We start from the raw sequence: 72,089 nt of genomic DNA, 5'->3' as shown, positions 1-72,089 counted from the left end.
TCATGTCTGATGTGTCAGAAATTATTGTCAACAACTTGGACGTTTAGTTTTGGCATGCCATCATATGTATCACTGACTGTGCTTCTTATTAGGCTTTTCTTAGTAGTTTACTAGCTTATTCACTTCCTGGCTTCCTGCAGTGGTTTATATCATATCATATTGGATGGAGCTCAAAGTATTTAATTAAACATGGGAATTTCCATGCCTTCAACTTGCAAAGTAGTTATAGAAAGGCGACATTAACTACCAGAACAGTACATGGTTTAGAAGTGTTGCCATGGTACCGTAACCAAATTACATAGCTATACACTATTTTAGGATTCTGAAAGAGTTTGAGAATCTAGATAGAAAATTCTCTCCAAAGTGAATCAGTATCAGGTTCTAACAGAGAAATCTGAACAAAACAAACGCTATATATTCTGATTTATGGCAGCGGTTATGATTTCATATCATGGCAACGAACGCTCACATAAATTATGATTAATACGTAGCCAACTAAAATATTATATTACACCATTCTTTCCATTTTTAAACAAAAAAGTGGATTAATGTTATTTTAACAATCTACATATGCGGCTATTCTATCCTTTGAAAGGTAGGAAGAGGAATAAGTCTGTTTCATTCACTTATTAAAAAAAAAATTATAAATATTAAAAAAACATATAGAATGACTGGCCTTGCTTTCTTCATCTTTAGCCAAAGTAACTAAAGCCATCAGAGCTTTACTTCTCAACCGTGATCCAATAATCTTTGAGCTATTAGTAAGCAGCTTCACTATCAGTTGCACAATTCCAGCATTCCTGATTACATATCTGCTAGCAGGATGCTCTTCTGAAACCTTATAAATGTTATCCAAAGCTCGCTCAACGTGATCAATACAAAGTGGCTCCTCTGTCAAGTGCTCAGCAGCGGATTTTACTTGATACTCCACAACCCTGTTAACCCACTCTTCTATTGCCCCTGCCAGTCCAATATTGGGTTTCAGTTCCAAGGATTTGAGAACGTTTCCAGTGACAGGACAAGTTGGATCACGAGCATCCTCAATACACCTCTCGAACCAGTACTCTATAGCAGTCCGTTCATAGGTCTGGGACGTTTCCACAACCACGGGGTTCTTCATCACTTCCTTGGTCAATGGGCAAAGAAAATTTTTAAAGGGAAAAATCGCTGCATCATCTTCAAGGTCAAAGTCCAATTTTCGAGTCTCAATGTCAGGTTCAATAGACCAGTTATTCAAAATCCTTTCAAGGGAAGTTAAAATCCGCCGCTCCGTTACAGAATTTGAGCGCAATAGGTCATTCTTGAACAGCTTTATTTCGTTAGACAACTCAATATGATCACCTGGGTCAATCCCCAAAGAGCGAGCCAAATCCATTACTATAGCACTCTGCACCGCCTTGGTTGTTGGTCTTCCTGTCCCTTCTTTTTCCAGCGTACATTGTACTCTCTCTTCGTTCGCTGTAACCTACTTTCAAACACATTAGTGAAATTTGAGATACAAAGCTGAGTTACTAAATTTATGCTTCATCTTAAACAAAATAAAAAGAAAACGATTAATGTAGATGCTGAGGTATGATGAATATATATTCCAAAAATTGGAAGATCTCAGGATAGTATTGAGCACAAAATAATTTAGAAGAAAACAAAAATTACATTTCTTCGGAATAAAGAGAAAAGGGCTAATTACTCTGAACTGAGCAAGCTTCATGTCTCTGGAGAGATCAGAAGCTTTCTTTTGGAGGTCGGGATGGTCTTGAAGAGCCTCATCAAGCAAGGCGAGCCATCCTCCAATGGAGAAGGTGTGCTCCAGAAGGGACGAGCAGAGGGACTTGCAGTTGATCAATACAAATATCTTGCTGCTTTTCTCATAGACGGAAACAACTTCTGCAGCCTTGGATAGATCGCCGGACACTCCCTTCAGGGCGGTCTGCACCGACGACGGTAAGGTCTCCAGCGACGGTGATTGAACAGACAGGAGTAGCTGGTTGACGACAAGATGAAGCCGCCGAGCCAACCCCGAGAACCGTCGTGGATTTTCGAATGAGTAATGGTGTTCGTGGTCGCAGAGATCAGTCAATAAACGGTGGATGGATTGTACGGCAGAAGCCACCGGCGAAGAGAGATTTGCTGACGTCATTTAACGGCGAGAATTGGCTATGAAGCTTGAGGAGGGACCGGGGAAGAGAGAAACTGAGAAGGTTTGGTTCGGTGTTGATGGAAATGGCAAGAGCCACCGGAGACTAGGGTGCCGTTGCTTTGCGCGCCATGGCTTTGAAGAGTCAAAGGTTGACTTCAGTGAGACTGATTTTGTAATAAATAATCAGGAAAATATCAACCGAGAACCACTGCATGTATATATAAGCAAAAGGTTTAATAGATTCTGAAATTTTACTGCACTTCCTTAATTCTTCATTAATATTAATTTTATGTAAAATAATTTAATTATTTTTAAAATATAAAATAATAATAAAAAAGTTAATCCCACTATTCCAACCATCGAATCATCGGAGCTTTAACATCGGTGATACTTTTATTTTTTTTAATTGACAGAAGTAATAAGAAAGAGTTTGATCTTATAACCCATAAGCCACCTCAAAAATTTGGTGGCTTAGCCCATTTAATAATATATACCGAAAGAAATACATGAAGTAACCAAACTTTTAAACCATTTTCATGGTATAACATAATAATGTATTGTTAATTTCATAACATCATTTGTTACTTTATTTATGTTACTCATTAATCTGACATGGTCAATTATAAGTTGAGATTTTTAAAACTTCATATATTTTACTTATTAAAGTTAAATATATTGTTGTTAATCATGAAATAGTTGTTGTCGAAACACGAATGAATATTTGTTGATGAATGACTAATACTTGTATAATTAAGCCTATCCCATCATTTTTTTTAAACTTGAATGAATTATTGTTAATTTCAAACAAGTTGTTGTTAAAACCTAAATAGATACTTATTTGTAAAGGACTACTACTTGTGTAATTAAGCATATTCTATCCGTTTTTCTAATTTGTTAAACGTTGAATGAATTATTGTTAATTTTGAATGAATTATTGTTAAAACTTAAATAAATTCTTATTAATAAAAGGCTAATATTTATACAATTAAGCTCATCTTATATATATTTTTTAACTTATTAACGCCCGAATAATTATTAATTTTGAATGCATTATTGTGAAAGCTAGAAGGGATATTTGTTAATGAATGAGTAATACTTGTTCAATGAAGGATGGGTTTAATTGATTGTACAAGTATTTATCCTTCATCAACAAGTATCAATTTGTGCTTACACAACAATACATTCAAAATTAACAACAATTTATTGAAGCTTTAACAAATTAGAAAAACAAAAAAGATGAGTTTAATTATATAAATGTTAGTCCTTTACCAATAAATATCCATTCATTTTTTAACAATAATTGGTTTGAAATTAATAATAATTCATTTGGACTTTAGCAATTTAAAAAATGGACAAAATAAGCTTAATTGTACAAGCACTAATCTTTCATTAATAAATATCCATTCGAATTTTAAATAACTTGTTTGAAATTAAAAATAATTCATTTGAATTTTAACAAAAAGTTAATAGGATGGGTTTAATTATACAAGTGTTAATTATTCATCAATAAGTATCTATTCACATTTTGAAAATAACCATTTTGGCATCAACAATAGTACATTCAGATTTTAATAAGTAAAATATATGAAATTTTAAAGATCTTACTTTACAATTAACTATGTCAAATTAACAAATAACATTAATAAAATAACAAATAATAATTTAAAAGTAACAATACACTATTATGATATAATATAGAAGTGGTTTAGAAATTTAGTTATTGCATATATTTTGTTATATATTATTAAATGGGGGCATGGTAGTTTAGTGGTCACTAAACTTTTCAGATGGTCATTAGGTTATGGGATTAAGCCCCTCTTTTTCCAACCTCGCGAATTAAAAAATAAAAGTGCCACCAGTCATTAGTTTCAAAGCTCCAATGACAATAAGGTGGCTTTTTTTCACTGTACTATATTTTAGGAGCAATTTAATTATTTTATGTAAAAAATTAATATCATTTAAAGGTTAAAAGACTACAATAAAATTTCAAAATCTATTAGTTTTTAATTGATATAAATATATTATAGCGATCTTTGGTTGATATTTTTTCTTTTTAGTTTCTTTAGCAACTATTATTAACCCCCACACACACACACATATATATTTTTACTCCTAGTACAATATAAAAGTATTTTTAGTCATTCAAATATATAAATATAAATAATAATTTATTTTATTTTCACACAATTTATTTTAAAATATATAAAAAATATGATTAACATTTTATTTTATATAAATTATTTTAAAACTAATTAAAGTTGGCATGTATGATAAGAACTTTCGAACAATTATTTGAAATGTAAAAATTTAATTGAAAAATGTCTACCATTTACTATCATTACCTCTCTAAATCAAAATAAAAATTAATAATGGGTTCTTTAACATCGCTGATTAAAAAAAATATGTTAACGTAATACCGTAACATTAAAAAAAGAATATATATTTACAAATAAAATTTAAATTTTAAAATAGCTAAAACATAAAATATAATTTTAATGTTAATTTATATTGTTAAAAATTAATTGTTTTTAAAAAAATTTAATTTATAAAAAAATAATTGCATCACATGACAATGTAAAACTACAATACCAATAAACCTAAAAAAAAAAAAGCCAAAATGCAAAGTACAAAGGAAGGGAGATGAGCTTTTGCAATGACTAATAGTTGAAGAAAATATGTGATACATTTTAAAGGGTAAAAAAAAAATAAATTGACCCTTAAACTAAATGTTCAAGTGCACATTAGTACAAAGTTCTCCTTTAGGTTTTGAAAATAGTACAATTTAACCTTTACCATTAATAAAAGTTTATTTTAATGATTAATTAATCATAAAATAAAAGAAAAGATATCAAAAATTACATAAAAGGACCAAAAAGTATTGTAAAAGACCAAAAAATTACAGAATTTTATTAGTCCTTTTTTTATAATTTTGAAATCTTTTTTGTCATTTTCTGGTTAATTAATAGTGAAAGTTAACTTTTGTTAATAACATGTTAGATTGTGAGCATGCCAAAGCAATGTGGCTGCTTATTTTAAAAACTAACAATCTTTCTAGTTTTTTCAATGGAAATTTACAAGGTTGGCTAAGTTGGAATTTGAAGCATGCTTGGGAAAGGAAGATTGGATCATGGTTGTGGATGAGGGTTTTTGCTCTAGTGTGTTGGACTTTGAGATGCAAATTCATTTTTTAGGGCCAAGTTACACATGCAAATAAGATCTATCATCAACGCCTTCATCTCCTCATGGAAACTACTATTTTTTAAAAAAAAATTTACCCTAACCTAACCCTTTCCTATAGGAAATGGATGCACACGCGCCTGCACATGCACACAAGCACATCAATGCTAGGTTTGAACCCAAGATCTCTTCCAAAAGAGGGAGATGGCATTGCCACTAGAACAATTGACTGTTGACATATGGAAAGTACTATTAGGAATGAACTCCAACGTAAGGATTTTCATCAACTGCATGGATAAGAATCAAATTGGACAACTCCCCTAATAGATGTCATTCGCATAGACGTTGATAGATCTATCCTTAAGGAACATCAAGCAACATGTGATGGGGTATTATGAAATTTTGTAGGAGTTGGGTCATGCGTTTTCAACAAGTTACAGGTTTAAACACTGTTATTGAAGTTGAACTTGGTACAATCAAGACGAGACTCCTTCTATCTAAACAACTCAATCTTACCAAGATTTAAATATATTTTGATTCACTTGAGGCATTGAACTTACTGAATAGGGATTGTCTAATTGATCATCCATTGTGAGGTGAGATTAATAGGATTCATAACTTACTTTTTATGGATTGGGAAGCTAGACTTCATTACACCAAAAGTGAAAACTTTACCTGTGCTAATTTTTTTGGCATGAATTGGTCACGATGCTTACAATGGGATCTTGATGATTCTCACAATTCCTTCTACTTGCTTGGATTAATACCTTAGGGAAAAATCTCAAGCTAGGTTTTAAGTTTTTAGTTGGTTTTTATGATAAGGAGCTTTTCTTCTAGCCTTTCTTTTCAACCTTTTTCTTGCCTCTGTTTCTTTAAAAAAAAAGTTCAAAGGGAATGTTACACCAAATGATTCCAGACACTATTGGACTTATAGTTGAGGGGCCAATTTTTTCTTTTACACTTTTTAAAAACTAGCAAAATACATGTGCGATGCACAGGTTTTATATTACCATTTTTATAAATAGGTTCAAAAAAATAATTTGTAGTAGACATTTTATCTATATATATCATCTTATACGTAATGGGCTGTGTAATTATAGTCATTAATATTCAATATACATATAAGAGTAAAGTAAATAGTAAAAACTAAGTGCATATTGTGTAAATGAATGTGATGAGAAGTAAGTTAACAAAAAATCATAATTATTTAGATCAAATTATCAAAGATATTCCCATAAATGACATTAAAGGTTATATCTTTGAAGCGACTATCCTTATCAAGAACTAATATTTTTAGACTCTTCATGTTTTGAATATGAGAAATAATAACATATAATTAGTCATTAGCAAAACAGAACGAGTAATGAACAAACCAATATGACATAAGATCTAGTCCCTGCCTTTATTAATGGACATTGCAAAAGCCAACATAATGGAAAATTACCTCTTTTTCATAGTAAATGACAACCTTAAATTAGATAAACATATAATAGTATGTGATATACATACTTTCATCCTTGTAATTGATTCAAACATTTATTAGGCTTCAATAACATGTTTTTTAGCTGATGTAACTATAAGACATGCACCATTACATAACCCCATAAACTTATCAATGTTTTGATTCACATTAAAGGACACCCACTTTAAGTCTTGTTTCATAATTTAGGAGGCTTGATATTGTAATTTAATTTGAAAAATTTGTATAGCACAAGTCATTAATTAAATTCATATCCCAATCATCTTTAATAACACTATCAAAGTTGAAGTATACAACTTTCTCTTTGGGAAGTAGGAACAACATATATTTGTTTACTTTTTCAATGATAGCTAATGTAAGAGATAATATAGCCCTATTTCTAAAATATGAAGATTTTAAATATTGGTAAGGAAAGTTGGAAAGTAGAATCAACAATAAACTTTATTGGATTATCTGAATTGAAATATCTTCACTACTAATCATAATTAACCATTCAAACTCATGGTAGTTAAGGGATTACCCTTTATGGAGATTACCAAGTTTTTAATTTCAAATCGAGGGATCCCAAGTTTTCTTAAGTTAAAACATACCCAAATCATTCATTGACTCTTTAATTAGAGGAAAAAAAGTTATGAAAGCATGGCGTATCTCGGAGGAGTGAAAAAAGTTAAAAACAATTGAAAAACATCACGTTTGCTGAAAAACAGTGCAATGCGCTATAGCTTGTGCATACCATGCCATGGCGTGTTATTGTCTGTGCCATGCATCATAACTCAAGCGCCAATTTGATAGTGTGTTGCACGTTTTTGACAACAAATTTGGGCAACTTTAGGTGTGCCTTAAATCTCTATCCAACATCTAAATAACATGATCTAATTAAGTATATATAGAAAGTTCTTTTTATAAACTAGCTAATGGCACGGGTTTCACTTCAAAAAAAAATCACAATAGGAAGTTGGACATCCAAACATATTTTTACTACTTTTCACAACTTTCACATATAAAAGGGTGTCCAAAACCTATAACAAGTGCCAAAAGTTATTTCTAACACCCAAAGTATATTCATTGGACATAAGATTATTAATACAACATGGCACATATACACAATTACCAGTATAACACAAAATTATTCCTCAACCCTTTTAATACCAAAAATAGAAGGGGGAGGTAAAATTCATTGCATTGCATTCAAAAATCAACCATATCATAATCAAAGCAACATTCCTATACTAGTACTAATATTTTGACTCTATCAATTTAAATAACACATTATACACAACTACTTAAAACCCAAAATACAACTCAGACATTTTAAACAACTTATAGTGTAAGTGTAAATAAAATGCACCCTAGAATTGGCAATATTCTATTATATAAAATAAATGTATACTAGAGGCATACAGCAGCAATGTACTAATTCCAAAACCTCCTAAACTTTCTCCAACAAAGTTCTTAAAACATGCTTGCACACATATCATAACTTATCATTATTCATTTAACTCATTTTTATTTCTACGCAGGGTACATTGTCACAAGATACTTAGACATGCGACCGTGACTTGATATATCAACACGACTTGCTACAACTCAAACATGCAACACGTCATATAATTACATAAGCAATGATCAACCAATCTTATATCCTTTTTATTTTCTCCGATTGAAATTATGGGCTATAACATTGAATAGAGCTTTGTCCATGTGACTGGACTACCCAAGCTCACTAATTGTGGAATGTGACCTAGCCAAAGATCATATGACTCACTCTTGGATCACAGTTTCTCCCACTCTCAAATCTCTAGGGTGTTGTATACCTTAAGTTATTCTCCTTGATAAACTAGTAAAGAAAGTTAGGTTTTAATCCCTTGATAAACTATGGGATAAGGTTATACCCCTATATATCAAAAGACAGCCTAAATATCATATGAATTTTCTCTACCCCAATCCCTCGGTGAACTTTCGCCCATTGATCATGCCATAGATGATGCTCACTCATTTTTCACAATCTCAATTATTCAATATCAAAATCAACACGTTGGGCTTACGATCATGTGCTACCTAAGTAAGCATCAAGTCTCATTTTCACTTATGTCACATAAAACCCATCATTTTCAGTATCATATACTCATCTTTATCGGTCTCATCATCAATTACTCATTCAAATCACATTATAAAGTTCAATTCATTTCACATGTTTAATACTCATCAAAGCAATTATTTAAACACAAATTTTTATTGCATGTTACACATATTCACAAGTCATAAAATTACATGTTAAACACATAATTTACCTCATATTACAATTAACATATAATTACTCAAGGTAGAGTTACCCTGATTACCTCAAACCTATAAGAGAAGGTTTGCCCCTCACTATTCTAAGCTTTCAAACTTGATTTTTCAAGCCAAAATATGTCCAAGAGCTTAGTTTGCAATCCTCAAATTATTGGATTCATCAATATGGTCAAATACATATTTTTCAACTCTCTTTTTCCCTTTCTAGATTTTCTAATGCTCATATCGTATAAGTTTGGACCCACCTATTGGGTTTATTAACTCTTTTTGTCCCCAGTAACATTAATGGGCTATTAAACTCTCATTAATTAATAATATTATATTCTTCCAATAACCCTTATTGATGTCATTTTGGCATAATAATGAGGCTCGACCACCAAAAGTTCCAAAACTTAATACTTCTAGGTTTAGATAATCTAAGCTACTCCCATTAACTCCATTTGAGTCAATGGATTGGGACCCATAACTTATATTAATCAAAAATTATCTTCCACTATCAAACCCTAACTATAAACCTCATAAATGTGGAAGAAAATAAAAGATTAATGAGTATAATACTTATTTTTGGTGTTTGTAGCTTCCAAAATATTCCCAATGTCATCCAAGAATAAACCTTAGTAGAGCTTGGTCGCTTCTTTCTCTCTTTTTTTCATCTAAGTTTCGTGACTTATTTTTGTAGAAAAGGGGCTGTGCGCCGTGACAAATGCTAAATATGCTATGGTGCATGGCATAAAGAGGTCTCCTCTTGTTTCAACATTCGTCTGTGCATTATGATGGATGTGATTCACGCCGCGACATGTGGCATAACAATACTAAATCTTTATTTTTTTTTCGATACCCGATTGGCCCAACTTCACACCAAACTCATAAATAGGGCTGAAATATAACCCAAAATCAGTCATTAGACACCACTATAATTTACTTAATTATCACAATTAAGCTTAATTAATTAAAGGATTAAAATTTGGGATGTTATATAAACCATCTATTAATAAATCAGTTAGGATTTTAATATCCATAAATCCTTCATTAGCTCTAACATCAATCCTACTACCAAGTGAGATAATTCAATCAACAAAATCCATAAGATCACTAATAGATGCTCCATTATTTTTTGCTAGAAATCTCATCTTTTTTATTAGAGTGAAAAGTTGATAATTGTTCTAAAATAAAGAGTTGATAGTTGCAAAAATAATATCTTCTTTTAACCCACTTAGAATAATAGGAAGGCTAGATTTGCTTGAAATCTCCACCAAACATAAAAATTTTTCCTCTTAAAGGAGGATCACTGGATAATAGGCTGCTTAAGTTTAGAATATTTTTTAAGCATTTTTTAAGAGCTTCAAGACAAAACTTGTATGCTATCGGAGCTTCATCCCATCTACTTAATGACATGTGAACCAATAATTTATCCAAGTTATTCCCCTGTTTTGTGCTACATATAGTGTCTTTAGTCACAAAAAGAGGAATACAACATTTGAATGAGTTATATGTCCTCCTGAGAGCATTAAAGAAGCTATCCTGCTTGATGCTATATTGAAAATTATTTTACCTCTAGATGTTAATAAAGCATAAAGTGTCTAACAAACATACATCCTCCTAGTACCATCATCTCCATATAAGGGGGAAAAACATTTACTTTATCGAATCCAACATCAATAATTTTATCATAAATCTTCTTTTTCTCAAAAGTTAGGTACTGAAGCAACCTTATCAATTTATCATATAATGTAGTCCTATTATAATTTAGTTCATTTCTTTTTAATTTGTTTCCACTCACATTCAAACTTGACATGTTATGTACAAGTATGCTGATAATCTTTGGAATTTTTCCTGTTAGATTATTGTATTTTCTTGATTTTAATTAGAGCTAATAATATGAGTTGAGCTAGTGGGTCCAACCTTGCTAAAGAGTAACGAGTTAGGTTGTATCATTTGACGCTTAGTTAAATGTTGGCCAATTTTGGCTAGCACCATTAACCTAAGCTCATCAACCCGCAAGCTAACATGCTTATAATTTTTTATTTTAAATTTTTTATCATTTAATTATTCATTATTTTCTCTTCCAATCTTCATCATTTTATTCCAACATCTAATTAGAAAAATCTTCCTTTTATTATTAGTGTAAGATATAGCCAGAATGAAATAGTAGCCAATTATTTTAATTAGAGTAAAATACAATTATCTCCCTTCCATTTTGCTAAAATTACATAAACATCCCTTTTATTTTTAAAATCTACACTTTAATCTAATTTTTAGCCCCATTAGGAATATTCAATTAAATATTTTGAAATACTTTAATTTTTTTAATTTTAATTATGTTAAAAAATATAAGTATTAATTTGCCCTTATAATATATTTGTCTATGCTCTCCCCCCTTCAATTTAAGGAACTTTAAATAATTAAATGTGAATATTTTGAAATAAGTAATTTAGAAATTTTGTGATCAAATTAATAAAATTCAAAGAAAAGGAAGCACAAATTATACTAATTAATTTATTCTCATTATATATTACTTTCATATTTCATTAAGCTTTTTGTATATGTGTGTTTAAAGTATTATTTTAGATAACTTGTATATTTATATTTTTTAAAAAATTATTAAATAAATAACTTTGCAAAACTAAAAATTTTAAAATATGAATAAATTGTTTAAAAAATATATGCATTAAACTTTTTTAGATATATTGAATCATTTCTAAATAACATCTATATTTGAAGAGAGTATTTTGATTCAAGATATGACTTAACAATCAACTAATAATTAGGTAAATAGAAATGAAATCTTTAATAGAAAGGAAATTTGTGTTTTCAAACTATTAATTTTAGTCAAGGTTTGTGTATGTTTACAAATATATATATCTTTAATTAAAATGAATTAGCAAAGAAGTCAATGCATTTATTCTTTAATTATTATATATATATGTATGTGGATGAAAATTCAAATTAAAATTAAAAATATTTTTAAAATTTAAATTTATCTAAATTAAAATTAAAAATTTAAACTTAAAGTCTTTTTTATTAAGAATTTAAAGTATTTTTATTATTAACCATATTATATTGGTAATCCAAAATAGCTGAATATATTGACTAATATTATTAACATATCCTACTCAAATTATTGAATTACCAAAATTTTAAATACTCCTCGAAATTAAAATTAATTTGGTGGAATCATTTTAACAGAGACATGTTTTAAAGATAATTTTTTGCACATTTAATTGGTCAATTTTTTTTATGCTTTTAACTTATTCAGATTACATATTTGAATTTCAAATCTGAATATTTACTAATTAAATAAAATTATTGGTTAAGTAAAAATATCATTAAATTAACTAATTCTATTTTTAATAAGAAAATATAAATAATATTATTTAATTGAAAATATGAGAATTTTAAATTTCAAACTTCACACAAAAAACAGTCAATATCTTGCCCTTTTGAGAATATTGAATTTTATAAAAGTTCATCAAATTCTAATATTTCATAATGATTTAAGTTTTAAAGATTTAAATCAAATTCCATTATTTCATAATGATTTTAGTTTTAAAAATTTAAATATAGATGAAAATGTTTAAAAATAAATTATATTTGTAGAAGACGTATTATAACAATTCCTTTTGTTTTGTATGCATAAATATTTAAAAATTGAGTTCAAATATATTCACAAACTAATAATCAAACTTGACTTCTAAAGCATATAATCATTAAAAGAATACTAAAACAAAATATTACTTTTATGTAAATTAGTCATGCTAAATAGACCTGATGATGTTACAAAATTAATTAAAGGATTACATGAAAAATTTGTCCCCTAAAATCATTTTGAAAGACAGCACAATATTGTCCTTACAGTTAATAAATGATAATTTTGATCGTTAATTAGCTGAAAAAAAATTAATGAAAAGAACCTTAAAAATTATAGAAAAGATATCAAGAAAACTTTCTTGATCATTCAGTGTATTTTTTTGATCTTTGTCTATATTTTTAAATTTTTTCTATAATTTTTTGTTTAACTAACATTTAAAGTTAACTTATATTAGTGTTTGGAGCAAATTGCCCTTTAACCCTTAATCAAATTAGTAAGTGTGAAAAGAAAATATTAAGCAACACTACTTATTTATAATTGATATAATATATAAATGGGAAAGAAATTAGATTTGAATTTGACAATCTTCTCTAAACTATAAATCTTTGAAACTATATTGGTTAAAGTTTTGAAATTCAAGTAAACTTTTTTGAGATCTACATAATTATATTAAATATTATCAACCATATAATTTTTGAACTTGAATAAATATAAAAATAATATTTCTTTTTAAACTCAAAATCCTTTTTTTCTAACTGATACATTTATGATTTATTATTGATTATAATTTTTTTAAAATAGATTATTCATTATTTGATTTGAAAATCAGATGTGGCATAATTTAGAATACTCAAAAAGGGATATGTGTCACAATTTAAAATATACACAAAATGACATATAACATTCAAAAGGATACCTATTAAAATAATCATTCCTTAGTTAATTTAATAACTTTCTTGCAACCTTTCACTAAAATATTTTATATATGAAATCAATTTAAATAATTGAAATAACTTTAAAAATTTGAATTATATTTAATATAAATAATTATTATGAGTAATTTTAAATTTTAAAATTTAAAATAGAATTCATCTTTAAAATTTAAGTCAGTACATCTTTAATTACTTAAAATAAGATGCTAATCTATTAGTGTAAATATTTAAAATCATATTTTAAAGTAAATTTATCATGCATAAATGTATATGTTGTGTATATATATATATATATATATATAAAATGTGGCCACTCTTTTAGTTTATCTATAAATATTTAAAAACTTTGTCTGAACCTATTTACAAACTAACAATAAAACCTAGCTCTCTAAGAACAAAATTACATATAAGATGCACATAAAGCTATTAATAAGAGTTGGATTGATTCTTATAAGCCCAACCTTTAAGAACTCAAGCCTATAAATTCACTTTTTTTGAAATAATATTTTTATCAAGCTTAACCTTTATTGATAGGATTCATTGCTTAGCTTGAAAGCCCATATAATTTTTTTTAAAACAATAATTTTTTAATTATACTAATACTTATATAGATTATAATGTACCTTAATTAAATATCTAAAAGACAACAACAAAATTTGATCTATAATCAAAATAATATAAACCCCATAACATAATATAAGCTATACAATTCCTAATTTGCTATTATCCAAAATGTAAATATAATATTAAAATTTTTTCATAGAAATGTATTTTTAACTAAAAATTTTAATATGATTTAAAATTAATTATTTATAATTTAATATATATTCAAAATTTAAATGGAAACATTTTTTATTTTGATATGGATAATAAAATTACATCCAAAAACTGTTCTTGGTCTCTTTTCTTAGTAAAAAAAAATCATATAATATTTCATCCTTAAAAAAATTACATAAATAAAAAAATATTCATATATATAAAATAAAGATAAATAAATTTCATTATTAATAACATATCATATTAAATAAATTTTGAAAAATAAAACTGTAATTTTAAAATAAAAATCATGTTTAAAAATAAAATAAAAAATTAAATTGAAAATAAATTTAAAAAGCACGATTAAAAATTATTAAATTATATTTAAAAAATTTATCATAAATAAATAAAATTTAAAAATATTATATTATAATATATAAAAGAACACAATTATATAATATAAATAAAAAATTTAAAGTTTCTAAAAATTCTTAATCGATTAGAATTAATATTTAGACTTAAATACTAATTTTATAATATATTTCTGTATTTTACCAAAAATCCTAATTTATAGATTGTATCTAGTAAATAACAAACTGAATGAGAGAAAATGCTGTAAATCTGAAAATATTATATAATTGTCTCATAACTAATAATATATTTCATTAGTTTATTTTTCAAGATGGTCTAGTCAAAATATAACCAAAGTTTAATTTTATTATTGTATGAAAATATAAAATAATTTGATTACTCCATTTTATATTATTTGATTTGAATTTCAAATAGATAAATATAGTTAAAATAAAATAACAATGATAAATCATCTCAAATCTAACTTCACACTCTGAACCTATCAAATAAATATGTTTGAAAGAATAAATAATTATAAGATGTCTAGCGCTCTTAAAAAATAAGTATGAAGGCAAAATTAAACTTTAACCTAAAAATTAAATATACATTTTGTTATAAGAATAAAATCAATTAAAAAAATATCACACAAAATTTTATTTATATTACTTAAAGAATTTTAATTGGACATATCATAAATAATGTGGTATACTTAGTCTATCTAAGTATTTCTCTATAAAGATTAATTTCTCTTTGAATGAATAAATGTCCTAAATATGATCACTAGCTTTATTATCAATACTTGTCACTTATTTTTAACTTCAAATTTCAAATTCACTTATTATACTTTAGTGGAAAACTAAGTTATTAAATTTTTTCCATTATTTTAGTAATTTTTTATATATTTTCACTTCCAAGACCCACCTCAACTCACTTAAACTTTTACATTTGATTTGGATGGAAAAAATAGGGATAAAAGAAAATTAGTTGAAAAAATTGTCAAAAATGGCAATTTTTTTGACCACTTTCTGTAGATTTCTCTCCTAATTTTTTTTCCTCTTATTTTCCTTTCACTTTTTCCTCCATTCACAAAAAGTTTGTACATTTTTAAATTTAAAAAATTAATTATTATTAATAACAATTAAATTAAAAAACTAATAATAATATTTAATCATTTAATATTAATAAATTTAAAAATATTAAATATTAAAAATTAATAGAATCAATGCAAAATTCAGACTCTAACCTAGCTTTGAGTTCAATGATATTTTTTTGAGAACATGAGAATAAAATTCCACTAAAATATATACATGACAAGTAGGTTTCTTGAAATGTCATAATTTTTTTGATGTTTTTGAGTACTTTCCTAACATTAATAATTTTAGGTTAAATAACTAAATTTTTCTTTATTTAAAATAAAAATAATGAGGTCTGACTCCATTTCTTAAACACAGCTCTTATTTAATTACAACTTTTATTTTGTAAATTGTAAAAATTTAACAAGAAAAACTAACTTTCCACATAAAATTTCTTTTATTATTGATAAACAAGTTATGAAAATAACTAATTTTAATTATAACTTTTGTTTAAGCAATGACAATTTTGATTCAATGAATTGTAAGAATTGAATAGAAAATTACAATTTCTAACATAATTTTTTTTACAAGTTCAAATTCTGAAAATAACTAATCAAAATTTTTATTTAAACAATAATAAATTTTATTTTATAAATTATAAAAATTAAATAAAAAATTACAACTTTCTATGTAGACTCATTATTTTTTATTTTAAATAAGAGTTAATTTAGTGATTTAATTTAAAATCATTAATGATAGAAAGATATCAAAAGATTTTAAATGAATTATGATGTTTTGAGAGGCTTAATTGTCATTTACATATCTGATGAGATTTTATTATCATTTCCTCCTTTTTTTTGGGTAAATCTTGGGTTCAAAATTTAAAGATAAAAGTTTATTCAAAATTTTTTTTTTGGTTTAGAAAAGATTCTTAATCTTAATGGTTAAGACTTTAAATTAAAGATAAAAATCATTCAAATTTTACCATTGAACGGGCAAAAGTTTCCTTTGGCGCCCCCACTTTTTTAATTTTTTTATTTAATAAATTGAGGGCTTTTTATTTATCTAATCATGAGGATAGCAAGCTATTCTTCACTTGCCTCCTGGATCCCGCACAAGCATCAATTCAAAACAGAAGCGTAGCAGGGAATTCTCTCATTCCTTGGCCATGGAAAAACGAAAGGAGCCACAATCGAAAGCCTTAGTAAGTATTGTTGTTTCTCTGGTTTCATTCCGGTCGTCCAACAAATTCTGATTAATTGAAGAACGTTGTTACTTCTCCCATTTCATTAGCTTAAAGGTTCCACTCGAGCTTCTTAAAATCGAAGTTTGGAGATTCGGAGAGAATGATAGAAGAGTGATTCAAGGAGCCGCTGCCAATGGAGAGGTGTTGGACTTGGACTGGAGGCCAGTGACGGGATGGACGAAGATGGCGGAGCCAATGCGGATGCTTCTGCATTTCCCCATGCCCCTCGTCTCCCTAAGTTCATAAAAATCTGATCACCAAAATTGTGTCAGATCACGAGAAGTCTACAGCCTGACTGAGAAATTATCTTCGTTTTCCTTTCCCTCGGCGACGACGTCGGCGATGTTCGCAATTAATGTCTTCTCTATACACAGTAGCTTTCTTTCTATCACCTCCCGGCTATGTGCCTCTAATGTGCTGCCCCTTATAATGTCTTAAGTTTTTAATTTCATTTTTTATTTTTATATGAATCATTGGCTTCTACGTAAAATAAGAAACATTTAGATATTTTGATGTCTCAAAATGATAAAGATTTATATTTTTTTATGATTTTTTAAAGAAAAATATCACAAATACATTCTTTTATTTTTAAAAAAATATAAAAAATATAAATCTTCATCATTTTGGGATATCAAGATATCCAAATATTTTTTATTTTATGTAAAAGTCAATGATCCATAGAAAAATAAAAAATAAAATTGAAAATTTGGGACATTATAAGGGGTATTAGAGAAGGACATATTAGAGGCCCCTAACCCTGGAAAGCCTAGCTTTATAGACCGTCTCAGGACTTCGTCAGTTCACTGGTTTATACTACGAGGCTTATGATTTTTTGATTATTTTGAATGATTCTTGTTCTGGATTATCCCTAACATTGACTTCCCTCCTAAATTCTCTTCTGCTGATGGTTTTACTTGCACACTTGATCTACGGATCGAATCATCCACTTTGCTGGATTTCACCTCGCATGCCTTTTATAGCCATATGAGCATGACTGTTGGCTGTGACACTGGGATTGTATATTGTTTTCGGTGGGTTTACTATCTGCATGTGTTATTTCATACGTGATCCATTTCAATCACTTGGTCCGTTCTTTTCTTTCCTGGGATCATGCGGTACGCAGAATACATAAAGTTTTACCCTTAAACCACCAAAAGCCTGAGGATTCTGTCAGGAAACCGATGCAAATTTAACGTCGGCCTTTCTGTGTCTGATTTTGACTCCCTTGCTTTGCCATCAAGGGTGGGCTCGGTCATCGGCAACGTAAGTATCTCTTTCCCCTTGATTCTTCCCTAGCTGTGCTTGTGCATAAATATTTTAGCCTATGTATGAATGCCTTGGTGGTTTGTGCCTTTTCTTTTGCAACTTTCTGCACATAGTTGTTAAGGTTTCGGTTTCAAATTTGGTTTTGTCATTGAGCATTTATGTGTAAACAAGTTTTAAAAAGTATAAGCGGAACTTACGAGTGTGCTATGGAAAACTAAACCTACCAAAAAGACTTCTGTTATATTTATGGTTTTTCCTTTTTTCTTTTTAAATTGTAAGGCCTATAAAAATGCTATGATGGGCTAAATAGGTTACATTAAGTGTGCGTTTGATTTTCAGTTTGTCAAAAGTTTATTTAGTAAAAGTCAATTGGGTAAAAATCAGTTTAATAAAAGTCAGTTGTCGTAATGAAATTTATATTTGAACATATTTTTTTAAAATTCAATTTGATATACTGAAAGTTATTTGATTTATAATAGTGAAATATGCTTTTAAATATACAATTATCAAAAAGGATATTGATTTATGATGATTTATAATTTTTATTATACAAATGTAATATATTTAAAATATTTAAAAAAATGTGATAAAGATTTTAAATAATATAAATTTTGATCTATAATGCTAAAAATTTGATCTCTAATTATTTATATTTTTTAATTTATAATTTTAGAAAATGCAATGAAGATTTACAATTTTTATTATACATTAATACTAAAAATTAACATGATTAATTATTCAATTTATAATGCTAAAAAATTGATACCTAATTATTATTATTGAAATAAAAATTATATTTTTAATGAATTAAATATTTTTTAAATAAAAATAAGAGATTAAACTTGGGGCCGAATGATAAAATAACATTTTATTTTTTAAATTCACTTTTCAAAAACTTCGAATAGTATATTTTAGAAATATACTTTTAGCTATTGTTTGAATGTACTTTCAGAATGTGCTTTTTTATAAGATATTTTACTCAAATAATTTTCAATTTTTTGAAAATAAAATTTTACTTTTTGAATGTGAAACGAAAGAAAACCAAACGGGCCCTAAATCATATCATAGTACTTTGCTGGGTTTGTTGTTTCTGAATGTAAATTCTGGATTGTAATGATTTTTGGAACTGGAGTTGTTGTTTTTTGAATTCACACTTTTGTAACTGGGATTGTTACCTCAATCAAGAATAAAGAGGAGAAGCAGACATGGAAAGGAGATGAGGGCGTTGTTGGTTGTTGCAAATTTTTGATTTTGCAATTAATACTTTCAATAGACATTTTCAACGTAGAAGTAGTGCCATCCGGTAAAAAAAAAAAAAAGTAGTAGTGCCTTGGTTACTTCTCTAGTAACGTGGTTTAGAGGAAGAACATAGTTTCAATTTTTCCATGCCTTGTTTGTTTTTCAAATGGGTTAACTGTGCTTCGGGTTTGTAAATGCATGTTGAGCTTCCAAAACACAGATCCAAACAAAAGCTCAAGGCATGTATATGTATTGAATTACCAGAACGATATAGGTGTAAATCTGCAATTGATTTTATCTGGGATATGAATGCAATTTGAATCCTCACACTGACATCTCATGTCTTTAAATCTTCAATTGAAATGTTGTGCCTGTAATTTTTTTAGGCAGAAAAAATATGGAATCTTAACCACATTGTTGCCGTTGATTTTTTTATTTTTTTGGGTTGTTGTTCTTGAATGTGGTCATAAGGCAGCCAACAAATAAATTTGAACATTCCTTCTTGTTTTTGCTGGTATGTTGATTATAGGTATAAGTATCGTATACAATACGGCATGATAGGTGGATACAGTAATTTTTAAAAAATTTAAAATACAATTACTGTTATATAAATAATTAAAGATTAAATATTTATATGCATATATATAAATAATTAAATGATTAAGCAATACCAAGTCACAAAAAATAATGATTAATTTAAATTAATAAATATTAAAAAATTAAAAATTATTTCTTGCATATTTTAATATGAGGTTAATTAATAAAAATTTAAAATAAACAAATAAAAATTATTTAAGTTCAAGTTTTGTCATTATTGCAATTGTAAAGACTATATAAGCAAGTCAAAATTTTTTTTTAATAGGATCACGAAAGAAGAAAAGATTAAGGCCCTGTTTGGTAGAGTTGAATCTTAAGGATGGAAATGAAATTGGGGTAGGAATCTTAACAAAAAGATGTCTGGTACATATAAATTAGAACTCCCATGAATCCTAATTCCATGAAAAAAGCCTGAATTGAATTCCCTAATTAAAGCTATGGAATCTGGACCAATTTCATAGAATCCTATTTTTCAAGACAATTTTATCATCATAAAAAATTGAATTCACAACTTTGCCCTGTAAATCTTGAGCATGAGCCTTGTGTGCATCAGATGCTTCTGATCTTCAAAATGTGGTGGTTGACTTCAACCAAAAAAAAAATTGACAGCAGCTAAATTTGTTTCGTTAGCTTTTTTTTCTTTTTTAGCTACTTTTTTTTGTGTTCTTTATTCTGGTGTTACCATGGACATAAAGTCTTTATATAAATTATATAATATATATATATAATATAGTATTATATATATTTGTATATTTATAATATATATTTGTATTATATATATTTACCATTATATATAATATTTGATTTATATACTAAATACATGAGGAAATTAAAAGCACAATCAAGCTTTTAATATATATTTATTTTAATTTTAATTTTTAAGGGTATTTTTGTCTTTTATGTATAATTCTATTTCCATATCTTACATGCCAAATAAAAATAATGTACGGATTTTATCTATTTTTTCTAACATATCAAACACACTTTTAAAACTCAATTTTATTTTAATTTTAATTTTAATTTTAATTTTAATTTTATCAAAAATTTTTTTATCATACCAAACAGGCCTAAAGGTAACGGTTGAAAAGAAAAACCAAACATTTTCTTCCTTTTGGTTAAAAGCTCTCCCATCGATCGGATGTCCACATAATAACAAAGAACAGCAGACCTCTTGAGTCGCGACTGAGTAGGAGAGACAAGGAGCAACGCAATGACTGAGGAAGACACCGAAACATTGACTGAGAAGGCGGAGTCAGAGCGCGACAGTGGCTCGGAGAGACAGAGTGACAGGGGAAAGTATTACCTCGTTCGAGCTTGACGGAGAAGGAGGAAAGGACGGCGGTCGGCGGAAGTGCAGGGTCGTTGGGTCAGAGCAGAGTGACGCAAATCAGGCGAAGGACTCGGGAATGAAAGGGATCGGTCGGCGTTCGTGAAGTAGGGCATCTAGGGGAAAAAAAAAACGCCGAAACCAGCTGCGTTTCATGTCCTACCCGCGTCGACCCGTGCCCGCCGGCAGCCGCCTGTGTCCTCCCGTTTGGCAAAAAAAAAAAAAAAGGGACACGCCGCATCAGCGTACAGGACGAGTATCCGTGTCGGATACGCATTATCCGACACGGACACGGCGCTGATTTTGGCGTGTCCGTGCTTCAGAAATTCAGTTGAGGAAATTGGAGGTAACTATTGTGATCCAATTATAATGATGTATAGGTAACTGTTGTGAAAAATGAAGAAGGTGGGGATTCGGTTTCCTCTGTTGTGTTATGATGAAGTACTGATGGTATACTGGATGACCTTGAAAGAGCAGTTGATGATGGTGTGAATACTTGTAAGGTAATTTCCTAGGTTATACACTTCCATAATTGTTCTAATGTGATTTTTGGGATTATTATTGCTTCTATTTTCAATAACTTTTGATTTTGCAGGTTCCTTTTTCCTTCCTTCTATCCCCCAAAAGAAATTTAAAGTTTGAACACTGATAAGTGCTTTTGTATGGGTAATTATTTGTCAGGACTTGTGCTGGGACAGTCGTAATATACCTAGACAGCTACTGAAATTGAGTTTGCTAGAAAAGTGAAAGAATTCCCCTTCAAGAAGACAAGGTACTTTATTTTTCCCTTGCATCGGTCTCACTATTAAAGAAAGATATTGTTATCCTTGTTTCTACTTACACTAATGTGACTAAATTATATATGGCTTTGGATTGCAATTTTTTTTTTTTTTGCCTAATTGAAGAATAAGTTAATGTTCTTGTTTCTACTCACGCACTTTGTCTCTGAGTCGTCATCCACTTTGCTTTATTATTACTTCACTTGCACTGTTGGGACATATGTGTGTACTCAGCAATATAGATTTGTGTTCACTAATTAATCTAATTTTGATGTCCTGAATAGATCATGCACTGTTGAAAATATGAGGATAAATTATGCATGCTAAACAGGTTTTACATGGCAATTTGCTTATTAGCCATAGAAGTATGACTTTTGGTTATGATACTAGGATTGTGTATTATTCTCGGTGGGCTTACTATTTGCATGAGTTATTTTATACATGATCTATTGCAATCATATAGTCCTTTCTTTTCCTTCTAGGAATCATATGGTATTCACTATATAGAAGTAAAATTTTTCTCTTAAACAGTCAAAGGCTTGATGATTTCATCAGGAAACTGATGCAAATGTAACAGCAGCCTTTCTGGTTCCAGTTTTGACTCCCTTGCCTTGCCACCAAGGGTGGGCGTGGTCCTCAACGATGTGAGTTTCTCTTTCCCCTTGATTCTTCCCTAGCTGCGCTTGTGCATAAACATTTTGGCCTATGTATGAATACCTCGGTGGTTTGTGCCTTTTCTTTTGCAACATTCTGTACATACAAGTTAAGGTTTCTGTTTCAAATTTGTTTTTGTCATTGGACACTTGACTGGTAAGGAGTAGTACTTTTTAGGGATTTCATACCTAGAGTTGTATATAGAGAACTCGATGGACAATGTTGTGCACAATTTGAAATTGGCAATGTTTGTCTCTGTTTGCAAAACTTGCTGATTAAGCTTTTGATAATCCTGGGTGATAAAATGTATTTTGGAGCTTGATATTTGATCAGAACTTTCGAATTTTAGGTGTCAAACAAAGTTGTTGAGTTCACTTTTTGTCCTAACATCTGGATACCTGTCCTGTCCATAGCAAATATAGAGAGATTAAAGTGCTATGAACTTCCTTTTGATGGGTCTCTTCTATATAAAACAACATGCTTTGTTATTGATGTTCAATCTTAGCATCCTTGGGCCTCACAAGGATGGTAATGCAACAAGAGAGTGTGAAACAAAATAAATGGTGGAAAATAGCATAGAAGTGTGAAGCACGGATAGAACAAGGAGTTCTAGTTTAAGAAACTCTATCAGACTCACTCAACCATTATCTTTGATTTTATCTAACTTCAAAACCCTAGACATACCTTTGGCTATATCTGTTGTTGATTTGCTCATGTTAGAAAATCTTGAAGAGAATTATTTTTCCTTTTATAAACTATATTTTAAATTTGGCAAAAAAATAAAACTATATTTTGAAATCAAAACAAGATAAAGTTGCTTGCCATCTGGCAAAAAATATGTTTTGAAACTAGGTTTTTAACATATTTTTGCAAAATATCTTTTGCTGCTTCTACTTTTATGAAAAATTTTTGATTTATCAAATCGTTTTGAAATTTTGAAACACAGAAAATGATAGATAATTTTTTTTTTAATATTGAAATATTGTTGTTGAGCCTTTATGCTACTAAGTAAAACTTGGCTATTTTCTCTTTATCTCCTTCTAACTGTTTTAAGATTCCTTCTTATCCTATTTCTGACTTGTTGTTTTACCTCTTTTACTATTTTTACCATTTGTTTGTTCATTTTGGGGGGTTTTTTCTATAGTCTTTTAAAAAAGTAAAGTTATCTTCATCCTTGTCCTTAGAAGGAAGTCTACTACATAATTTAGACATCCTAAAATTTTGTGTAATTGATTTTTGGCTGTAATTTTATTTGGAAAATTTTCTGCAAATTCTATGACTCTACTAGTTGGCATTATCTTTCCTGATATATTACCATCCCTAAAAATTTTATTTTAGTTTGAAACAATTTCATTTTTCTAGCTTAGGCCACTAAACCATTGGCTTTTATTATTTGATAAAACTGATCTAGATGTTTAAATTCAATTGAATTGGAAAACACTAAATATTATCAATGTTAACTATGGTGAATTTATTGTGTGGATTAGACGTCATTCATTATTTGTTGGAATTTTGAGGGTGCATTTTTGTTAATTTAAAAGGCATTACATTCCATTTATAATGTCCAAAAAGAAGTGTAAAAGCTTTTTTATATCTATCTCTTTTTGCTATTTGTATCTAGTAGTATACATATTTCATGTCAAATTTTGAGAATATTGACACATTAGGTAGTCTTCCTATTAAGTCTTTTTTATTAGGAGTAGGATGTCTAATCTATCTTAAAATAATGGCTTATAATTTATAACTAATCTTAAAGCACCTCTTTCCTATGCTATTTTGGACATAAAAAGACAAACAACTCTATGGAGATTTGCTTGATCTTATTAATTTCTTTTCAAGTAATTGTTTGATTTTTGTATATAGGTCTAGCTTTTATTGGTATTTGTTTTTCATTAAAGTTTTCTTCATTAGATAACTTTACTATATGTCCTTTTTTATTCTAAAAAGAATTTGGATGTTATACACAAATAATAAATAAATAAAATATAATGTAATATTATAAATAAAAGTTATACGTTTTGAACATTTATATGTTTAAATCACATGAATATTTAAATCATCTTAATCCGATTTTAAACATGTGAGGATTAAAAAGGAGTATAAATATGAATATAAAACTTTTATTTATATACAAAAATAAAAAAGAAAAGTACCAAGTGTTTAGGTTGGGAGAGAAGGAAAGTAGGCTCAAAAGAAAGGGACATATTACAAGTGGAAAGAGGTTTACAAGGAGAGAGAGAAGGGGTTCGAAAATTCAATGTCTGTAAAACCAAAAAGTCTTATTTTATAGAGTCCAGCATGACTTGGGTTGAGATGTCTTTTGTTCAACACTGATGACTTTTCTTAATCGAGATTGAGTTGCTTTCGGTGGTTCTTTCTTCTTTTCTTCATTTTCTTTTGATTTTGTTGCATCCTTGTCAAAAAAGTATAGAAAACACTACCTCCGAAGGTGGGAGAACGGTATGAATGTTAAAAAAAAAAATAAAAAGCCATTTTATTTCCAAAATGATAATGAGCTAGTGCTTCTTAGTAATAATAGAAAAACCACCTTATCCTACAAAAAATACAACCAGGAATTTGAGTTCAAAAGCAATAAAGCAATCTCACAGCAAATCAAAGAGCAAGTCGCTACACCACCAACTATTCTAGCAAAAAAGAAAGTTGATGACACAGTTGGCAGCATCAAAACCAAAGAAGAATGGGCATCTCTCGTAGTAGTTTCTCAAGTGTCATAGGTAGGAAAACATATTTAGTGTTGATTTTGAGGATTATCACAATTGGTGGCTGATTGGTAAAAATAGTAAAATGAAGAAAGCAAGTCACAGGAATGAAGGAAAAGATAAAGAAAAAGGAGAAGAAAACAAAGAAAGGAGAAGCAAGAAAAAAATAGACATGAGTCATGCGTCAAAAAAAGATATAAGAGATTTAGAGTGACAAAAGTAATCAGAGTTATACAATTAGAGATACTTTGAATTTTTCTATATAAGTTGAAAATTTCAAGTTTTTTTGATTCTCTCCCCCCCCTTAAATTTAAACAAAATAATCAGCAAGTGCAAAAATCAATAAGCTCTGATACTATTACGGGAAGCGGGTATGAAACATGAAATGGTACATATAGATTGAGCATATATGAAACAGTATATATGACTTTATTTATATGAAAGAAGCAAAAAGTACAAGGTGCTGATAAGGAGATTAAGTAGAAGGTTGAAGGAGGTATATTACTAGTAGAGAGGAAATTTACAGAGAGGAAAAGAGAGAGAGAGAGAGTCAGAAAAACCTGATGTTTATAAAACATGGGATCTTCTGTTTATATAGAAAAATTCAGAGTAACTTTGGTTGAGTAACTCTGATTAACTAAGTAACTTTGATTATCTTTCTTCTAGTACATGGCTCATGTCTATTTTTCTTGCTTTCCTTTTTATTTTCTTTATTTTTTCTTTATTCTTGTGAATTGCTTTCTTGATTTTGCTATTTTTTGTTGTCAGCCACCAATTGATAACCCTCATCTCTTGTATAAGAGATGCCCATTCTTCTTTTGGTGGTTGCCAGCTGTATCATCAGCTTGTTCTTTTCTGCTAGAAATGCCATTGATGCAGCATTTTGCTCTTTGATTTGTTGTGGGATTGCCTTAACAGTGGATTCAACTTAAGAACTGCTTTTGAACGTGCAAATTCCTTCTTGTATTTATCCCACCATTTTACTTTGAATCTTTTGATCAAATAATTTACTGTAGGACTAGGTGGTTTTTTTGTTACCATTGAGAAGCCCTAGCTTATATGACAAAAGAAATAAAATGGCTTTTCATTTTCTTTAAAATTGGTTTTTTTTTTCTCTGAGAGGAATTTTCTTTATTGGTCCAAAGATATGAAACCTTTTGAGAAAAGTGTTTGGACAATCCCTATTGAACCAAAAAAAAAAAAACAGGAATGTTCATAATTTTTGTAGTATAAAACATTATACCATTGTAATTATGAACTAGATCATTGTAATTTATTGAAATTTTTTTTGATGTATAAGGTGAAAAACCTTATGAATTTTTATTTGACTATAAAATCCTCCTTTTTTGTCCTTGATGATTATTCATGATGGATTTTGTAGCTACCAGGATGAATTCATAATATTTTCTACCTTTTTTTATATTAATTGGAATATAAGGAGGGAATATTGCCTGTATGGTATGAGAAATATTCTCTCTTTGTTTGAATCAGAATCTTCTTATAACCATTAATGACTTTCTTATGGATTAATAATCTGTGGATTGTTGAAATTCTTTATTTATTTTTGACTGCATTTAGTTTGTTTTCTTCAGAATTTTCATTTTTAGTTCTAGATGTTTTTGCCTGATATATTGGTTCTGAAATTAAGATTGAAATCTACTCCTATTAATCTATAGATTGTCTTGGAATTATTGTAGGTAATTTGGTCTCTCATTTTATAAGGGGGTGGACCTACTTAATATCTCATAGGTTATTATTTCTTTTAATTTTCCTTGTTCTAATTGGGCAAGTTTTGCCAGTTTTGGAAAAGTCTAAAACTAGTGGTAATTGTATTTGGCTATGTTTTATTCTTTTAGGAATTATGGTTGAGGTTTTTGAGGGCTCCTATTTCTTTGAGAGTTTCTTTTATAATTTTGAAGTTTTGATGTGTTTTTTTTTGTATTTTAAACATAATTTTATATTGGACTATCATATATGTGACCCTTTTTTTCCAAGAACCTTGGCCACTAAGGCTTCTCTACAATATTTATCTTTTAATCCTGTAACATATTTGGGAAACAATTAAAATAGATTTGTCCTTTGAATAAGTTTGAGTGTATTATTCTTACTAAAGATTTTTGATAGTTCTCTGCTAGAATGACACCTTTTTTGTCATTATCTTTAAAGAATCATTAAAAGAGGAATCGCATTCAACTTTGACAACATCTAGAAAGTTAGAGAAGTTGCAAAAGCTACACTCATTTGATAGGATGCATTTTAGAAGTCCTAAGGGCTCAAAGAAAGAATGCTATACTTGGATGTATCACGACCCACACATTGGTTGACAAAGGCATTGAAGGGCCAACGGAAATATAAATTAAGTTTATCTCATAAATAAAATTTATAATATCATATTTAATTTAAATTTATCTTATAAATTTAAATTATAAAATTGATGTGATATTATCTTATATCATATTAGTTATTAAATTTAATCTATCATATAAAATTAATTTAAAATTAACACAATATAATATAATATATACATATTATATTATATATGTATACATGAATATATATATATATATATATATACACACACACACTAAATATAAATATTAATCAACCCATAAGAAGAAGTTTAAGTTTAGAACAAAGACCTAATACAAATAGAGAAATATTTAGAGAAGATAGGTGATCTAGATCACAAAGTGAAAGAACATTAGAAAGGCCTGTAACCTCAAATTTGGCAACACTAAGACCAAGAATAAATGATAACTATATACTGATAGAATTAAAACAAGAATAAATAAGAATTAAAACAAGAATCTACATGGAATGAAATTATAACTTTAATAGACCTAAAAAAAGAAAAGAGTACTTTTCAATTAAGTCTAGATAATAATTTACAAATTATAGAAGAAGGAAATAAAACATCAATAATAATAAGAATAAATAAAAGGGATGTTATAAACATAATATTATGGATAATAGAAGATAATAATAAACAATGTAAAATAATCTTAAGAAAAGAATTTTTAGACCAAGTTAAACCATATAGGATACAAATAGAAAGGATAATAATAAATATTAATCACCAAATGATAGTTATCTCAACGATAAAATTGATATGATAAAATTATATTATATATTGATAAAATTCAATTATAAAAAATATAAATCTAGAAAATATAAAAAATAAGTGAACCAGTTGGTTATATGTTACCATAGGGTTTGATTGATAATGATTCGAGTTATGAAAGGGTTTTTGTCCTCTTTCATACAGAGAATTATCAAGCCAGAAGTCTCTTAATCTAGCACAAAACCTTTCCCCTTTAGATCATCATAGCACAGCCTTTCTTCGTTCCTTATTGAAGGTGTACCTATGACAACATATAATCAATAATTTTCTTATAAGATCATTGCGGAATTATAACAGAATAAAGTTTTTAATAATAATCCCTCCTTAATATCTAAAAGAAAATTACTCGGTCATATGTGGTTTAATCTTCAGAATACTTGCAAAGATAGAAATATTTGAGAAAGCAAAATTTTTTTATTAATAGTAAGAAAGAGATTAGAGAATTTTGAATCTCAAATTACAAAGAAGAGAACTAAAGAGCTTATTTTTAAATGGTACTTGCAAGGCTTTGTATAAAGCTGGCATACCAACCTTAGTTATATGACTCAGGTTAATTGAAGATAAAAATTAACCTTAATGATTACAAAAAATAAACTTATTTTTGACTAATTACAAAAGATAAAGAAAATGATTACAAAAGACATAATTACTTTCGACTACTTTTCTTTTTGTGTTCCACTTTGTCTGTCACCCTTCTTTGTTTTTAGCTACTTTTTTTCCTACCATCTTCTTCTTGTTGTTACGTGCCGGCAGATGTAATTCAAAATATTCATATTGATAGAGAGATCTTCATAGTCTTTCTCAAATTGTCTTCTTTCTTCACAATTTTTACACTTGTGATTTACATATTCTGATAATACTTGGCATATCTTCTTTTTAGTATTTTTTGGATTTTTCATTTGATTATTCCTTATTTTATCATACCATTGATTAAAGTTCCTTGAGTTCATACTATTTCTTCCTATTGAACAGATATATATAGTCGGTCCTGTAAAATAAGTTCATTGGGTTTCATTTACTGTTACAGTGCTGTTGAGTTTTTGAAAAATAATATTGAATTCTTGAGCTGTTATTGTTGAAATTTTATATTAAAGGTCTTCATCATTGACAATGTCTTTGTATTTTTCTTTTTCATACTTAAAGTGCTTTCTTGTCCTAAATTTTATGAGATTAATTGGAAGGTAAAATTTTTCTGGAGTTATTTCAGCTATTGTTGAATAACATCGAATATAAATTTGGTATTGAGTTATAATTTCAAAATAATATTTGGCAGCTTCTTGGATGGGAGTTGGAAGTCTAGATATTTCTAATATATCATTAGATGGACATAGAGAATGTATAAAACCATAACTGAAAAGAATTTTTACAAGTTCTGGAGAAGTTGTTGGTTGTACAATGACTTTGTTGAAAGAATAATAAAACTAATCATTTTCTTTTATTCAAATCTGATAATATTAAATATGTTTCTCATTATTCTTTTAACAAAGTCATTGTATATTCAGGAACCTCTCCAGAATTTGTAAAAACTCTTTTTAATTATGGCATTGTATACTTTCTACATCCATTTAATGATATGTTAGCCTATCCAAGAAATTGCCAAACATTATTTTAGAATTGTAACTTAATATCGAGTTTATATTCGGTGTTATTTAATAATAGCTGAAATAACTTCAGAAAAATTTCACCCTCTGATTAATCTGATAAAATTTGGAACAACGAGGAAGTCTTTTGAGTATGAAGAAGAATAAAAGGAAGACATTGTCAATGATGAAGACCTCTAGTATAGAATTTCAACAATAAGAGCCTAAGAATTCAATATTATTTTCCAAGAACTCAATAGGATTGTAACATCAAATGGAGCCCAATGAACTTATTTTACAGGTCTAACCACATGTATCTATTTAGTAGGAAGAAATAGCAGGAACTCAAGAAACTTTAATCAATGGTATGACAAAATAAGAAATAATCAAATGGAGAATTCAAAAAGCACTAAAAAGAAGATATGCTAAGCATTATCAGAATATGTAAATCACAAATATAAATATTGTGAAGAAAGAAGACAATCTAAAAAAGACTACGAAGATCCCTCTATTAATATGAATATTTTGGATTAAACCTGCCGGCATGTAAAGACAAGAAGAAAATGACAAAAAAAATAGCGAAAGGTAAAAAAAGGTGGCAGATAAAGTGGAAGATAAAAAGAAAAGTAGCCGAAAGTAATTCTGTCTTTTGTATTCATTTTCTTTATCTTTTGTAATTAGTCAAAAGTGAGTTTGTCTTTTGCAATAATTAGGGTTAGTTTTTATCTTTAATTAACTGTGGTTATGTAATTAAGATTGGAATGCCAGCTCTATATAAAGCCTTGTAATCTTAGAGGCATTAGGGTTAGTTTTTATCTTTAATTAATTATGGTCATGTAACTAGGGTTGAGATGCTGACTCTATATAAAGCCTTATAATCTTAGAGGCGAGACGCATCTGATAATCTCTTTGCCTCTTCTTTCTCCTGTCATTTGAGTTTAGATTTCTCTGATCTCTACTTGTTACTATTGATAAAATTACCTTTTCATTTATTTTTGTGTTTGCAAGTATTGAAGATTAATTTCAGATATGTCTGAGTAATTTTTGTTAGAGGTTAAGGAGGGATTATTATCAGAAACTTTATTCTTTGTTATAGTTTTGCAATGATCCTGTAAAATTATTGGTTATATATTGCCCTAGTCACGCCTCCAGTAGGAAATGAAGAAAGGTTGTGCTGTGATGATCTGAAGGAGAAAGGTTTTTGTGTCGAATTAAGAGACTTTTGGCCTGATAATTCTTTGTGTGAAAGAGGATAGAGACCCTTTCATAACCTGGATCATTATCGGTCAAACCCTGTAGTAGTATATAACTAGTTGGTCCAGTTACGGTATTAGAGGTTGGATTGTAATAAGAATTAAGTGGAAGATAGCATGAATTTCTTAATCTCTAATGTTTATGTTTGTTGAATTACTCTATTATCTGTGTTTTAAATATTTGTTATATGCTAATTAGATTTTTTCAAGCTTTATATCAATATCATTATTTGTTTAAAAATCATCAAATTAATAAGACTAACTTATAACAATTAGTTGATGAATTAATAAGATTAGAAACAATAGAATTTTTAAGAAATTCAGAAAAAGATAGAAATCATATAGAATACTATTATTGTTTATAATTTAGTTTTGCAATAATAGGAGCTTTAAATAACTTTTCATAATGAACATAATAAAAATTATTGAATAAAAAATGTATGAAGTAGAATCTAATAAACTCCTAAAAAGTTCTTACTTACTAATAGAAGAACCTTTATATATTTTTGTACCTTTTATGTTAGAAGGAGAAGGAGATAGTTCTTTTAATGAAGTAAACTGGACAAATATGTATTTAATAAAACAATTGGAATGTTATATATATAAAAATATACAAGATTTAGAATATTTATTTAATCAAGAAGAATTGATAAAAATATTACCAGAAGAAGTACACATAATATTAGAAAAAGAAAATCTTAAAGAAAGAAAGGTAAGATTAATAGAATTAGCAAAATCTTTAGAACAAAAAATATATGAAATGAAAAAAGATTGTTATGAACAATTAAGAGAATTAAAATATTATACAGAATGTTTAAAAAACCAAGTAAGTTTGATAAAATATAATACTTGTAGAATAATGGATGTATTAGGAATAAATCTAAAAACACAATTAGTAGATGAATGTTCACAAATAAACATGATAAAAATAATTGAAGATAATGTATCTGAAGAAAAAAAAAGAAAACAAGATATGCATGAAAATATGAAACAAACAAAAATAGAAATAGAAAAAATAAAGAAAGGACAAGAAATAATAAATAACAATACATGGGCTATATATGAACAAATTGAAAAATTAGAATTAGAAATTTATGATAAGATGAATGGGACCAATTATGCAATAAATAAAAAGATAAAAATAAAAGAAGAAATAGAATTAACGGAGCAAAAAGAATTAGACTTTGAAGAGAGTTGTAAGATTGCAAAAATAATGTTAGGAAATTATAATTATAAACTTAAAAAAAATAAATAAAAATAAAATTCAACAAAAACATGAATATAAATATGGCCAAAACACTAGAAGAAGAAGACATAAGTGAAATAGATGAACAGGAATTACAACAATTAGAAGAATTAATGGAAATTGAGGAAAAAGAAAAATTAAAAGAATTAAATTATAATTAAATTAAAAGAGAATAAATTATAAAAAAATATAAAAAAAATGTAAATGTTATAATTGTGGAGAAATAGGGTATATATCACCAAATTGTTCCAAGGATAAAAATAAGAAAATTATAAAAATATTACAAGAAGCTTATGAAAACAATTTAGAACTTATAAAATATGATGAAAATTTATTAGAAATAGAAAGTGAAATAGAACAATCAAATATAGAAATATATAAGTTAAAGATAATAAGTGAAATTGAAACTAAAAATAGTGAAACAAAAAAGGAAATTGAAATTTGTTATATGTATATGATAAATAAAATAGAAGATAAGGCTGAAAATAATAATTAAAATGAATATGATAAATATGAAGAAGTTATAAATGCAGAAGAAAGAATAATTCAAAAGAAAAATAACTTTTAATCAAAAACATTCTTAAGCTTTTATTGTTGACGTCTTATACTGGAAGTCTTCATCATTAGCAATGTCTTTCTTTTCTTCTTCATACTGAAAAGGCTTCCTTGTTGTTGCAAATTTTATAAGATTAATTGGAGGGTAAAATTTTTCTAGAGTTATTTCAGTTATTGTTGAATAACACCGAATATAAACTCAATATTGAGTTACAATTTCAAAATAATGTTTGGCAGCTTCTTGGATGGGAGTTGGAAGTTTAGATATTTCTAACATATCATTAATGGATATAGTGTATAAGGCCATAACTAAAAGAGTTTTTACAAGTTGCGGAGAGGTTCCTGGATATATAATGACTTTGTTGAAAGAATAATGAGAAACATATTTAATATTATTGGATCCGGGTAGAAGGAAATGATTAGTTCTATTGATGAGAAGTTTGAAATATTTATATTGTTTAGTGGTCTTGAATGATGAAGATACTGGGTTTGGACTTCTTCTAAAAAAGGTAGAAGAGAAGGACTAGTTTGAGGTGTTTGGACTTCTTCCTAGGCTTGTTTTACTATTTTAACAAATAGAGTTATTAGGCCTGATCTGGATGGATTGTGAGGTTGGAATTAAGTTTCTAATGTTTGAGTTAAAACATCAGTTACTTGTCTTTTTTGAGATAATGGTTCCTTAATTTTATATTTTAAGGAATCCACTCTATTTGTCAAAATATTCACCTTATTTGTGAGATGAGGCATTGGTCCAGATAGAGATTGAATACTTATATTTAATTGACTTGCAATAAGGCTCATTCATTTCAAGAATATTCACCTTCATAGTTACTTGTTCTAGTGGGGCCATTTCTCTCAGTGATCCTCCACTACTATTTGTCGTCATACTTGATTGTCCTTTATTTGACTGCATATGGATAAATAATTAACAACAAGATTATTTTTTCCTTTAATATTTTCAAAATCATAATAAGACATCGAATTGCCATTTTATTAAAATTTTATTGCATAATTGAGTTGTTTTTATTTCTTTATTTAACCAGTGTTTTATTTGAGTATTGTCAGTTCTTATAATGAATTTAGTATTGACTATAAATAATTTAAATTTTTGTACAGCTTTAACTATTACTAAAAATTCTTTCTAATTAAAATGATATCTAGTTTGAGATTCATTAAATTTTTCACTCACATATGGTTATTACTTCTTTATCTTTTTTGTTAATATGATATATTATTTACTGGGATTGTTAGTTTTGGTAAATCTTGGCATAATTTCTTTATTTGGTTTATTATCTTTTCTTTTTTTTATCCCATATCCAAATTATTTTTTTCTCCTACTAATTTACTTACTTTAACTATTAATTTAGATAAATTAGGAATATAATCTCGATTTACTAATCTTAAAAATGATTGTAATTCTTTTTTATTTTTTATTTTATCAAATTCTAATATCTTTTTATTAATATATTCTTATAATTTTATTCCATTATTAGTTATATATTGAGTTAAGAATTTTATTCTTTCTTTTCTTAATTCAGCTTTCTTAGGTGACATGTTTAATCCTTTTTCTTTTATTAAATTTATGAATTGTTCTAGTTGTTTTTCATGTTCTTCTTTATCTTTAGAAAATATTAAAATATCTATTTATGTTAAAACAAAGTCTTTTATTGGTAATAATAATTTTGTCACATATTCCTAAAATATACTCGGACTATTATGAAATTCCATAAGTAATACATTTCATTTATACAATCCTTCAGATGTACTAAAAGTAGTATATTTATTACTTTCTTCTTCTAACTTTATTTGAAAAAATCCTGAGTTACAATTAAATTTGGTAAATATATTTTTTTCCTCTTATTAGATTAAATAATAAGTCTATTTTTGGGATATATATATATTTCAAATAAACAAACCATAATGTGAACAACTAGTTATGTGCTACTACAGGGTTTGATCGATACTGATCGGGTCATAGTAGAACATGAAAGGTTCTCAGTCCTCTTTCATATTGAGATTAACAAGCCGAAAGTCTCTTAATCCTGACTATAGATCTTTTACAGAACCACTTCCTTCAGACCAGTACAGTATAGCCTTCCTTTATTTCTTATTGCTTATTGGAGGGGTAGCTATAGCAACACATAACTAGTAATCTCCCTTATAGGATCATTGCAGAAATCACAACTTTGTTAAGCATAAGATAATAATCCCCCTTTAATTTTCAAAAAGAAATTACTCAGACATACCTATTAATATTCAATACTTGTAAAATTTGAAATAATTGAAACAAATATTTTTATTGATGGTAAGAAAGAAATTAGAGAATTTTGAATCTCAGATTGCAAGAGAGAATTGAAAGTAGAATACTTGATTGAAATTTACAGGGCTTTATATAGAGTTGGCATATCGACCTTAGTTACATGACCATGGTTGATTGATGATAAAAAGTAATCCTAATAATTAAAATCTACTTTTGACTAAATAGAAAAGTAAATAAATAATTACAATGATTACAAGTGACAAATTATTTTTCAGCTTTTTTTTGACTTTTGTTTTTCACTTTGTCTACCACCTTACTTTTCTTCAAGAGTTGGCAATTACTTTTGTCTTGTCAGCTACTTTTCTGCCATCTTCTTGTCCTTACATGTCAGTGAGACCAATCCAGAATATTCATGTTGATAGAAGGATCTTTATAGTCTTTATCAGCTTGTCTTTTTTCTTCACAATACTTGTATTTGTGAATTGCATATTCAGATAATACTTAACATATTTTCCTTTTAGTCCCTTCATCATTTTCCATTTGATTATTTTTTAGTCTTTCATATCAATTATTAAAATTTTTGGAGTTCTTGCTATTTCTTCCTATTAAAAATATACATGTAGTGGGTCCAGTGAAATATGTCCACTGAGCTTCATTTGCAGTTGTTGTTCTATTAAGTTTTTGAAAAATAATCTTTACTTAAACAAAAATAAAAAAGAAGCTGAAAGATAATTTGTCACTTGTAATCATTGTAATTATTTCTTTACTTTTTATTTAGTCAAAAGTAGATTTTAATTATTAAGGTTACTTTTTATCATCCATTAACCATGGTCACGTAAATAGGGTTGGTATGCCAACTCTATATAAAGTCCTGTAAGTTTTAGTCAAGTATTCTGCTTTTAATTCTCTCTTGCAATCTGAGATTCAAAATTCTCTGATATCTTTTTTACCATTAATAAAAGTATTTGTTTCAATTATTTCAACCTTTACAAGTATTGAAGATTAACAGGCATGTCTAAGTAATTTCTTTTTGGAGATTAAGGGGGAATTATTATATGATGCTTAACAAAGTTTTGATTTCTGCAATGATCCTATAAGGGAGATTACTGGTTATGTGTTGTTATGGGTACGTCTCCAGTCGAAAATAAGGAAGGCTGTGTTGTGCTGGTTTGAAGAAAATAGTTCTGTAAATGGTCTATAGCCAGGATTAAGAGACTTTGGCTTGTTAGTCTCAGTATGAAAGAGGACTGAGAATCTTTTATGTTCTGCTATGACCTGAATCAGCATCGGTCAAATTCTATAGTAGCACATAGCCAACTGTTCACATTATGGTATTAAAGTATGAGGTCATGATAATGTTAAGAGAAAGATAACATGAGCTTCTTAATCTCTAAAGTTTATTGTTGTTAATTTACTCAGTTTCTTGCTTTTTTTGCTATCCTTATTTGTTTTCTTGCATTAGAAATTATTTGTTGTATTGATAATAGTTTGGCTGATAGTACTGCAATTGGATAAATAATTGTTTGAGATTATTGAAATTGAAAAAATAGTTAAAAATTATATAATGAATATAATAAAAATAATAAAACCTAAAATGTATGAAGTAGAACAAATAAACTTCCAAAAAGTTTTTATTTACAAGTACAAAATTTATCATGTATCTTAGTATCTTTCTTATCAGGAGGAGAAGGAGTTAACATAAGTAATCAAGCAAATTGAACAAATATGTTTTTAATGAAACAATTAGGTTCTTATATAAATGAGAATATAAGTAATTTAGAACATTTATTTAATGAAAAAAAAATAATAAAAATGTTATCAGAAGAAGTACAAATAATACTAAAAAAAGAAAATCCTAAAGAAAGATTAATAAAACTTAAAGAATATGCTAAACTTTTAGAACAAAAGGTATATGAACTAAAAAAGGATTGTAATAAACAATTAAAAGAAATAAACTATGATATAGAACAATTAATAAATGAACAAAGTTTAAGAAAACATAATATTTATAGAATAATGGAAAGTCTTAGGAATAAATTCTCATAATAGTATAGAAGAAGAATGGTCACAAGTAAATATGATGAGAATAGTTGAAGATAATTATATGACTGAAAAAAAAGAAAACAAGATATGCATGAAAATATAAAACAAGCTAGAATAGAAACAGAAAAATTAAGAAAAGGACAATAAATAATAAATAATAAGATATGGTTTATACATGTATAAATAGAAAACTTAGAATTAGAAATATTTGATAAAGAAAATGGAACAAATTATGCAAAAAAAGAAAAAAGAAATAAAACAAATACTAGAATTAGAAATAGAAAGAAAATTAAAAGGAGAAAATGAAATAAATGAAGAGGAATTTGAAAAAGCTAATAGAGCTGCAGAAATAATGTTAGAAAATTATAATTATAAACCCATAAAGAAAATACAGCAAAAATCACAGCAAAATATAGACATAAATATGGCTAAAGGAATAGATGAATTAGAAGATGATGAACTACGTCAATGAGAAGAATTAAAAATGGAATTAGAAAAATTATTGAAAAATGAAGATAAGAATTAGAAAATATAAAACAAGAATATAAACATTTTGATAAATAATAACTATGATGAAGCTTTTATAAATATGCAGAATACAAATTTACAAATAGTAATCCATGAACAACAACCCTATGGAATGCCTCAAGATTTTAGACCACCAAATTTGGATGGCCCATCCTACAAAAACAAAAATGTAGAGTCAAGTAGAATATCAGAAGAACCAAGAGATGAAAGAATGTTAGAATAAGATGAACGAGAAGTAAGTTATGAAATTGATTTTATAAAACAAAATAAAATAGATTGCAATAATATACCTTTTTCAACTACTTTTAATATACTAAAAAATAATGAATTTATACCAACACCACTAGCACAATATGAAAATAAACAAATATCAAATTCAAGAATATGGTTAGACTTAGATTGTAATTTGGATAATAATAAAATAATAGAAGAATGAGGAAAAGCAACATTAATAGCATTAGTGGGAAAAAATATAGATATACAAATTGCAACTATGTTAATAGAAACAACATTCTTAGAAAATGTACAAAATTGGTGGGGAAGTAAACCTCAAGAATTTAGAGAAAAATTTAGGAAACCTAATAATAGAAGGGACTACTATGCTATGATTATAGAAAAATACTAAAAAATATTAAGGAATGAATTTGTAGGATTAACACAAGATATAAATGAAATAAGTAAACAAAAAGATGCTATAAAAATATTACATGAAATAAAATTATGTTCATTAGAGCTAGAATATTTAAATGCTTTTATATGTGATATAAAAAAAATTACTATGAAGCAAGATTAGGAGACTTAAAAGAACAAAGATTTTATTTAGATTTATTTTATAAAAAACTACCAAAATTATTATCAGATACAATATTAAAAAATTATTATAATACTTACCAAGTAACTTCATTTGGAGATGAAATTATAGATGATTTAAATCAAGGACCAAAAATGTATTAAATAAAGTAGACACAATGGAAAAAGAGAATTATTTTTAAAAAAATATATAGCTGATAAATGTAGAACTGTATGGAGAAATATGAAATATTATAAAACAAATAAAACAATTCTAAGATGTGGAGAATTAATAAAAAGACATAAATGGGGATGCAAAACAGAAAAACATGAAAAAAGAAAGAAAAGAAAATTAAAAATAAAATTTAGAAAATATCCAAAAGATAAATATTATAGGAAATATAGGAAATGTAAATTAAGAAAATTCTTTAAAAAAAAAGGAAAGAGAAAAATAAATTATAATAAAAAAATCTTAGAAATGTAAATGTTATAATTGTGGAGAACTGGGGCATATATCACTTAACCGCCCGAGTAAAATAGACAAAAAAATTATAAAAATAATGGAAGAAGCTCATAAAGAAGACTTAAAACCTATAGGATATGATAAAAAATTAATTAAAATAGAAAATGAATTAAATAAATTAGATACAAAAATTTATAAACTAAAAATAATTAGTGAAAGTGAAACTAAAAATAATGAATCTAAAGAAGAAATAAGTTATATGTATATAATGAGTAGGTTAGAAGATGAACTTAAAAGTAGTAATCAAAATTAATATGATGATTATAAAGAAGTTATAGAAGCTGAACAAGGAATTGTTTAAAAAAGAATGACTTTTAATAAAAAAAATATGAAAAATAAGAGATATAAAATTAAATTTAAAACCTGAAGAATTAAAAAATAAAATTTTTATGAACAAAGTATGAAAACTTGTAAAATCTAAAAACAAGAAAAATATTTATGTGTAGTTTTAGAAAAGAAACACCATACAAAATCAACTCTAACCGAAGAAGTATTAAAAATATCATTAATAAGTAAAGCTTTAATAGATGCAGAAATTAATAAATTACCATTTAAAGATGAAGTAACTGAAATATATATTACAGGTGTACAATTATTAGTAAAAACTTATTTCAAAAAGGAAGAAATACACCTATAGAATTATTAATGATTTATGGAAGAATAATAAGTAGTGTTGAAAATAGTATTTTAGAAATATTAGCAAGAAATTTAATGTATTAAAAATTAAAATTTACAATAAATACTAATTTTTATATTTTAAGAGCTGATGAAAATATGAATAAAATTTTGTTAATATATCATAAATTAGGAGGAATAAAATTATTATCAGGATCGAGAACAATAAGCATAATAGCTATGATAGGATTAGTATTTATAAATGAACATAAAATTTATAAAAGGAATAAATGAAAATTAATAATAGATAAACATTTTATGCTAGAATTACAAGAAGTAAAATTAGATCCAACAAGAATAACAATACCTGAACAATTAAGATTAAAATTGGATAATACTATAGGATATCATAAAAATGAAAATAATTCAAGAAGATTATTGACAAATGACATTATAGGATAAAGATCATTAAGAATTAGTACCCCAACATTAAGTATTAATATAAATCAACCTACAAGAAGAAGTTTAAGTCTAGAACAAAGACCTAGCACAAGTAAAGGAATATCTAGAGAAGAAAGACTATTACTTAGATCTAGAAGTAAATGACCTATAACCTCAAATTTAGAATCATTAAGACTTAAAACATCAAGAGAAAATAATAATTATATATTAATAGAAGTAAAAAAAGAATTAAATTGGATAGACGTAATGACTTTATAGACCTAAAAAAAGAAAAAAGTACAACACAATTAAGTTTAACAAATAATAACTTAGAAATAACTAATGAAGGAAACAGAACAATTTCATCAACAAAAATAAATAATAGGGATGTCATAAGTGTAAAATTTTGGATAATAGATGATAATAATGACCAGAGTAAAATAATTTTAGAAAAAGATTTTTTAGAACAAGTTAAACTATGGAGAATACAAAAAGAAAGAATTATAATAAATATTAATCACCAAATAATAGTAATTCCAAAAATGAAATTGATATGACAAAGCTATATTACATATTGATAAAATTTAATTATAAAAAATATAGATTAAGAAAATATCATGCCTTAGTAGACATTGGAGCAAAAGCAAATGTATTACTTGACAAATTATGGAAAAAGAAAAAATATAATATAAATAATGCAAGGGGCAGGAAAAGAAATTAATTGTATAGAATTAGAAGTAAGAGATGTTATGGTTCACATAAGAGGATATAAATTTAAAATAAAAAAATTTAATCAATATAATGATAATTCATGTGATGTAATATTAGGAATAGATTTTATAGAACAATATTATCCCTTACATATATTTGAAAAAGCAATAATATTAACACTACCTTGTAATCATCAAGTTTGGAGAATAAGAGTAAGCAAATTATATAGTAGAAAAGATGAAAAAATTCAAAAGAAAATAGAAGAATATGAAGTATAAATTTTACCGAATAAAAAATTTTTACATAATAATGAAGTCAAAAATTTAGTAAAAATGTTAAATATCGCAAAAGAAGTAAAAAGAAAAACAATTGAAGAAAGACTATTGAAAAACTATAGTGATAATCCTTTAGTTTGTTGGGAAAAATCTAGATTTTTAGCAAAAATAGAATTAAAAATTAATAGTAAAGAAATAAATTGTAAACCTTATCTTTAGATTGAAAGTAATAAAAAAGAATTTGTAATGCATATAAATGAAATAAAATAAAATAATTTAATAAGAGAAAATAGATCTGAATATTTATCACCTGATAAACTATAAAAAGTTAAATGAATTGGCAATAAGAAATAGATACCCAATTCCTAAAATAGATTTATTATTCAATCTAATAAGAGGAAAAAATATATTCTGTAAATTTGATTGTAAATTTAAATTTTTTCAAATAAAATTAGAAGAAAGTAAAAAAATATACTGCTTTTAGTATATCAGAAGGATTATATGAATTAGATGTATTACCTATAGAATTTCATAATAACCCTAGTATATTTTAAGAATATGTGACAAAATTATTATTACCAATAAAAATTTTTAGTGTAATATATATAGATGATATTTTAATATTTTTGAAAGATAAAGAAGAACATGAAAAATATTTAGAAGAATTTATAACATTAATAGAAGAAAAGGATTAAATATATCACCTAAAAAAGTTAAATTAAGAAAAGAAAGGATAGGATTTTTAGGATAATATATAACTAATAATGGAATAGAATTACAAAAACATATTAACAAAAGATATTAGAGTTTGATGAAATAAAAAATAAGAAAGAATTTCAATCATTCTTAGGACTAGCAAATCAAGCTAAAAATTATATTCTAAACTTATCAAAACTAACAACTAAAATAATGAACATACATTTGATAAATAAAATTATATTTTGAATTTTATATTTCATATAGATATAAATATTTATCAAATAAATATTTAATATATATATATATATATATAATTCATTCACTCTAGATAAAGCATTGAATTTAGACACATTCTAGATTTAATGAACTTAAGCATTATAGTTCGAGTTGCATTGTTCTAATGTGTGACCTTATAGGCCCATATAAAGTTAGTAGTAGGCTAATTACGCTACTAGCCCACAAGTGACAAGTAACATCTAGCAAGACATTGCAGCTATGCAATTCATATGGGGATCGATGATCTGATGTAACTATTATATAATTGTATTATATCCTTTTTGTCATGTGATATTTTGGTCAAGTTTGAAATATGAAATTGTCATTATCCTTTACTTAATCATTACTTTTTTGATCTTTGAGTGGATTGACTATAACAATAAAAAAATCATTTCCATTGTAGTATGGTCATATATTTTTTCAGTCTTACTTATCAAGGGACTAGGTAATATTTCTTAATTAATATGAGGAATGAATTCTATCTTGACTCATTCTTTTTCATAAATATCACTAAACTCAATCATAACCTTTATGATCACCCAATCAAAGGTGACTTTTAACTAGGTCAAAGTTTAGTGGTCAACATATAAGAATCCATAATAATCTCAGGTCAAAGGGCTTAGTGATTTAATTACATGTGAGATAAGCTTATGACTTATACCATGCAGCTTTCTCATAGCAGGTTGGTCTAGCACCTTATACTCTTTCAAGTGCCTATGGTTTTAATTTATATCTCTATAATTAATTAAAGTCATATTAGTCTCGTTTCATCTATAATCCCTCATAGATGACCGACCATAGATATTTATGATAATCACTATAATTTGTATAAGAATACAGTTATCATAGTGAACATGCAATTAATATGATAATAAAAGAGAAACTCATTAAATAATAATGTGCATAATATAATGATTGTCTTAGGGCACAATTTCCAACATTCACAAGTATGCATATAGATTTAAGATGATTTAGCATAAATCTCTTTCAAAACCTCATATATGAAAACATATAAATTTCAACTTCACATAAGATTTATAAAGTCAAATCATTTATACTAATAATACACTTATTTCAAAACAATAATGGCGGTAATTTTTGTAATTCCATACAACCATTCAAACACAAATAATAAGTTTAGATTATTCAGTTATCTTAACCCTTTTGTCACTAAAAGGGTTATCATGATCAAATATTATCTCCACAAGTATCCATTGGCATAATAATGCTCGATCAATATTTAATCTAAAAGACTAAACAATAATCATCAATTTAATTAATCCCTTTTTAGTCTAATTTGGGTACTAACCATACCCAAGTTTTTACTTTAACATCATTAACACTTCCAACACACTCTATTAGTTTCATATAGCACCTAAACACTTAGATAAACACTAATTTTCACCCATATTGCTCCTAATGTCTCAAATTTCATTTAGGATTCATTCAATCCTTAACCAAAAATTTTAAACCATTACAAAATCCATAAACCTAAGTTTAGAAGCTTGACTTAACTCCCTAAGGGCCCAATTAAGCTAATGAATTTGGTCAAAACCTAAGGGAAACCAAAATCAAGCCCCACACTACCTAAATCTATGAAAAATTTGCATAAATGAGAAGGGAGAAGGAGAGAGGAAGCTTACCCAAGAATGATTCTTGCTCAAAACACCTCCAAATTGCTTCTAAAGTCAAACCCTAGTAGACCTCAAGCCTTCACCATCGCCTCTCTCATATTTGCTTTTCTCTTTCTTTTATTTTCCTTGCATGCAACCAATCTGATATATTCAAATTTTTGTCCATCCATCATCAACATGTTTTGGGCCCTCTGTGCCATAGTTTGCTCAAATTTCAATTTAACCCTCTTCTAAAGCTATCCAACTATCCAAAAACCATATTATTCATATAAAAATATCATTAATTGATTAATCACTTAATTTTATCAATTTACCCTTTAAACACTTAAAACTTTAAAAGTTAAAAAAACTAAGGATGCTGCACTAGCCATGGAGTGGATTGACCATTATAGATCTAGGGATCCTTATGTATCTCTATCTGGAGATAATATTGATTTGGGTATGGTCTCTCAACGCCATTCTTAGGAAAATATCACTATTGTAGGATCCTCAACCCCTTATTACATTAACCCATGGATCTTTAAGTGTAATGATACAACTCCCACTCATGGATTATGGTTAGATTTTTCTTGATGCATAGGTTCCTCAAAAAGGTAAGTGCAGAGCATACTCGAATCTTTATATGATAGAAGTAAGATACTTTTGAGTGAAACTTTCAAGAGAGATGAGAAGATTTAAGAGATATATGAGGAAAATATATTAATTCTTATTTTTTAATGAATAGTGCTTATAGACTCTTCCTTAAACACAACCCAAGCTTCCTTTTATAAATGAAGGGAGGACAAAGATGACACCTATAGAAAGATTACATATGATACATATTTGTTGCTTTTTCAAAAGTAAAAGCAAACATACCTGTAAGTTTTCTAAAAATAAAGGAGACTTGACTAAAGTTAAAACTACTTTTGACAAAAGCTAAAGTAATTTTTAATAGATGCAAAAAGAAAAAATTGTTTTCTTAAAATGATTTGATAAAGTAAAAGCATATTCCCATACATGATAGAAGATGAGGCTTCATTACTTCAAATGTATGTAGATATACTCCTTTTCCTATTATGCTTTTATGTCTTGTTCTTTAGATTGTTCTAGAGTGAAAGAATTTCTTACTTTAGGAAATTGTAATCTCATAATGATCTTGGCTTTGAGATAGGTGAGCCTCATTAGTTTTGGAAGCTTCTTCCATCCATGTAGAATATCCTTGCTTCAGAGCAATATCTCCTATTGAGGGAGATGAATCTCTAAGGTTGGAGGATCATCTAGTGTGATAGGATGAAGTGGAATTAGACTAAGTAAAGTATACTTAAGATTTGGTTTTGTACTTGTAAAATAAACTTCTTTTTCATGTGATGGCTAATCAGGAAAAGATTTCCATAGACTTGTTAACGATATAGAGATTTTTATGTTGATACAAGTTTTAAGAGCAGTGGACAACAAAAATGAAGTAGGTGTTTTGCTTGTGCAAAGGTAATTTCCACAAACTAAAAGTTTCATTCACTTGGTAAAGTTCCTTATGCCATCAAGATAGTTCTAGAGAATGATCCTTCATTATCTCTAGGGCTGGAGGATCATTTAGTATGACAGGATGAAATGAAATTGGACTAAGTGAAGTATGCTTAAGATTTAGATTTTGTGCCTATAAAATAAACTTCTTTTTCATGTGATGGCAGCCAAATGGGAGAAGATTTTCATAGACTTATTAATGATATAGAGATTCCTATGTTGGTACAAGTTTTAAGGGTGGTGGACAATAAAAATGGAGTAGCTCCTTTGCTTGTGTAAAGGTAATTTCTACAAGTTAAAAGTTTCATTCACTTAGTAGTAAAGTTCCTTATGCCATCAAGGTAGTGGTGAAAATCACTCAAGGTAGCTCTAGAGAATGATCCTTTTGGATAATAGATGTATTGGTAAATGGATAAAGGTGGAATAGTAAATACAGATACATACAAGGTTGAGAGTGACCATCTGTACCACATGGCTAGGTATGGGGGTCTGAACATGCTCCTTTAACTAATAGACTTTAAGAATAGATATGGGATTGTAATTAGGAGGGAAAACTAATTTTATAAGCATGATGTTAAGGATAAAGAGAGATTGGTGATGGGAAGGTGTTATGAGCTGAATCCTTTTTTGAGGTCTGGTCAAGTAATATGTAATAGTGTTATGGCTTTCCTTTGTTTTAAAGTGTGATTTTATAGTAAGAAAATCAATCTTTCCATTGTAGGATTTGAGCTTTAAGGAGTATTTTTTTATTCTGATCAAGGATTTTTGAAAATGACATGTTGTCTATTTCTATTATAAAATGGCAGAGGTTGAGATGAAAATTTAATTTCTCTATATCATGCTTGATTACTAGGACTTTTTTGTAGGCTATATGATAATATTTTTTAGAACTTTTAAATTCTTCACTAGTATGATCACAATAATATCTTTTCTCATTTTCTTCTTCAATTAGTACAGCTCCCCAAAAATCATTACTTGCATCAGTCTGTAATATTCTTCCCTTTATTAGGGATTTTGAATGGTAGAGGATGTTGTGATATCTTCTTTAGATACTTGACAATTATAGTTTGATTGATTCCCCATGGTAGTGAATTTTGTTTGTAGTAGCTTAGACAGCTAGCTAGTATGATTAGACATATGAAGAATAAAGTCCCTAATATAGTTCAATATCCCTTAGAATTGTTGAATTGAGTTAGATAATTTTCCATATGGAAAATTTAATAATTCCTGAGCAATATTTGGGTTAGACTGGTATTGTTCATCTTGGATAATCATACCCAAGAATTCTACTTGGATTTCACCTATGTGACCTTTTTAAGCCGAGAGCATAATCCTATATGTTTGGATTATTTTAAGGAATTGAGCTAGAAGGTCTTTGTGCTTTTGTTTAGTCTCTAAGAATACAACATATCATTAATATAGATTAGAGTACTATTGATGATGGGCTCAAATATTGGGATCATAGCCTTTTGGAATAGTGATGGGCAGTTTTAAGTCTAAACGACATGACTATCCATTAGCATTGGGCATTAGGGATGTAAAAGCAGTATTGTATCAATTTGGTGGGTCAATTCCCAGTTGGAGAATCCTACTTTAAGATTGAATTTGAGAAAACTTTAGCTTGCTTTGGATGCACTAATTGAATATTGATTTTAGGTAGAGGAAAATTATTATCTTGAAGAAAACCATTAAAAGGCTTATTACAAATAACTATCATCTTTTTTTCTCTCTGTTTTTCTGTTCTCTTTTCAACATAGAATGCTTGGCAAGCCCAATCTATGAAAAACCCAATATGAATTGGTTGATTCTATGAGCTTTGTTTGAGCAAAGCTACATACTCTTCCTGTGCTAGAACAAGATCTTTTAGGGTGAGACATTTTTGTGGGATTAATTCTTCTTAAATAGAAGTTCAGCAAAGAACTCTTTATTTTTTTCACAGAGGAAATGAATATTAAAACTGATCATGACTTTCACAACAAAGTTGAAAGAGTAAATTGCTTCCCAAACAATACATCCAGGGAAAAATCTCACCAATTTTTCTTTTAGTAATAAGATTTATCTTGAAGAGTTTCCTAGTGAAATACTCATTATGTGAAACCCATTCTTCTTCAGGAAGGGATATAAGGTTTTATGAAACTTTTGTTGGAACTAATGTTAATGAAAACAATAGCTAAATAGGTTTATCATATTTGTTGGGAAGAATTTAAAGTTTTATGTTGGGCTGAGGAGTCGTAGTATGATAAAAAGACTTTATTAGCCCTAGATTAATTGCAAGGCTATTCATCATCAGAGAAATCATAATCTTTTGATACGAGAAGGGCATACTCATCTTTTTCATATTGTTCATCAAGAACAAATTCAATTTCTTCATTGTCACCAAGATAAACAACGCTCTTGAAGGATTGAAGAGCTTTATGTCCTTCTTAGACTTAGGACATTTCTTGGCAAAATGATATTTTTGTCCACAGAGAAAACATCAATATAGATTTTTTGACTTTGAGGTCTTCTTCTTCTTATTAAAATCCTTTTGACACTTGTATTTGTAGATGTGAAGTTTCTTTTTGCAAGAACATTAATCATGGTCCTTGCATTTAATATTTAAGTAAGACTTCTTACAAGTTCTTCCTTTAAGAATTTTGACTTGCAGAATCTTTGCTATTCACAAAGTTTATTTAAAGTAGAAAGAGCTAGCATTGATGGCTTTATGCAATTCTGATTGTAATTCATTTTGGTATTGAAAAAATGAACGTATATCTAAGGTTCCCATCATTGTAGCCATTCAACATGTAGTACCTTGTTAGACATTTATTGAAAATGCTTTTGTAGATCTCTTTGATCTAATAAGTAACACTTCGTCTCAAAGAATTCCTATCTGCTTCATTTATCAATAAGATTGTGCTGCTTGCATTTTTTAGGTACTCATTTAGGTTGTAGACATTGCTATGGAGTTATGATATTCTACATGAATGAAACAAGCTTTCTTAACTTATGAGGCTTATTGAGACACTTCCTCCATAGATGAAACAAACCATCTCAAAGTCAAGATCCACATAAGAGATACTTCCTTTAGCAAGAGATTCTTTCACTCTAGAATAGTTTGAGGAGCAAGAGGACATAGAAGCATAATAGGAAAGGGAGAGCTTAGCATGACACTGTCAAAAAATAAAGTCAACATTCCAACTTATCATATGATCAAGAGTATATCTACAAGCATATGAAGTAATGAAGCCTTATCCTTTATCATGCGTCAGAATCTACTTTCACTTTTGTCAAAGCTTACTTTAACTTTTGACGTAGTTTTGGCTTTAGTTAAGTCCGCTTTACTTTTAGAAAAGTTAACAGGCATGTTTTCTTTTTCTTTTTCCTTTGGAAAATTAAGCATATAAGTATCAAAGATAATCTTTCTATGTATGTTATCTTTCTCCTCCCTTCATCTATAAAAGGGAGCTTGAGTTGTGTTGGACAGAATTTATAAGCATTGTCTACTAAGAAAATAAGAATAAGTGGCATGTTTTCCTAGGAACGTCACACTTGAAAAGACTCAGTGTATTTTTCTTATATCTCTCTCATCTAAATCCTCTCCTCTCTCTTGAAAGTTTGACCTTTGCCTCTTTAAGAAACCTGTACATTAGAAAAAATGTGACCACAATCCATGATTGTGAGGCATGTTACTATGTTTAGAGATTCATGGGCTATATTAAGGGCTTGGGGATCCTAAAGTGACCATGTTTGCCTAGGAGTGGCATTGAGAGGCTTTACCTGGGAGACACATAAGCATCTCTAGGTTTGTAGCATTTGACCGTCCCCATGGAATGAAAGCCTTATCTCATTAATAGACGGAATATATTATTGATAAAAATGAGTAAGATACTAGAATCTAGTTCTTTTAAACCAATCTGACTTTCTTCAACCTTTTTTTAGTAGAACCCCCTCTAACAAGATAAAAAATCTGGTAGCAGAAGATGCTCATATCCAAGATAGACCTTCTCTTCTTAGTCCTTACACCCCATAAAACCAACTCTTTTACTAGGGGTATTAGATCCCTAAACCCTAAATAATAAGTTGTCCAAACTTTTAAGCTTGAACAGTGTTGTCTTCAAGCTACCTTTATGGAGCAACATTAGAAATCTTAGGGATATATATATCTTCATGCTAGAATTGTTTGATTAATCCTAACTCTCTATGGGAAAAAAGGGATTCCTACAACTAGAATTGCCTAGCTAGACACTAGCTATACATGTACATTAATCCTTTGATAGGAACTTTGTTGACAACTAATGGGAGCGTGATCCTTACCATACCTATTGTCACCTTTCCTTAGAGGAGTAGGTCACCACCTTAAAGATGGTCTCCAACCTCTTGATCCACTTCTCAGCTTCTTTCTCCTTCAAGCTCCCATCAAAAGTCAAGAAAAGGACTTCTACACACAATCAATGTAAGCCCTAGAATTATCACCTACTATTGCTTAAGTCTACTTCTTGAAACCCCATACTGATCTGGCATACTCTCCTCGTATGCCTCTTTTGCTTATATGCTCTTCATGATTCCTCTCATTCACCACTATTTTACTACTTTGTCTCCATACCCTATTCCTCACCAGTGTCATGTTCTCTCACCATCTTCCACTTCTGCCTAATGTCCATTATCATCTCTCGCAATATGAGGGCATCATTACCTTATGGTTTCTACCTCTTAGGCACCAACTCCTCTTGCATTTGTAACATTTACATTCATACATATGCTTTACCATTCTCTCCTCTTAAGGATGGAAACCTCCATAGAGAGGGTTAGCACACAATTTATTATATAATGAATGTTTTAAAGAAAAAACATATTTAAAAAAAATGAAAACCTGTTTTATTTTTTATCACTGAAAAGTATAAGCTCTTTGCCCATAATACCCTGGTACCCTCAAAACATTCATATCCTTTCGCCACCTTTGAAGGGAGTATTTTCTTTATTGGTCTAAAGATATGGAACCATTTTGAAAAATTATTTGAGAAATCCCAATTGAACTAGAAAAACTAAAAATGTGCATAACTCTTTATAATATGAAATATTGAACCATGCAAAACTGGTCATTCTAAATTTAAGCCACCAAGTTGGATTTTTATGGAAAAACATTCTCCCTCATGTTGAATCGTAATGGAAATAGTCCTTCTTTTATATTTTTTCTATGAAATTCTAGCTCTATTTGAAGGTAAACTTTGTCTATTTGAAGGTTAATAATGACTTGTTGATATGTCTGTAATGATTCAAGAGATTGGGAAGCATAATCCTTAATGGTTGTGATTTTTGTCTTTTGAGGAGTTGATAGTTGTACTAGCTTTGGCTATTCCTTTATCTTTTGAATGTATGGCTTTTCCCATTTTGAAAAGAAGATTTTCCTTGCAACTCTTGTCAGAAAATTTGGTATAGAATTATTCAGAAAAACTGTATTTCAAAATCAAAATAGGATAAAATTGCTTGCCATCTTGTTTTTTTACATCATTTTGTAAAATATCTTTTGGAAACGCACAAAATGATAGTTAAAATTTCTTTTTTGATAGTGGAATATGTGACTATTTTTTATACTATTTTAAAGGCTTTTGACTTGTTGTTTTACTTTCTTCTATTTTTGTCATTTCATTTGTCCATTTTGGAGTGTTTTTCTGTAATCTTTTAAAAAGTATGGCTATTATCCTTATCTTTGGAAGGAAGTTTGCCATGTAATTTAGACATCCTAAAAATCTAACAATTCTCATTTAAGCTCATTCTATCTCCTCTTTTGGATTCAGATCCTATAATTTTACTAAATCAGATCATTTTTTTTTTGTTGCTACATATTTTAGTTTCTACCATTCCAAACACTTGGTTATATTTATTCCACCATTTGACTCGAAATCTTCTTATCAAATAATTTACTGTAGGAGAAGGTGGTGTTTCTCATATCCTTCCATCGCCTTCAGAGGCTTTTCATTTTCTTTAAAATTAGTTTTCACCTCTGGAGGGAGTTTTTTCTTTACTAGTCTAAAAATATGAAAGCATTTGAACTAGAAGGATTTAATCAAAATAATTGGTCACGATAATTTATGGATTTAGTACCTTGTGGATTTTTTATTTGGCTATAAAAATCTTCTTTTACTTAATGTTGAATCGTGACAGATTTTGAAGCTTATGAAATAAAATCTATAGAAATAGAGTTGGTTTAGTAAAATTATAGGATTTGAATCCTAGAAAAGGAGAATAGAAGATGAAAAAAACAAGTTAAGAATAGTCAAATTTCTATAGGATCATAAATAACTTTAGTAAATTTACAAGAAATACTAACAAACTAATAAAGAAATTTTGATTTTTTTTCATATGTAACAAAAACCATAGAAAGACTATATTTATATGATACCAGAAGCAATTATAAGAAAATATGAATACATATAAGAATGAAATAATTAGAAGTAAAACTTAATTTAAGATTAGGACTAATCTATTATGATTCTTATTTTCTGAATTATTTTTAATTATGAAGAAAGGAGTCACAATACTGAAACCTCAGTTATAATCCAACAAAGAATAAAGCATAGTGAAATCCATATACCCAACCCAAAATTAGGAAATTGACCTTATAATAAAGAAAATTTAAAAAAAAAAATTTAAGTTGATCTACCTCTTGTTGGATAAGAGAACAAATATCTATAGTAATTCTAAGACAATCTATAGACAATTCCAATATAGGATATAAATTAATGGGAGTAGATTTTATCCTAAAATTCCACGGCTACTATTAGGCAAAAACATCTAGAAGTAAAGATAAAAATTTTGAAGAAAATAGAGTTAGAAACACAATCATAAATGAATAGAGAGTTCTAACTATCTACATATTATCAATAAAAAAAAATTCATTAATGTTATAAGAATAGAATTATCTAATGCCTTAATATTCTCGGTCAGGGTTCAACAATGTGTTGCTATTGTCAAGAGGTAACGAGCATAAAAAGTAATTCTAAGGTACTCTAGGTTATCATGAACTTGCCACATGTCAAGGGCCATATGATATCAGAATCATTATGATAGTAAGACCTTACCCTATGAAGCCTCCATAGGGAGTTCTCACTACATGATAGTGTGATGAAATGTAGGCTCTTATCTTAAGATGGTTTGGTTGGTAAGGTCAGACGATGGGTTGCTGTTGTTAAAAGGCAACGAGCATAAAAAGTTATTTTGAGGTACTCTAGGTTGTCATAGCGATGAACTTGCCACCTCGACCAAATGGTATTGGAGCCATTTTTGATAGTAAGATCTTACCTTGTGATGAAATGTAGGCTTTTATCTCAAGATGACTCAATCACATATTCTAGAATGATACTAAATGGTATCAGAGCCATTATGGTAGAAAGACCTTACCTTGTGAAGTGATAGCCTCCATGAAGAGTTCTCATTACATGACAATGTGACGAAATATAATATCTTATCCTCAAGATGGCCCAGTTAGGTAAGGTGCGATGATGGATTGCTATTGTCGAGAGGCAACGAGTGTAAAAAGTTATTTTAAAGTACTCTAGATTGTCACAACGATGAATTTGAATTTTTCATATGGACCAAATAGTATTAGAGCCATTATGATAGTAAGACCTCATCTTGTGATGAAATGTAGGCTCTTATCTTAAGATGACTCAATTACATACTCTGAATTAATACTAAATGATATCAGAGCCATTATGATAGGAAGACCTAATCTTATGAAGAGGCAGCCTTTATAGAAAGTTCTCACTGCATGATAGTGTGACAAAATGTAGGATCTTATCCCCAAGATGGCCTAGTCAGGTAAGGTTTGATGATAGATTGCTGTTGTCAAGAGGCCACAAGTGTAAAATGTTGTTTTGAAGTACTCTAGGTTGTCACAGTGATGAACTTGCCACGTGGACCAAATGGTATTGGAGCTATTATGATAGTAAGACCTCGCCCTGTGATGAAATGTAGGCTCTTATCCTAAGATGGCCTTGATCACGTACTCTAGGTTGATACCAAATGGTATCAGAGCCATTATGATAGTAAGACTTTGCCTTGTGAAGACGATAGCTAGATCAATGAGGAGTTCTTGCAAATCCTAAAACAGTTAGATGGAGATAAAAAAAATAGTTAAATTCCACTCAGGAGGATAAACAAAGGCTTAATAGCAAATTTCACTGTCAAAAGAGAAATTTTATCTATTATTTTGTGTGTTTTCAAATGATTTGATAAATTATTTTTTTTTAGTAAAAGTGAATTGTAAAGTAGCAAAACTTAGTTCCAAAACAAATCTTCATCAGATGACAAGCAATTTTGTCTTGTTCCAATTTTGAAATACAATTATAAATGGAAAAAAAATTCTATACCAAATTTTTTAATTAGAGAATTCTTATAGGGAAAATTCAAAGCCCAATCAACTAATATGGCCATCCACTCTCAAAAGTCAAAATCTTAACCCTTAAGGATTGTAGATTATGCTCCTCAATACCTTGATTCATTACAAACATATCAACAAGTCATTAACCTTCAAACAAACAAAGACCCTATAGTAGCGTGTGTCATAGAGCTAGAAGTCTAGTGAGAGAAAAAGATAATATAATATGATACCCGAAGAAATTATAAGAAAATACAAAAAAGAATATAACTAGATGCATATAGGAATGATATAGATAGCAGTAAAACCTAATTTGAAACATACAAGAAGAATAAGTAGATAGAATTTTAAACATAGAAGAATAAGTTAATGGCTAAACCTTAGACGCAGAAGTAGACAAAGAATGTTTAGGAAAAGGAATATATAATTGTACAGATAGTATAATAAAAACCCTAAATGTGCAAAAGAAAGATATAATACTAGAATTTGTACCAATAATAGAGTAATTGGTTGATATATTCACAAAGCTTTTGACTGAGGAACAATTCACCATCATATTAAAATGTTGAATCTTAAATTTCAATGAGTTGTAACGTATCTCTAATCCTTAAACTTATGTTTAATTTCATGCTTTAATATGTTATACAAGATCTCACATTAATTCTTAAGTGATTTATTCATTTAAAGTGAAGTCTAGAGTAACAATCAATTCAAGTCTGAATTAGTAGCATGCACACATGAATTGGCATTTCAGAAAGTTTGGTTTAAGTGCCTGGACTAAAATATTTAAATCAGGAGTCAAGCGTGAATCAGACTAATATGACTCAACTTTAACCATCTCAAGCGTGAAGGGTCATAAATGACCTTAAATTCAACTATAAGTCATTTATATTTCTCAACTTCAAAAAATCATTGCTTCCTTACCTTGGTGTTAACTTATCGTTATGTGGATCCCACATGAATTGTTTTAATGTTTCTTATTATAAAATATTGCTTGTGGGTTCCACATTATTTTTATTAATGGGTTAAGGGTCAATTTTATCCATGAAGCATACATAAAAGGTCCTCTTTTATTGCTTCCTTTGATACTATTTCCATACCCAAAATTGTTCATGAAGCCTTATCTCACTTAGGTTGGTGTGCTATAATGGAGGAGGTGACTTGGTCCTTGGTAAATGTGTAACATCCTCAATTTCTTAATCATAAGTTTAGAAGTTAATCGAGGATGAAGTGAAAGTTAGTATGGGATTAGAGATTTAGATGATAAATTGATATTTTGACTTGTTTGTGTGTTGTGTGAGCAGATACAGGCGATAATAGTGCATTTCAGGCTGAAGTAAGTGCGCGTGGTGAGAATAAATCTCATTGTGCCACATGCCGCTGCTTGTGCTGCATGCGCTGCGGCATATGGACGAAAAAATTACCTTCATAAATTATAAAATTTTAAAAATTTTAGAGGATTAAAATTGAGGAACACATGAGATAAAGAGAGGAGAAGGGCTGAGAAACTAAGTCAAGCCATTTTGGAGCAGTGAAAGGTGATTCGGATTAATAACTTGTCAGGTAAGCTACGTATTACTCTTACCTTCCATTCTACATAAATTTTTTTGAAAATGAATTATAGGAAAATTGAATCGAGGAAATTTAAAGGGTTTGATTCTTGCTCAATAGTAATAAAAAGATTCTTGAAAGTTAAATTAGAACTTTATGACTGGTTTAAAGCTGAACAGTAGAGCTTTAAACCTGTAGGCTCAATTTTAATCCTTAGAAAGAGAACGTTAGGGCAAAAAATCTGATTTGAGTGAAATAAGACTGGTTGAGGTGATGTGAAGTAATAATTGGGCAGTCATAGACTTAGAATAGATAAATGAAAAAGAGTTTATGAATGAAAATAACCCTAAGTAGTAAAAATGAGTTTTTGGTCGAAATGGACTAAATGACTAAAATGTGTTAAATGTGTTCAAATTGACATATTGGATGTATGAGTGGAGGAAGGAAGCTTGAGTGATAGTTGAAATTCACAAGTAACCTTTTTAGTGACAGAAGGGTTGAGGTAACTGAATAACTTTCTTTGTTTGACTGTTTATTGTAACTGTATGTTAGTATACTATGTAGTGCATGGAACAGTTTTAAATTGAGCATGTTTTATAGCATTGAGTAATTATTGTGTGTGAAATGACTTTTGGTTGAAATAAGCATTGAAATGTGTGTTTTTGTAATGTAAAATATTATTTATATATATTATGTGTAAGAAAGTGTGAAATGGTAAATGGGAACCTTAAATGGTTCGGGAAAGCATGATCATAGAGGTGAAAGTTCACCCGAGTATAAGAGATGATAAAGACCATATGGCAAGGTTTCCTTAGTACCTACAAGGGTGCGGTGTTAAAAATAATTTTCCTTAGTACCTTAAAAGGTGCAGTGTTGGAGAAGATCTATAACATCCTGAGTTTTAATTCCCTGATTAATTAAACCTAATTAGAGTAATTAAATTGAAGTGGTGTATGGCTAGAGAGGTCTAATAATCTTGTTTGATGCTTTTTCAACCTTAGTTGTGGGTCCAGTATCAAGGCAGACCACCTGGGCATCAAAAGGAGAAAAAAAAGGAAGAGTTGAAGTTGTTGTGCCATACGCCGCAACACGTAGATCGTCCGCTGTGGCGCACAGCTATCTCTGAGTGAGGGAAGACTTCTCTGTGCCATACGTCGTGGTGCATTATGCGTCCGCCACGGCGCATGACCATTTTTTACACTTTATCAGACTCAAAATGAGACAAAAAAAGAAAGAAAAGAAAGGAGAGGCGTGCTAATGCTCTGCAAGGGTTTGTTTAAGGATCACTTTGAGAGTATTTTGAAGGCTACAAACACCCAAGGTAAGTATCATACCCATTAATTTCTTTTTTGCTTCCACATTTATGAGTTTATAGTTAGGGTTAAATAGTGGAAGTAGGATTTCGGTCCATATAGGTTATGGGTTTGAATTTATTGACTCAAATGGAATTAATGGGGGCATATTAGAGTATTTAAACCTACGTATGATGAGTTTTGGTGGCATGGGTTGTTAGACACCATAAATGTCCGAAAATTCCATTTCTTATAGGTGGTTGGAAGTTTGTGATGCCATTAATAGAAATTTAATGGCTCATTAATGCTATTGGGAGCTAAATGTAATTATTAAACCTAATGGTTAGGCTCCACCTCTTATAAGGTGAAGGTTGGGCAATTTAGAAGTAGAGATTGAGGGTTCAATTGTTTGAGTTTGTTGTATTGATAGAATTCAATTTAGTTGATTGTAGTTTTGGCCCTTGGTCAACTATTGGGTGGAAATCCAAACTTAGAAACTAATTGATTGCAGGATAAACCTTTGATCTCTCAAAGGTTTAAGGTAACCAAGGGAGGAAAACTCTACTTTAGGTAGTTGTATGATAATTAATGGTTAATTGATTTTTGAATGTGAGATTTTGAATGTTACATGCATGGAATTGATTGTTAAAATAAAAATTATATGTGAGTTTCATTGAATGCATGAAAAAGCATTTCTTGGCTTGAAAATGCTTATACTTTTAAAAGATGAATGTGATGATGTGTAGAGGTATTTATGTGTTAGTAATGAAATGTATTTGAGAAAATGATGAGAATACACACTTGGGTAGCGCAAGGTCGTGAGTCCAACATGATTGTTGTAATAGTGAGTGTATGAAAGTGAAAAGTAAGAACAAGTAATGATTATGGCATGATCAGTGATGGGAGTTTGCCTAGGAATTTAGGAGTAGAGAAAATTCATATGGTAATTAGGCTATCCTTCGGTGCACAAGGCTATAGCCTTGTCCCACTGTTAGTCGAGGGATTAGAACCTAGCTATCTTCACCGATTCAGTGAGGAAAATAACTTAGGATATGAGACACCCTAGGGATTTAAGAATGGGGGAAGCCATAGTCCGAGAGTAAGTCCTGTGATCTTTAGCCGAGTCACACCTCACAATTGATGAGCTTGGGTAGTCCAGTCACACGGACGAAGCCCTAATTCATGTTATAGCCCACAGTTTCAGTCTGAGGAAATAAGGAGTATATAAGACTGGTTGATCATTGCCTAAGTAAATATATGACGTGTCACACATGTTAAGTGGTGGCAGGTTGCAAGAGTATAGGTCTTGTCACATATCTGAGAATATGGCGACAATGCACCTAGTTATGTGAGTAAAGAAGCTATAGAGTGATAAATGATAAAAGGTGATATATGAGAAAATGTTTTATAAATTTGATCTTGTTATGCATGTAATTGTTTTATAATTGATATATAACTGCATAGGGTAGGTTTAATCTTGGTTACTTAGTGGCTAGACTCACCCCTCTTATTTAATATTTTTTAGGCTTTAGCTCTAGTGTTGAGAGGGAGAAGACTAAAGATAAAGGGAATTAGTACATTCCTTCTTATATGCCTCTAGTTTTGATGTATTTGTGTAATAGCATATAAATTGCCAATTTTAGGAGGTAATAACTTGCACTATTTTGATTGTTAAAAGTGTTAGAATTGTATTTTGAACCCTCAGTCTTTGGGTATTTTTATCATATATATGTATATAGGGCCAAAATACTAATGCAAGTGTAGAAATTAAGATTTGAGCATGTTTTGACTGATTTAAGTTCAATGCAATGTTAATTTATCTCCCCCCTTTGTTTTTGTTAAATTGGGGTTGAGGAGTGAATTTTTGTTATAATGATATTTCGATGCTTATAACGTGTTGTTCTAGTAGTCTTAGGTCTATTAGACATGGTCCAGGTGTTAGGAAAGGCTTTTTACAGTTGTTGAGAGTTCTGGACACTCACTTTGTGTAAAACTATTAAAAAGTGGTTAAAATGTGTTTGGGTGTCCAACTTCCTAGTGTGACTTGTTTTGGAAGTAAAAGTTGTGCCATTAGTTAGTACGGGAAAAGAACTTTTTGTAGACACCTAGATCACGTCATTCAGACGTCGGATGGAGAATCAAGGCGAGTCGGAAGTTCCTCACTTTTGCTGTCAATTTGACAGCAGAACCAATTGATTTTTGTGCATCACGTCGCGACGCATTGCTTTGTATTTCAGAACATAATATATTTTCAATCATTTTTGACTTTTTCACTCCTCTGAAGTATCCCATGCTTTCGAAACTTATTTTTACTTTGATATGAAAATTTTTTATCTTTTTTCTATTTAGAAAACTTGGAATCCCTTATTTTTGAATTAAAAATTTATAATCACTCTTCGGAGATAATCCCTCAATTACCATGAGCTTGATTTATTAAATGTGTTTAGTGGAGTGAGACGTTACAAGATTTCCTTATGGCCTATTGAGGTATGGTGTTGGAGATGAGAGACTCCTTAGGGTCTTTATGATATAGTGTTGGAGTCAATGACACTCCATTGTGTGTATTGGGGGAAATCATAGTTCATATTGTGCATTAAAACATCTTTGGTTGGGTGATTCTTTCACCGCAGTTGAGTTCAAGACTAATAAGAGTATACATTGGTCTGAGATAAGCCTATGATTTCATGTCGGGTGATTTAGAGGTTGGGTTAGTAGAGATCATGCTAGCATGTTATGTGATATGATGAAATATGTTGAGATAACATGGAATCCTATGTGATTAAGGAAAAGTTGAGAAATGAAATGAAATATGAGATATAAATGCTATTTTTTGCTTTCTTACATGGTGATCTTCATGAGAAATCTACCCAAAGCAACCACTTAGATTAGTTGCTCGAGGGAGCATAGGAAAGTATGTAGCTTAAGAAAGTCTGTATATGGCTTGAAACAAAGCCCCTATGCTTGATTTGGCAAGTTCAATAATATGGTTTAGAAATTTGGTTCAAGTGAAAGTAAGTGTGATCACTTTATGTTTTATCGAAGAACAAGTGTTGTCATAATTCTTTTAGTAGTGTATGTTGATGACATCGTAATTACCGGAAGTAACACTTTTGGTATATCTTCACTTAAATATTTCCTTCACTCTCACTTTTAAACAAAAGATTTGGGATCACTAAAATATTTTCTAAGAAGGGCATTCTTCTAACTCAAAAAATATGTCCTCAATTTGTTAAAAGAAATAAGAAAGCTTAAGACCTTCACCATGGAATTTTCCTATGATCTATAATCCAAACCTTGATACTGATAATAGTGCACCTTTTGGAAAACCTAAAAGGACATATTAGATTATCATAGTAAAATTGCATGGTGAAGCTGAACTATCTCACAATGACTCAACCTAATATTACCTATCCAGTCAATGTGCTTAGTCAATTTATGGCATCTTGGAAGCTTTAGAGAATGTATTATATTACTTGAAAGAGACCCCAAGTTGAGGCATATTGTATAGTAATTGTGGTCATACTGATATTGAGTGTTTCTATGATGCAAATTGTGATGGGTCCAAAGCTACTAGGCTATGGCATTGAATATTATGTATTTATAGGAGCAAACTTAGTTTTATGGAGGAGCAATAAGCAAAATGAAGTGTTTAGATTGGGTGCAGAAGCATAATATAGGGCTATGGCACAATCAATTTGCAAGGTGGTATGGATTTATCAACTATTGAAGGAAGTCGGTCTCAAAACATCATTACCAGCAAAGTTATGGTGTAACAATAAAGTTGCTCTACACATAGCCTATAATCCCGTGTTTCATAAATGTATGAAACATATTGAGATTAATTGTCATTTTGTTCATGATAAGATTCAAGAGAATTTCATCTCTATAGGGCATCATAGAAGTGGAGATCTGTTTATAACAGCTCTTGATAGGGCTCGAATTGAATATCTTTGTAACAAGTTGGGCATGATTAATATTTATGCTCCAACTTGAGGAAGAGTGTTAGAATATAAGATAGTGTATATGTTAGAGTTATAGGTGAGTGTTTAAACCTAAAAGAGCGCATAAGGAGCAATTTATATTCCATAGCAATTGTTCTAGACTAAAAAAATGTATTCATTCAAACCCATCAGATATCATTGCAATAATTAATCATCTACACAGCAAGTCAAAATTTAAAGGAAATATTGTTCAACCATTTCAATCGGGAGCAATACATATAGATGATCAATTAGCATAAATTATGATTCTTATGATGTCCAAGGAACAAGTAAAAAAGCTCATTCAAAACTAAGAAGAAACAATCTAAAAGAAGCCACAAAGAGGTTCAAACATGATTAGTAAGTGAAGTGGTTGCCAAACATTGCAAGAAAAGTGAGCATCCCTTCTAAAACAAGAACCACAATATGACATGTGATTTACATCTAATAAGAGAGAAGAGATGAGAGAGAAGAGAACAATGAGTGCCATAAAAAGGATTCTTAAGATTTTAATAATTTAAATGAGCTCCATAACAAGGATTGTTAAGATTTTAATAATTTCAAAGAAAGAGTTTCTTGACATAAATCCCTATTCTTAAAACACGAGTTTTTCCCCAAATCTCTACTCTTAAAAAGATACTCGTTGTGATCCTTATTGAAAGATACTTTTAATCGTTTCATGCATTTTAAGAAAAATTATTTTTTCCTAGTATCATAAAACAATGAAATGTATTTTTATTTTTACCTTTGACTTTAAATTATAATACAATTAGATTAGATATCTTCTCGCTAATCAATAAAGGGTAAAATTAAAAAAAATGATTTAATTATTACAAAGTGCCTACATTTTGGACCAAAATTTACTTTTAGAAAATATCCTATAAATAGGACTGGAGGAAGTATTATCTATTGTTTATTATGTTTCACCTCTCCATAGTAGCATTATGTGTACATGGCTAGATATAAGAGAGATAGAGGAGGCAAATAAAATCAAAGATAATGATTCAATGAGTTTGATAGAGTTTCTTCACCTAGAACTCCTTGCTCTCTCGGATCTTCAAACTTCTATGCTATTTTCTACTATTCATTTTGTTTCACACTCTCTTGTTGCATTACCATCCTTGTAAGGGCCAAGGATGCTGAGATTGAACATCGGTAACAAAGCATGTTCTTTTATATATATATAGAAGAGACCCATCAAAAGGAAGTTCCTTGCACTTAAATCTCTCTATATTTGCTATGGATAGGATAGGGTTCCGGATGTGAGAACAAAAGGTGAACTCAATACCTTCGTTTCACACCTAAAATCATTAGTTCTGATCAAAACTCAAGCTCCAAAATACATTATGTCACCCAGGATTATCAAAAGCTATATAATAAGCAAGCTTTACAAATAGATACGAACATTGCCAATTTCAAATTATGCACAACATTGTCCGTCCAGTTCTCTAAAAGCACAAACCACCGAGGTATTCATACATGGGCTAAAATATTTATGCACAAGCACAGCTTGGGAAGAATCAAGGGAAAAAAGAAACTCACATCGCTGAGGAGCGAACCCATCCTTGGTGGCAATAGGGGAGTCAAAAGCGGAACTAGAAAGGCCGGTGTTACTGTTGCATTGGTTTCCTAACTAAATCATCAAGCCTTTGGTTGTTTAAGGGAAAAACTTTACTTATGTATGGTGCATATCACATGATCCCTAGAAGGAAGACAAGCCATATGATTGCAATGTATTTAGTCATATTCATGTAAGTAGAAACAGGGATAACAATATCTTTCTTTAACAGTGAAACCTAGGCAAGGGAAAAGTAAAGTACCATTTCTTCTTGAAGGATATTTCCATCAGTTTTCTACCTAAGTTAATTTCAGTTGCCGCAGCCCCAGGTACATTACGGCTATCCCAGCACACGGCCTGACAAATAATTACACATATAAAAGCACTTATTATTGTTCAAACTATACATTTCTTTTGTGGGGTAGGAGGGAGGAAAAAGGAACCTTGAAAATCAAAAGTTTTATTCAAAATAGAAGCAATATAATAAATAATCTCAAAAATCAGAACATCACAATTATGGAAGTATAGCCTAGGAAATTACCTTATAAGTATTCACACCATCATCAACTGCTCTTTCAAGGTTATCCTATACACTGTCAGTACTTCATTTATCTATACATCATTATAATTGGATCACAATACTTACCTCCGCTTTCCTCAACTAAAACAGAATCAACATTCCAGCAAAAACAAAGAGGAATATTCAAATTTATTTGTTGCCTTCCTTATGGCCACATTCAAGAACAACAAAGAAAAAAGTACTACTACAATATAATTAAAAATTAAGATTCCACATTCTTCCTAACCAAAAAAATTCCAGGGACAACATTTCAATTGAAGATTTAAAGACATGTCATATCACTGTTAGCATTCAAATTGCATCCATATCCTACATAAAATCAATTGTAGATTTACACCTATATCGTTTTGGTAATTCAATACACATACACGCCTTGAGCTTATGTGTAGATCTTCATTTTGGAAGCTCAAAACGCAGTTAGACACCCAAAACACAGCTAACCCCTCTGAAAAACAGACAAGGCATGGTAAATTGAAACTACATTCTTCCTCTAAACCACGTTACTGGAGAAGCAACCCTGGGGCTACTTCCATGTTGAACATGTCTGTTGAAGCATTAATTGCAAAATCAAAAATTTTCAACAACCAACAGTGCCCTCATCTCTTTTCCATGTCTGGTTCTCCTCTTAATTCTTGATTGCATCAAGAATCCCAGTTACAAAAGTGTGAATTAAAAAAGCAGCAATTCCAGTTCCAAAAATCTTTGTATCTAGATTTATGATATGATTTAATTTAACCTATTTAGCCTATCATAGCATTAGGCCTTAAAATTTAATGTGTGTGTGTGTGTGTGTGTGTGAAAAAACCCATGAATAAAACAGAAGGCTTTTTGGTAGGTTTAGTTTTCCAGAGCACACATTGGTAAGTTTCGCTTATAGTTTTTAAAACATTGCGCTCTGATAATAGTGTTTCCACAGGTCTTTTACGTAGCAATGAGATAATCAATTAGCATAAACTATAAACTATTATTTTATTTTTTTATTAATATAAACTATTATTCCTATAATGTATGAGCAAATAAAAAAGCTCATTAAAATAAGAAGACACATTCTCGAAGAAGACAAAAAAGGTTCAAACATGATTAGAAAAGAAAGTGGCTACCAGACATTGCAAGAAAAGTGAGCATCCTTTCCAAAACAACTATAGAATGGGCTGCCAGAGTTGCAAGAAAAGTGAGCATCCTTTCCAAAACAACAACCATAGAATGACACATGATTTACACATCAAAATAAAGATAGAAGATAACCATAAGCACTATAAAAAGGGTTCCTCAGATTTTGATCGTTTTGAAGAAAGAGTATGGCTAAGTGAGTTTCACAGAGCTTCTTGACCTAGAACTCACTGTTCTCCCCAAATCTCCTCTCTTAAAATGCTATTTTCTATTGTTCTTTACCTAGATATATAAGAGATAGAAGAGGTATAGAAAATCAAAGATAATAGCTGACTGAGTTTGATAGAGTTTCTTAACTTATAACTCATTGTTCTCTTGGATCTTCACACTTCTATGCAAATAGTAAACCCACCGAAAACAATATACAACCCCCGTGTCAGAACCAACAGTCATGCTTATATGGCTATAATAAGCAAATCGCCATGTAAAACCCATTTAGCATGCAAGGTGAAATCAAGCAAAGTGGACAATTCGATCCATAGACCAAGTGTGTTCGACATAATCCAGAAGAATCACTCAAAATAATCGAAAAACCATAAGCCTCATAATATAAACAAGTGAACTGACAAGATCCTAAACGGTCAATCAAACCTGGCTTTGAGAAGGTGTGTTAGTGACCAAAAGAGAGCTTACAGTGTATGGAGGAAGACATTAATTGCAAACTTCACCGACGTCGTCGCTAAGGGAAAAGGAAAACGTAGAGATTTCTCAGTCAGGGTGTAGACTCCTCGTGATGCGACACAATTTTTATGTTCAGATTTTTATGGGAGAAGAGGAGCATGGAGAAACGCAAAAGCGTCCGAGTTGGCCCCGTCATCTTCGTCCATCAAGTCACCGGCCTCCGACCGAACTCCAATGCCTCTCCGTCGGCGTCGGATCCCTTCTGTCGTTCTCTCCAGACCTCCGAACTTCGATTTCAAGAAGCTCGAGCGGAACCTTTAAGCAAATGAAATAGGAGAAGCAACAACAGTCTTCAATTAATGAAAATTTGTTGGACGACCAAAATGAAGAGAAGCAACAATACTTACTGAGGCTACGGATTGCTCCTTGCTTTTTTCCATGAACAAGGCATGAGAGACTCTGTCGCTTGGCTTCTGTTGCGATATGAAGCTTGTGCAGGAGGCCAGTGTGAAGAATCACTCTGTACTACTCATGCATGATTAGGGAAATAAAAAGCCCCTCAATTTTTTTTTTCTTTTTTTTTTTTTTCAAAACAGAGCCCCAGCGGAAATTTTGTTCAACGGAAACATTTGAGTAATCGTCATCTATAATTTAATTCTTTACCGTTAAATTTGAATTTGAATAAACTTCATTTTTAAATTTTGAACAATAGATTTTTGGCGAAAAAGAAAATCATTGGACCCAAGGCGTTAAAGTCTAAATTTTTCTATTGATTCTATTTTATTTATTAATGTTGAATTTATAAGTATTAAATTATTAAATATTATTATTTTCAGTTTGGTAATTTTATTGTTATTAACAATGATTAATTTTTATTAATTTAATTTAGAAATATATGTATGCATGCACGCGTATACAATTTTCATGATAGCCTATTTGCAAATATAGACATATAGTCCATGTTATACTTCATGTTATACAATTAAACTAAGCAAATAATTCAATATTTATTATATTTATCAATAATATAATGTTATATATTAATAATAAATCTCTTATAAATTTTTAAATTTTTAATGATAAATATCTTATATATTAATGATAAACTATTTGTATATTAACGTGAACCAATCATATTCTCAAATTTTAAAAAATTTGATTCATATTTTCTGAGCACAAATTGTTTGGATCAGTGGGCTAATTTATCCACTTGTTAAAAACAAAACTTAATAATTTACTCCCTCTGTTTAAAAATATAAGGCATTTTTAACCGAACCTCATCTCTCAATAAAGTAATTATCTATTTTTTAACTAATTCTATCTTTTCATATAAAATACTCTACAATAAATATAAAGTCATTATCAATAAAAATACTTAAAAAAATAATATTTACACTTCGGAAGACTAAAAATACCTTACATTTTTTAACATTCAACTTCTTAAAAAATGTCTTATATTTTTTAATGGAAGAAGTAGTTGTTTTCAATAAAGAATGATGAGTAATTTTTAAATTTTTAATTTAAAAAAAATGAGGGACTATAACAAAATTAGTGATACTAATTAGAACCTTCATTCACTCAAAAAAAAAAAACAAGAGTTAAATTTCTAATTTGTCATTCAACTTTTTCCAGATATACTAGGCACAGCGGTGAAAATATATACGGAGGCCAATCGTTGTGTCAATTGGTTCAATCATTCATGTTTGCTCATGCACCGTGATGAACTGATGGGCCATGCCTAGCCCATTACATATAAATTATATGATCAAGTTAAAGAATTTCATTTGACTATTCATTTAAGAGTATATGATATTTTAAACATACATGTATAATTTTTTTCTTCAACATTTAAAAATGGTATAATAGGCATCCTCACATTGAACAGTTGACTTTAATAATAGTTGACTTATAAAATTATAAAAAATGACTTAAAAATTACATATGCCCTTGAAGTATTGTTCGAGTAGCACTCAATCCTTTAAATTATTAGTCGAAGTAATTTTATCCTTAAAGTAATTAAAATGATACATTTTTACCCTTGCCATCAAATTTTCAACATTGATGGTTAGAAAATACTAACTGGGACTCCAACGTTAACCGTTAATAAATTTAACGATAAGGAAAAAAATATCTTGTTTTAATTACTTTAAAGGTACTACTATAAAATAATCTTACAGAAGCACTTATTTTTAAGCTATAAGAGCGCTTATTTTTAAGCTATAGGAGCGCTTTTAAAGCGCACCTATATAGCTAGCGCTCTCATATATACGAGAAGCTTTATAAAGCTCCCATAAAGATGGCCAATAGGAGCGCTTTTTATAAAAGCGCTCCTATATATACAAACTTAGGGCATATGAGAGTACTTTTTGTCTAAGCACTCCTATGTGCCTACATATGGGAGTGCTCCCATATGGCAGTTTTATTTAAGTACTCTCGTATGTTGTTTTTATTTTTTTATTATTTAAATTTTTTAAAAAATTTTTAGTATTTTTACAAATGACTTATTCCAATATTAAAAATTAATTCAAAAATAATATTATTAAATATAAAAAATTGCATATACAATAAAAGAACTTAAAAATAAAACAACTACTTCAATTTCCTAACTAGCCTAATCTCTAGCTAATCTAACAAATGAAATTATTAGTATTTTTTTAACATTAAAAGCTAGCTACCCATCACAAATAATCAATTATATATTTTGATCACTTCTCAATTATACCTTCTATTTGATCCATGTTAAAATGTGAGGATTTTGCTCCTGCAAAATACTACAATATGGAAATGAAAGCAACATATAAGTGATTAACATTATATTAATTTAATTTTAAAACACTTGGCTTATATTTTCAAGAACAATTAACTCTTGTTGTGTGATTACTTTTCTCAAAAACTTTATCACATAGTATCCATACTCTCAAACTTTGTATTTGTGTAGGTACATATAAAATAATAAAAGATATCATCATCATTCAAATATGATAGAAATAAATTTTAACTTAATTACTAAAACTTTAGAGATGAAATTATATATATATATATATATATATAATTCTGATTTATTGGCAAAAATCCAATGGAGTCTTCCTTATATCTTGAACCTTTCAACATTTTTCAAAAGTTCTACACCAATCCAAAATAGCATATTCATGGTGGTGGTTTTTTCTAATGAATAAGGGTCTTTTAATAATTGCATCACAAAATTTAATTTCAATTGAATATCTTGGACTTATAGTGAGATTTTAGAATTCCTTTCATACAGGTGAGCAAGCAAATACATCTCCTCATTTAGAGAAAATTATAAACTTTAGTGTATAAATTTTAGTATCTTATTTTCAAAATTTAATATTTTCTGCCCTATGATTAAATTTTACCTTCAAAATAAATCATGTTCTCTAGTTCATTGAATCATCACATGAAGTAATTTTGTGATTTAAATTAAACTAACGAAGCTTGAACGATTTGGAGCTAGGATAGAATCTATAGCAATGTGAATATGAGTATTAGTTATTGAAATTTATAAAGCAAAAACAAAAATATATTTTATCAAGCGTGATCTTTATGATTTAAATTTAAAATTGTACCATTGATTTTGACTAAAATGGAAGGTAATGGCTGTTGTGTTCAAGTGAAATATGAGTGATTTCTGTGTTTCAAGCTTTTTATGGTACTGTCGATCAAAAAAGTTTTTCCTTATCTTATATTCCTATCATTTTTTCCGTCGAAGTCAACCACAAAGCACCAAATAATGAGCCCCCGCTTTTTGATCTGCAATTTATTGTTTTGTCTTTTATATCAATTCTCGGATTATCTACAGTGACAACCAAATCATGAAATTATCAACCTCAAATTCTGCATAATTCCAATATAAAAAATTTCAATCCCAGATTATCTATATATATTTATATCTAAATTATTTCAAAATTTATATAATAATTTATTATAATATTAATTAAAAAGATACTTTTGGTAGCCTTTTTCGGACGGATGAACGGCAGACGAACATCATTCTTTTTAAATTAGAGGTGATGGCGGTAGGTTCTTAAAGTTGACAGGTAACTCTGACACAACTGTAGCATCGATGAAGCTACAACACAGATCTGCTATTTAAAAACGTAGATCTATGATTTTAAAGTATAGATCTACGATTTCGAATGTAGTTCAACGGCAATGATAAAACTTTGAACATGTATTGATAGAGGATGGAAGTGAAGGATGCACGGAAGATGAATGGAGATGGGACGATGGCTTCTGCGAATGGATGGCACAATAGTGAGAGAGAGGAAGAAAGATTATTCATAGGGGAAGGTAAAATCTGATATGCGAATTTAGGAAGACTCAAAATTTATAAAAATAATAATTTGCCGAAGTGCCCTTTTAAAAAGTATTTTAAAATGGTTTATTTTTCAAGAACGCTCTTTAAATAGTGCTCCTTAAAAATTTAAGTATTTTTTTAAATTTTTTTTAATTTACTCTTTAGAAGTGCTCTTTAAACGAGTGTTTCGAAAGAGCTATCTCTCTAGGAGTGCTCTTTGAAAGAGTGCTCTAAAAAAGTATAGATATTTTTAAATTTTTTTTACTCCACTTTTTTGAAGCACTCTTTAAAAGAAGACTCCGAAAGGATTAGATCTTTAATCACTCTTAAAGAATATAAATATTTTTTTTAATTTTTTTACTTTACTCTTTTGAAGCACTCCAAAAGTGTTAGTCCTTTAGGAGCGCTCTTTGAAAGAGCACTCTTAAAGGATATAAATATTTTTTTTAATTTTTTTTTATTTTACTCTACCAGCGCTCCTAAAGGCTTGATATATAAGAATATTTTTTTAAGAAAGCATTTCGATATGTTTCACCTCACCTTTTCATAGTGTTTTTTTATTAAACACTTTTAAAGAAACATTTTAAAATATATATTTTGTAATAATGAGATAAAATTGCTCCTATTAATAGTTTATGATGTTTGATGTTTCTCAAAAAATACTTGAAGGATTAAAAATTCACCTTTACCCTGTTTTTCAATTATTTGCTAATGTTGCACGATCCATTTACGTGTGACTCGAGAGAAGAAGGCACATCGTACTCATCATTATCATTTGAAGGCATAATATGACATGGTAGTTTTTCAAATATTAACCTAAGAAATATGAATTGACGGATTAAGCTAATACCAACCTATCTTTTCTTAATAAGGCATGGTAGCTTTTATTAGCAAGACATCTAAGAAATAATAATGGGAGGGTCTGCAGTAAAAAAAAATAAACTTTTAAAAGTAAAGGATTATATATAATTGCCTCATGAGTTTTGTATATTTTAGTTTATTTTTAATTTAAAATACAAAATTTACTTATACTTTAATAGAAAAACATATTATTAACTTTTGTTCATTACTTTAATAATTCTTACATATTTTTGCTCCAAAGACCCAACTCAACTCACCAAAACTTTTATCTTTAAGTTGGATAAGGAGAAAATTAGATTTGAGAAGAAACTAAAAGGAAAAATTGTCAAAAATAATTTTTTTAACAAAAACTTTTTTAGCAGCATTTTTTTTTTAAATCTTCTTTCGTTGCTATTTTCCTTCTACTTTTCCTTTCTTCCAAACTAAGCGAATTAAAATTTTATATATTTTTAAATTTTTACAAAATTAGTGACTAAATAACAATTAAATTAGCATGCTAATAATACATATATTTTTAACAAAAGTAATAAAATCAATATAAGTCAGACTCTAACCTAGCTTTGAGTTCAATGATATTTTTCTGTCGCTGTAAATCTTGTGTTCAAAATTTAAAGATGAAGTTTATTAAAATTCAAATTAATGGTTAGGACTTTTAAAAAAATGATAATTATTCAAATTTTTTATTTTGAAATTGAGGGCTTTTATTTCCCTAATGTTATGTTTACATGCTTAGGGATTTGGATTTAAATTTGAGATAAATTTATTGTTTGGATAATTAAAAAAGAAAAATTTCAAGTGGAGACCCTTGATCAGACCTAATGAAAAGAGGACTCCATAATTTCAAAAATTTCACTTAAGGACCCATATATAATTTCTTTTAAATTTGTGACGGAATGATAAAATTGCTCTCATTTAAATGAACACCATAAATGACTTGTTCATTTTTATACTGTATGTTGTTCATTTATTTATGAAATGTTGTTCGTTATCTACTTCACTTGTTTATAGTCTTACTTTCACTTGATTTCATTCTAAAGGCTATAAACAAGTGAAGTAGGAAAACAAATAACATTCCGTAAGTAAATGAATAACATATAGTATAGGAACAAATAAATCATCTTATCATGAAACCAACATTTGGAATGAAATCAAGTGAAAGTAAGGTTATAAACAAGTAAAGTAGATTTTATAAGTAAATGAACAACATACAGTATGAGAACGAACAAGTTGTATATGTTGTTCATTTAAATGATAGCAATTTTGTCATTTTCATCACAAATTTAAATGAAATTTCATAAGGGTCCTTTAGTAGTGAAATTTTAGAAATCCTAGGGTCCTCTTTTTCATTATCTTGGGTCAAGGGTCCCCACCTGAAATTTTTTCAATTAAAAATGTATGGATTTGAATACAACTTAAATTCAAATTCAAATTCTACCTCAATCTCTTTATAATTTAAAATCATCTTTAAACCCTTATTATTTTAAATTCTATCTCAATCTCTTTATAATTTGATTGCCCGTCGGCAATGCATGATTATGAACCATATTGACTATGAAAAATTAAAGTAGAGAATATTAATCTTAAAGATATAGGGATTTTAACCCAAATATTTCTTGAAAATTCAAAAGTAGGATATCCAAAATAAATTAAAGGTAATAAAGTAATGATAATAATTTTTAAGATTTTATTAGCTCAGTATAGTTGTAGATACGACTTGAATTTATATTGGTTTTAGCTAGGGTCAGATAGCCTAATGGGACGGATCATGAATTATTAAGACTATTAATTAATTAAGAATAGTTTTATTGAAGAAAGAGAAAAGTTTATTCTTATTTTAATGTAAGAAATATAAGTGTCATCTTTACATTTTAAAATAATATCAAGATACACCCTATTACTAATATTGCACCACTTTAATGATCGTAAGAGGAGGAATTATTGCTAAATTATACTCTAGATGGAAATTTAGAAAATGATAATGGTGGTCACAATACGAGAATATTATCATGAAACTGGGAATATATAAATTAATATTATTTTAGAAAAACTCAAAAGAAGAATATTTATTAAATAAAGTATAAAAAATTATGACAAATTACTATTAAACTCAATGTTTAATTATTAAATTAGGCCAA

At 28.8% G+C, this 72,089-nt stretch overlaps 1 protein-coding gene and 2 long non-coding RNA genes across 10 annotated transcripts in view; 1 reads left to right on the top strand and 2 right to left on the bottom strand.

Moving 5' to 3' along the window:
• LOC129304037 (U-box domain-containing protein 44-like) overlaps positions 1-2,300 on the bottom strand; it is a 5,643-nt gene extending 3,343 nt beyond the window's left edge. For both annotated transcript variants that reach the window (XM_054943662.1, XM_054943661.1), the window contains exons 1-2: positions 1,654-2,300; positions 677-1,458 (exon numbers count right to left, since the gene is read on the bottom strand). In XM_054943662.1, the coding sequence (XP_054799637.1) occupies positions 677-1,458; positions 1,654-2,137 (1,266 nt within the window). In that variant the 5' untranslated portion in view covers positions 2,138-2,300. The remainder of the gene's footprint in view (positions 1-676; positions 1,459-1,653) is intronic.
• Positions 2,301-21,288: 18,988 nt separating this feature from the next.
• Positions 21,289-65,039, top strand: LOC129298558 (uncharacterized). Of its 6 annotated transcripts, none has more exons than XR_008590381.1 (6): positions 21,289-21,968; positions 22,147-22,237; positions 22,776-22,888; positions 55,331-55,589; positions 56,579-56,898; positions 64,915-65,039. It is a non-coding gene; the product is annotated as an uncharacterized LOC129298558 (long non-coding RNA). The 6 variants fall into 6 exon arrangements; XR_008590378.1 differs by lacking the exon at positions 64,915-65,039 and adding an exon at positions 60,474-62,686; XR_008590379.1 differs by lacking the exons at positions 55,331-55,589; positions 64,915-65,039 and adding an exon at positions 60,474-62,686.
• On the bottom strand, positions 52,985-65,319 carry LOC129298578 (uncharacterized). 2 transcript variants are annotated; one of them, XR_008590390.1, is made up of 6 exons: positions 65,186-65,319; positions 64,791-65,093; positions 62,949-63,019; positions 62,670-62,764; positions 62,392-62,551; positions 52,985-53,750 (listed from the first exon to the last, which is right to left on the bottom strand). It is a non-coding gene; the product is annotated as an uncharacterized LOC129298578 (long non-coding RNA). The 2 variants fall into 2 exon arrangements; XR_008590391.1 differs by lacking the exon at positions 62,949-63,019 and having other exon boundaries at positions 52,986-53,750; positions 65,186-65,318.
• Positions 65,320-72,089: the final 6,770 nt, after the last annotated feature.

This window comes from Prosopis cineraria, unplaced genomic scaffold, assembly GCF_029017545.1.
Source record: "Prosopis cineraria cultivar Desert tree isolate PC_DT_omini unplaced genomic scaffold, ASM2901754v1 PC2, whole genome shotgun sequence".
Classification (NCBI taxonomy): Eukaryota; Viridiplantae; Streptophyta; class Magnoliopsida; order Fabales; family Fabaceae; genus Prosopis; species Prosopis cineraria.
This window is presented reverse-complemented; position numbering and strand designations above follow the sequence as displayed.